General features: G+C 37.5%; 6 protein-coding genes and 2 pseudogenes across 6 annotated transcripts; all 8 read right to left on the reverse strand.

Annotated features, from left to right (window-relative positions):
* Positions 1–1089: 1089 nt before the first annotated feature.
* On the reverse strand, positions 1090–3480 carry LOC123235634 (protocadherin beta-15-like). The gene has a single exon (XM_044661824.1). It carries the CDS (start codon positions 3478–3480, stop codon positions 1090–1092), a length of 2391 nt encoding a protein of 796 aa, XP_044517759.1.
* A 2599-nt stretch (positions 3481–6079) lies between these two features.
* On the reverse strand, positions 6080–8468 carry LOC123235635 (protocadherin beta-4-like). The gene is given in 4 exon segments (XM_044661826.1): positions 6080–7682; positions 7684–7918; positions 7921–8275; positions 8277–8468. Coding segments are annotated over 4 exon segments (2385 nt in total).
* Positions 8469–11560: 3092 nt separating this feature from the next.
* LOC123235636 (protocadherin beta-16-like) lies at positions 11561–13945 on the reverse strand. Its single transcript, XM_044661827.1, has one exon. It carries the CDS (start codon positions 13943–13945, stop codon positions 11561–11563), a length of 2385 nt encoding a protein of 794 aa, XP_044517762.1.
* Positions 13946–17312: 3367 nt separating this feature from the next.
* On the reverse strand, positions 17313–19682 carry LOC123235637 (protocadherin beta-7-like). Its single transcript, XM_044661828.1, has one exon. The coding sequence runs from the start codon at positions 19680–19682 to the stop codon at positions 17313–17315; it is 2370 nt and encodes a 789-aa protein (XP_044517763.1).
* An 8331-nt stretch (positions 19683–28013) lies between these two features.
* LOC123233846 lies at positions 28014–30332 on the reverse strand (annotated as a pseudogene).
* Positions 30333–31357: 1025 nt separating this feature from the next.
* On the reverse strand, positions 31358–35053 carry LOC123233847 (annotated as a pseudogene).
* Positions 35054–35724: 671 nt separating this feature from the next.
* LOC123235638 (protocadherin beta-15-like) lies at positions 35725–38004 on the reverse strand. Its single transcript, XM_044661829.1, has one exon. It carries the CDS (start codon positions 38002–38004, stop codon positions 35725–35727), a length of 2280 nt encoding a protein of 759 aa, XP_044517764.1.
* A 17197-nt stretch (positions 38005–55201) lies between these two features.
* LOC123233848 (protocadherin beta-2-like) lies at positions 55202–57580 on the reverse strand. Its single transcript, XM_044659886.1, has one exon. It carries the CDS (start codon positions 57578–57580, stop codon positions 55202–55204), a length of 2379 nt encoding a protein of 792 aa, XP_044515821.1.
* Between the last annotated feature and the right edge of the window lie 14509 nt (positions 57581–72089).

A 72089-nucleotide genomic window follows, 5' to 3' on the forward strand; every position in this document is an offset into this window, starting at 1 on the left:
GTCTCAATCAAATAATGCAAAAATTGCTCAATCCAGTTAAAAACAGTAAAACCTGTATATTCTTGCGAAATGGATGTTCTCTAGTGCGTGCTTTAGGAGAGGTAAACAAATTCAAATATACATAGTTTCTTTGATAAGTATAAAATAATTTTTAAGAGTAGAGAAGTAATGGGAAAAATAAGGATAAATGTAAAAGAAAATAACCATCCAAAGAATAGTCCAACACTCCTCATTTTATCCTACAAAATAACCACAACTCCATAGATATAATTTTGATTTTTTTTATCTGCTTGTGTTGTCTCAGTGACTTCCAAAGGAATGTGGAATCAAGGACCTAAAACTTCAGAGGGACAGGAAACAGTTTATAAAGTATATGAGACTGTTGAAACTGCTGAGGATACTCTTCTGGGTTTAATAAAGTTACCCTACCAGTATGTCATTCTTCAATGGTAGATTGAGGGGAAAGGAGATATTATGGTTCACATGAATTTTCTCATTTGGTATATAGAGCAAATTCATCAGAGAACCAAATAAAATAATTACATTGAGAAGAGAATGGTTTAAGAAGTTCTAGAAAAAAAGAGGAGGGATCCCCCAACCCCAACCTCCTGAACATCTTTTACCTCAGGGTACATAATACAAGTGAAAATAATTACCTTGTAAAATGACTACAAAACTCATGGGATTAAAAATTTTTAAGCTGTACATAATCGAACTCATTCAAAGGTTAGTAAAAAAGGCCTAAAAAGAAACTGGGTAGTCTCATAACATGATTACTAACTATACAAAATGTACTTTACTGAGGGTAAATTTGGCTATAGATAGGAGAAGTAGATTTTAAGGAATACTACTTACAAAATTCTTTACAAGTAATGCAATGGAAGAACATATTCTGAAGGACATCCTCAATTTTTATTATACAAAATTGGGAAAGAACATTTAAATTTCGGAAAACAAATGGATAAATTAGATACATTAGCATTTAAAATCAAGAACAAATCCTAAAATGTATTTAAAGTCTCATTCAGAAACAGAGAAAAAAGAAGTAGTCTTGATAGAATTAATATCTATTAGGGGAAATTTTCACCTCTAACTGAAATCCAAGCTATTCCTGCAGGTAGGATTTTCCTCTGAATCTTTTGCATCATGGTGAGCATGGAGGCTGGGAATAATTGGCTTTAAAAACTTAAATTCATTGATTCCAGAACTACTGGTCAGACACACCTCATACTGGTAGCTATGGGACAGGGTTCCAGTGCTATTGACATCTACTAAATGACTTGGGAAGGGGGCACTGGCTCTAAAGTGACTCATGTCTGAAGCATCTCTTTTCTTTTTCCATAGGTGTAGTACAGTGAACAGGATGGCAGAGATCAAGAAGAGAAAAGAGACAGAAGCCAAAGAAATTACCAAGTAGAGAGTAAGAGAATCATTCTGGACTGATTCTTTGGTAGATTCTTGGCGTTTTATATATGGCTCAGAGAATCCATCCACCAGAAGCACATTCAGTGTGGCTGCTGTGGACAGAGGTGGTTGCCCATTGTCCTTCACCAATACCAGGAGCCTCTGTTTGATGGCATCTCTGTCACTGATGGGCCTCACTGTATGAACTTCCCCATTATGGGCCCACACAGTGAAGAGTCCTGGGTCTGTGGCCTTGAGCAGCTGGTAGGAAAGCCATGAATTCTGTCCTGAGTCTCCATCCACAGCCACCACTTTGGTGACCAGGTAACCCGCCTCTGCTGTCCTGGGCACCAGGTCATTGCAGGGAGCTGTGCCATTTTGCAAAGGATACAGCACAAAGGGTGAGTTGTCATTCTCATCCAGGACCACAACTTGAACCAGAGTCTGACTGCTCAGGGCTGGAAACCCTCCATCAGTTGCCCTCACAATAAACTGAAAAGTTTGGATGGCTTCATAATCCAAGGATCTCAGAGCATAGAGATGTCCGTTGTCTGAATTGATGGAGATAAAGGAAAGGAGGGACAGATTTTCAGACTTGGAAGGCTGCAACGAATAGGTTACCTTGGCATTGGTCCCAGAGTCCCTGTCATTGGCACTGACATTGCCCAGGTATAAGGCAGGAGTGTTGTTCTCCTTGAGGTAAAACATATATGCTGTCTGAGTAAATACTGGTGGGTTGTCATTGACATCTGAGATAAACACCATGATGCTGTGCACTGTTTGGAGCCTCGGGAACCCCAAATCCGTGACAGTAATCGTGATGTTATATTGGGCCTTACTCTCTCTATCCAGCCGTCCTTCTGTTATCAAGGTATAGAAATTTTCTATGGAAGGTCGCAGGGTAAAGGGAATGTCTTCTTGAATAGAGCAAACCAGTCTTCCATTTTCTCCTGAATCTAAATCTGAAATACTAAAAACAGCCACCACCGTCTCAGGCGCATTCTCTGGAATAGGACTGGTAAGTGATGACATAGCCAGTTCAGGGGCATTGTCGTTCAGATCTGTCACCTGAATAATTACAGTACATTTTCCAGAAAGGCCACCACCATCAGTTCCTTCAACATCTACCTCATACCGTTGAATTGTCTCAAAGTCTAGTTTTTCTTTGAGTAGAATATCTCCTGAGATGGGATTTATTTCGAAAGTTTTGCCAATTTCTTCAGAACTATGAAAAAGGGAATATATTATATCTCCATAATTTCCATCGTCTAAGTCTCTAGCAGAGACAGTGACAACCAGGGAGCCAATAGAATTGTTCTCTGGGATCTGAACCTCATATCGAGGTTGAACAAATACAGGAGCATTGTCATTAATGTCCACGACCACAATGCGGATGCAAGCCGTCCCAGACCTGGGCGGGGACCCACCATCTATGGCCGTGAGGATTAGTGTGAGCTCTGCCTGCTCCTCACGGTCCAGGGCTTTGATTAACACCAGCTCTGGAAATTTCCTGCCTTCACCTCTGCTGTGAGTCTGAAGGTAGAAATGGTAGTTAGGGCTGAGCGTATAGTTCTGTACAGCGTTATGTCCTACATCTAAATCTTCTGCGTTTTTCAGAGGCAAGACAGAACCCGGAATACTATTTTCAGGGATTTTCAGGAGCATCTCCGGTTCTAGGAACACGGGCGAATGGTCATTAATGTCTTCCACTCGCAGTTCAGCCCGAAATATCTTTAAAGGGTTTTCCAGTAAGATCTGGAAAGACAGCAGACAGGGCTCTGTGGAGCCGCATAGCTCCTCCCGGTCCAATTTCTCCTTAAGGATCAGATCTCCGGTTTCTCGACTTAGCTGCAAATGCTTCTTATTCCCTTTGGAAGCGATTCGGGCCCCTCTGGCTGACAGATCTCCTAACTCTAACCCCAGGGCCATTGCTACGTTTGTCACAAAGGAGCCACTCTCAGACTCCTCCGCCACCGTAAACCTTCCCAGGTCGCAACCGGCCTCAGACACCCATAGCAAAAAAACAAGAAAGAAGACTTGCCTTTGCTGTGGAATTGCTTTCCTTTCGGGCTCCATTGTTCCTTGGTTTGCCTCCTTTTCAGCTTCAATCGCCCAGCTCCGCCTCAAATAAGATCCAGATTCTGCAACTCACATTAGCCAGGTTCTAATTCTGCTGGTGAGCAGCAGAGGAACCAGGCTTGTATTCTTTCTCAACTCCAGCTATTGCTATCTCCACCTTTGCCTTTGTTTCGTTCTCCCAGTCTGTTTCACCGTGAATTACGTAGGCAGAGCCATAGAGTCTCCTTCTTAGCCTGCAGCGCCACCAAGTGTCGCTTCTAAAAGTTGAAACGGTGATGGTGTTATTGTTTTATTTTGCAAAGTATGTTAAATATTTGATTGTTGCAACCGTTGTTACCCAATGCTTTTAGAGTATGCTTTGCTATCCAGGATATAAAGCTTCATTCACGTATGGTATACGGGAGTTGGAAAGAGCTCTATAGACTGATGTGGAGAAATGATAAGACCTATCAGTCACCTCGTTGTGGTATATGTCCCTTGGTTGTGGATGTGTTGAAGACAGAGAGAGAGAGACATAGAGAGAGAGAGAGAGAGAGAGACAGAGACAGAGACAGAGAGAGACAGAGAGACAGAGACAGAGAGAGACGGAGAGATAGATAGACACAGAGAGACACAGGCAGACAGAAAGACAGACAGAATCAGAGAATGAGAGTGAGAGAGAAGAAAAAAGGAGAAAAAAATTTAAAGTGTAGCATTAGGGAAAGAACATCATAAAATAATTTTAACCACTTTCAAAACAAGGAAGAGGAATTTGCAAGTGCACGTAGGTTCAAGGGATACAAATGTATTTAAACTCTACAGAAAAATTTCAGAATACATTTGGAGACAGAACTATTTTAGGTTGTATCATGGAGGGGGCACTTAACTTACTACTAAGTTCTGGTTTAAGAAAATTGTCCTGCCACACTGAAATAGTCCTGAGAGAAGGAAAAAACACAGATAATATGAGGACTCAGAAAATTACATTTTTTTAATCAAGCCAATTCCTATTTTTCCAGTCATTTTGTTAATACACTTGAGTATTGGAAATCATCAAAGGCATCTGTTTATTTCTATATATGAAACTTGGATCTAATCTAAACAAATGTCTTATATATGCCAAAATATTCATAGCAAAACCAACTTTGCAGAAGCAAAGAAGGTGTTCATTGACTATGAAATAGTTGAACAAATGTGGTATATTAATGCAATGAATAATATTAAGCTGTAAGAAAAAATAAAAGATGAAAATCAGAAACATGGGAAGACAAGAATGAACTGATGCAAAGGAAAGGGAACAAAGACAATAATATAAACAGGAACTACAAGGGGCAGCTGGGTAGCTCAGTGGATTGAGAGTCAGGCCTAGAGACAGGAGGTCCTAGGTTCAAATCTGACCTCAGACACTTCCTAGCTGTGTGACCCTGGGCAAGTCACTTGACCCCCATTGCCCACCCTTACCACTCTTCCACCTAGGAGCCAATACACAGAAGTTAAGGGTTTTAAAAAAAAGGAACTACAAGAATTTAAATGAAAACAACACTAAAAGACACTTAAATTATTATTAGGATTAAGAACTTAAGTGAAAACAACACTGAGATACATTAGTATAAGTTAAATGCAGCAACCCAGCTTGCCTCTAGAGTATATGATGAAGCACAATTCCCTCTTCTCAGTAGAAAGGGGTTGAATTAAGGTGCGAAACCTTTGCATTCTCAGTCAGATGGAGTCATTGTGATGTTTCCTTTTAATTAATTATTTTTATCTGTAATAAAGGATTGTTCTTTGTGCAGGAGGGGGGAATATTGGCAAATGACCATTATATAAAATGTCAAAAGCACAAATTAAATATTAAAAATATTTAATAAGTGTACCTCTAAAAACTTCTAATGGATATTCCAAGCATTTTTGGATATGAGCTATACACATAAAAACCCTCTTTAAAATATTTGATGAAAAATTTCTAGGTTGCTTAACTACATATCTGTTTCTTTTATTAACAATTATTTCAGTTGGTGTATGATATTAATTTTCAATCAAGCATATGATCATTTTATTTCTAAAATGTCACACAGAAGTGAATATGTAGTTATTTGCCAAGAGAAACTTCCAAACCTTGGTGGGGGGTGGGAATGTTTGTTAAAAAACAACAACTCTGTAAAGCAAAGCACTGCATTTACTTATATTAAAGCACTATGGAAAGAGAATATGAAATTTTGAAGTACAGACAATAAAAAATATTTTCCTAAGTCCTGATAACTCAAGAGCATTTAGCATGTGCATTATACTCATCTTCATTGTTTCTGTAAAGGTTCAGGTTAGAACAATTAGAGTATTCTTAGGGGCTCCGGGTGGGTTAGGGATCAAACATGTACCACTATTTTACAAATCAAAATCAAACAAAATTCTGTCCTCTGACTTCAAAACGATGATAATATAAATGAAGGCAATATATAAGTATCCAAATGACTGCAATGCCCAACCTGCAGAAGTGAAAAAGTTTCAATGATTAGCATATTCAATAACTCTCTAATAATTTTGGGAATAAAGGACTACTGGGGCAATGTCCATAGCAAATAAAAAAAAATCACATGTACATTGTCATCACTACATATCTCTAATTGAAGCCAGAGCTACTCCTAAAGGTTGGGATTTCTTCTAGGTCTCTCCCAGTATTCTGATCTTGGAGGCTGGGAATGATAGGCTTCAGGAACTTGAATTCTTCATTCCTTAAGCCACTGGTTGGATACACCTCATACTGATAACTCTGGAAAAGAGTTCCTGCTCCACTGATATCCACTAAGTTGCCTGGATAGGGACCACTGGTCTCCAAGCAAACTCCACTTCCCAAATTTCTCTTCTTTTTACATAGATGCACAGCTATGAAAAGAAAAATGGAGACCAGGAAGAAGAATGAGACTTAAACTAAAGAAATTACCAAATAGACAGTGAGGGAGTCAGTGTGGATTTGCTCCTTATTTGTGTCTGGGAACTGTACATGTGGCTCAGAGAATCTGTCCACCAGGAGTACATTCAGTGTGGCTGCTATAGACAAAGGTGGCTTTCCATTGTCCTTCACCAGAACCAGAAGCCTCTGCTTGATCGTGTCTCTGTCCCTGATGGGTTTTCCTATACGAACTTCCCCGTTATGAGCCCACACAGTGAAGAGTCCTGGGTCTGTGGCCTTGAGCAGCTGGTAGGAAAGCCAGGAATTTTGTCCTGAGTCTCTATCTATAGCCACCACCTTGGTTACCAGGTAACCAGGCTCTGCTGCCCTGGGAACAAGATCATTACAGGGACCAGTGCCATTCTGCAGAGGATAGAGTACAAAAGGAGAATTATCATTTTCATCCAGGACCACAACCTGAACCAGAGCCTGGCTCCTCAGGGATGGGGTGCCACCATCAGCAGCCCTCACAGTGAACTGAAAGGCTTGGATAGTTTCATAATCCAGGGATCTCAGAACATAGAGATGCCCATTGTCTGAGTTGATGGAGATATAGGAGAAGAGGGGCAAGTCTTCAGACTCTGGAGGCTGCAGAGAATAGGTGACTTTAGCATTGGTTCCTGCATCCCTGTCATCTGCACTGACGTTCCCAAAATGGAGGGCAGGGCTGTTGTTCTCTCTGAGGTAGAATATATAGGCTGTCTGGGTAAATACTGGGGGATTGTCATTGACGTCGGAGATGAATACCGTGAAGTAGTGCTCGGTTTTGAGCATCGGGGATCCTAGATCCCTGACGGTAACAGTAATGTTATATTGAGCTCTACTTTCCCTGTCCAGAGCTCCCTCTGTGACCAGTGTGTAAAAGTTCTTAAAAGTTGGTTTCAGGGAGAAAGGGAGATCTTCCTAGATAGAACACATTATCCTTCCGTTGTCTCCAGAGTCTCGATCTTGGATGCTGAAAATAGCGACTACAGTCTCTGAAGAGTTCTCTGGGATATTGCTGTTAAGTGAAGACACAGTCAGTTCTGGAAAATTGTCATTCAAATCCATTACTTGAACCACAACAGTGCATTTCCCAGAAAGACCTCCGCCATCGATTGCTTCAATATCCACCTCGTATTTCTGAATTGCCTCGAAGTCCAGTTGTTTTTTGAGTCGAATCACTCCTGAGATGGAGTCTACTCCAAAAGTTTGACTAACTGCATCTGAAGCTTGGAATATAGTGTAGGATATGTCTCCGTAGATCCCTGTGTCTAAATCTCGAGCAGACACTAACAATTGGAGAGCCCACCAGGCTGTTCTCTGGTATTTGAACCATATACTGGGCGTGATCGAAGATTAGGACATTGTCATTGATGTCCACAACCAGAATCCGGACTTGAGCAGTCCCGAATCTGGGTGGAACCTCCCGGTCTACTGCTGTGAGAGTTAAAGTGATCTCAGGCTGCTCCTCCCTGTCCAACATTTTATCTAACACCAGCTCCGGATATTTTCTTTCATCACTGCTGTGCGAGTGCGGAGGAGGAAATAGGGGTTGGGGTTGATGGTATAGTTCTGGAGACTGTTTATTCCAACGTCCAAATCATGGGCGATCTTTAGTGGAAACAGAGCCCCTGGCGAAGTGCTTTCTGATATTTTCAGGAGTATCTCAGATTCTGGGAACGTGGGTGAATGGTCATTTATGTCTTCTACTCGCAGTTCAGCCCGGAAAAACTGAAAAGGATTTTCCAGTAAGATCTGGAAAGGTAGCACACAAGGCTCGACAGGGCCACACAGCTCCTCCCGGTCCAGCTTCTTCTTAATCAGAAGAAACCCAGTGTCACGTTTAAGCTGCAAATATTGAATCTTATCCTCAGAGATCAACCGGGGCCCCTCGGGAGGACAACTCCCCAACCTCTAGCCCCATGGTTTTTGCAATATTAGTCACAATGGAACCATTCTCCGTTTCCTCTGCCACGGAGTACCTCCCTGGCTCCGAAACCGCCTCAGACAAGAGTAAAACAACAATAAGAAATACCACTTGCCTGTTCTGCAGAATCTTCCTTGGCGCAGTCTCCATTGCTGCAGTGGGGTACAAACTGCGCAATCCTAATAGTAGAAAATTGCTCGAACAATCAAATCTGGCTTCCTGGTCTAAATTACTGTGAAGGGTTTATATGTACATCCAGATAAGAATGACGAATATTTCTTTAGCCCCAGCTATGGCTTACAATACGTTCCTTTCCGGGGAGTGTCTTGTATTTTATTCTCCTTCTTAGTCTACATCGCCACCATGCGTCCTTATGGACAAATTACCCTTTAAATCCATTTCAGTACGAAAATACCCTTTTTAGGTGAAAACATGATGACAAAAATCGATAACATTTGCATGCAGCTTTTAGAGCTTACAAATTGGTTTTATATATGTGTACTCAGTTAATCTTTATAACCTTGTGAGGTGGATGTTACATTTTAAAGATGAAGACACTGATGAGAGATCAGATGAATTGTCCAGAGTCACACAGCCAGTAAGTGTCTGAGGTTGGATCCCAAATCAAATCTTCCTGATAAGTCCTGTACACTATTTATGCCTTTACCTAGTTGTTTATAATCCACCTTAGTATGGTACTTATGAAAACCAAAAAATTATTTTGTCTTCCCCACATAATTATTAATCAAGGATAGAGAAAACATTGTTCACTCTTGTCAGGGACTATTCATAGATACAATGACTGTTAACCTTAAAAAAAGCCAAAGCTTAAATCTATAGTTAATGATTTCGCTTCAATATCAAAATATTTTCACTCTATTTCATAATTTTTGACATTACAAGAAGCAAACATTTTGTGAAAACTTGTGGTCTACAAGGTTACATCCTCAACCATCCCTATTTTGGGGCTTTCATTAGTTTCCATAAAAAGCCTAAATGGTATTTACCTTATAACTTGCTCTTTTGGAAGACATACCAATTCTTGAATTCAGGCCCAGAATATCTTAATAAAATAAAATTATCATCATAAAATCATAAAATATTAGGGGTGTATGAATCCTCATTGAGATATCATTCTTTATTTTACAAGTGGTAAAATTGAAGCCAAAAGAAGGGACATTACCTACTTCACATATTAGAGTATTAGATGGGTCATGTTGTGTTAAAAAGAAAAGGAACAAATTTGTAATTAAAAGAATAATACATTTCAATCAAACTGAAGTTTTATTTATTGAGTTAATCAATTCAGTTCCTTATTTACTTTCTTGGATTTCATAATATCTTTTCATTTCATAAATCTATTTCATTACATTTCCCATGTAGTTTCTGGTAGCTCATTGTTGAGAACAATTCGTGTAGCCAGAAATCGGAATTATACCATTTATTTACATAGAAAAGGATGAAAATAAAGAGGAGTGGGGTAGCTAGGTGGTTCAATGGATAGAGAACCAGGCCTATAAACAGGAGATCCTAAATTCAAATTTGGCTTCAGACATATCCTAGCTATGTCACCTTGGGTAAGTCACTTAACCCCAAATACCTAGTCCTTACCAATTCTCTACCTTGGAACCTTAGTACTTACTGATTCTAAGAGAAGGTAAGGATCAAAAAAATAAAGTGGAGAGTTGTCCATTTACACAGTGAATTTTCCTAAAATGAATAGCAAATATAGATTAATAAAACACAGATAGAGAGAATCCATATGTGCATGAGATCTGAATGGATGGTAAAGGTGAAAATTTTACTAAGGATGATAATTTTGCTATGTGCAAACAAAATTTGTTATTTTACTTAATTTGACTCAAATTCAATTATTTAATGGAGATTAAGCAAACTTACTTTCATTTTTCCAAGTTAATTCAGATTTCCTCCATATTGGTCTGTCTATATTACTTAGCTCATAATTTAATTTGACAGATTATAAATACAGGGAAAAAATGACTTATTTGGAGAACAAATGGGATTTTGATACATATAGTAGAAAAGAGTTATTTCAATAAAAAGGTACTATCAATACTAGGAAAACAATCCATAAGGATGATTGTTGAAATTATAAAAAACAATTTTGAAAATTAAAGCTTTTTCTAAATTAAGTACATTGGAACTGGAGAGCCACCAAATGATGCTTAGATCATTGCTAGGTTGAGCTGGAAAATCATCATTAAAAATTATGGCTGAAATAGATATGGTACAATGCTCGGATAAGGACACACAATGTGCCAAAAAAGATTCAACAATATCCAGCTTCATAAATATTTATTGAATTTCCATAATGTACACTTAGCAGTATTGTGAACTAAGTAACAACTTTATATCTATATTGTGTCTATATTAAATATACACATTTATTGGCAATTAAAAAAAACAGGAAATGCTAAAAGTATTTCAACTCTAGTGACAAGAATAAGGAAAGGGAATGCTAAGATAGGATAAAAAGTATAGAGATTATTGTGGGACAAATACAAAAGATCACATTTTCATAACAAAGTGAAGGGAAGACAGACTCTTAGCATGTAACTTGACTCTGATGACATGAAATATGTTGATTTATCAATGGCCAATAGTTTATTGACATAAATTTACTGATCATCTGGGTTTGTCACTTCGAATTTCCTATCTGGATATAGCCTTGACTTAGGGTACATTTAAAAAGAGAAATAGAAGGTTTTAAAATGCTGTTATTTCATTAGAAGAATGCTAAAAGAGGGTTTTAGGCAAGTATCCCTTAAACTTATTACACAATACATTTCTTTTTCTTGTAAAGGTAACATTTGGAAATTTCTTTGAATAATAATCATACTTAAATATATGTAGCTTTTCCAAGAAAATTAAATATTTCAAACATTTGAGAGTGAAAATAATTCAATCTCCAATTTTACCCTTTGTGTTTGAATATCATTGATATTAATTACATGCAGAAAAGAATGTAGCACAATATAAATTCAATTTATAAACTAGTTTATATTCTTCCTTAAACTAAGATTGTTGGCAACAAATATTTAAGATGGTTAATTAGCTTTGTAGCCCTGTAATAAGAACGAATGAGGTAGAAACCCATCCCTAATTATGTAAAAAAAATCAAATATATGTGAACATACAGATGCATTAAATTGACTAAGTAAAGAAACACGATAGAAATGGATTTACAAAATGAACACGTAGAATCTCATTTTGGTAAATATTTAACTGAGCCCAAAGTTTTTCTGGGAGGGAGGGCTTTCTTCTGAGTTTCTCCCACTGTCTGAAGTGGGAAGGCTAGGAATAATAGGCTTTAAGAATTTAAACTCACTAGAGCCAGAATCATTGTTCAGACATACTTCATAGTGGTAATTCTGGGAGAGGGTCCCAGTACCCCTAACATCCATGAAATGGCCTGGGAAGGAGCTGTTGGGCCTGAAATGAATGTCATCAGTGGCATCCTTCTTTCTCCACAAGCGCAGAGCAATAAACATTATCACAGAAAACAGAAAAAGGAAAGAGACAGAAACTAGAGAAATGATCAAATAAATGGTGAGAGAGTCATACTGAACTTGCTCCTTAGGTATATCTGGGAGTTGTAAGTAAGGCTCAGAAAATCCATCGACTAGGAGCACATTTAGTGTGGCTGCTGTGGACAAAGATGGCTGTCCATTGTCCTTCACTAGTACCAGGAGCCTCTGCTTAATAGCATCTCGGTCACTAATGGGCCTCACTGTATGCACTTCCCCATTATGGGACCACACAGTGAAGAGTCCTGGGTCTGTGGCTTTGAGCAGCTGGTAGGAAAGCCAGGAATTCTGTCCTGAGTCTCTATCCACAGCTACCACCTTTGTGACCAAGTAACCTGGTTCTGCCATCCTTGGCACTAGGTCATTACAAGGGGCTGTGCCATTCTGCAAAGGGTATAGAACCAAGGGACAGTTATCATTCTCATCCTGGATTATTAGCTGAACCAGTGCCTGACTACTCAGAGCTGGGGAGCCTCCATCAACTGCCCTCACAGTGAATGGTAAAGTTTGAATGATTTCATAATCCAAGGATCTCAAGGCATAGAGATGCCCATTGTCTGAGTTGATGGAGATATAAGAGAAGAGGGGCAGCTCTCCAGTCTCTGGAGGCAGCAGGGAGTAGGTAATTTTGGCATTTGAACCCCAGTCCCTGTCACTGGCACTGACACCACCAATGTGGAAAGCAGGGCTGTTGTTCTCCTGGAGGTATAGTGTGTAGGCTGTCTGAGTAAACACTGGAGGGTTATCATTGATATCAGAGATCACTACTGTGATATTCTGCTCAGTTTTGAGCCTGGGAGATCCCAAATCTGTGACAGTAATGGTAATGTTATACATGTCTCTGATCTCTCTGTCCAGAACTCCATCAGTTACCAAGGTATAGAAGTTCTCCAAAGACGATTTCAGGACAAAGGGAATATTATCTTGGATAGAGCAAACCATCCTTCCCTTGTCTCCAGAGTCCTGGTCTGAAATACTGAAAACAGCAACGATAACATCAGATGAGTCCTCAGGGATGGGACTAGTTAAAGAAGACAAGACTAATTCTGGAGGATTGTCATTTAAGTCCATTACATGGATTAGGACAGTGCATTTTCCAGAAAGGCCTCCCCCGTCAGTGGCCTCAATATCCACTTCATATGACTGAATTATCTCGAAATCCACTTGTCTTTTCAGTCGAATTTCTCCGGAAAGAGGGTTTACTTTGAACGTTTGGGTAATCTCCTCAGAACTCTGAATAAGTACGTATGAGATTTCACCATTGCTTCCTGTGTCCAAGTCTGTGGCAGACACAGTGACAACCAAGGAATCGATGGGGCTATCCTCGGGAATCTGAACCTCATACTGGGGCTGGGCAAACACGGGACTATTATCATTGATGTCTACAACCAAGACTCGAATTTGGGCGGTCCCAGACTTGGGCGGGGATCCACCATCTACTGCGGTCAGGGTTAAGGTGAACTCTGGCTGCTCCTCCCGATCAAGGGCTTGGCTCAAGACCAACTCTGGGTACTTCCTGCCATCACTGCGGGTTCGAGTGTGAACACGGAAATGGGAGTTGGGGTTGACTGTATAGTTCTGAACATTGTTGATACCTACATCCAAATCTAAAGCATTTTTCAGAGAAAATGAAGACTCTGGTGGGCTATTCTCTCGGACTTTCAAGAGCATTTCACTGTCTGGGAAAATGGGCGCGTGATCATTCACATCTAGCACTCTCAGCTCTGCAGGAATTACATGAAAGGGGTTTTCCAATAAAATCTGGAAAGGCAGCACACAGGGCTCGGCAGGGCCACACAGCTCCTCCCGATCCAATTTCTCTTTTAGGACCAAATCTCCGGTCTGAATGTTGAGCTGTAAATGCTGTTTTTTCCCTTTAGAAGTGATCTGAGCACCTCTGGCAGACAGTTCCTCAACCTCCAAGCCCAAAACCTTTGCCACATTGCCCACAAAAGATCTACTCTCCATTTCCTCCGCCACTGAAAAGCTCCCGGGTTCCAGAGACGATACACACACACAGAGCAAAACAAGGAAGAGAACTTGCCTTTGGAATGGAATCGACTCCCCTCTGGGCTTCATTGTTCTTTCGGAATCCTCCTTTCAAGCAATTAGAACCTAGCTCAGCTTTCAGCTGCACCCCAAAGTCACACCACAACAATTCGCCAGACTAAAACCTCCGAAATGTAAAGACGATATGCCTTTCAGCTTCGCTATCCTCTTTCCAGCTCTGGCTAACAGCGTATGTCCTGTCAGTAGTATCTATGGCTGCCTGTATTTCAACCTATTTGAACTGGCAACTGAAATCCATTTTTTTGTCTTCTTCTTCATAGTCTGCAGCGCCACCACGTGTTCTTTCAAAGAATTAAATGGCTCCTTTTCACGGCCACAACAAAATCTCGTCAATGTTTCCCACCAGCTTGATTCAAACATTCTCTCTGAATGGGAATGGTGTTCTTAGAGGAGGTGAAACTAGAAATCTGGCTCTGAGATCTGTAGGTTTCGAAAAGCTCTGAGGGCTGTCATAAACTTAATTTTATGGTTAATGAGAATCTCCTAGGCATAGTCATTTTTTGAGAAAAACTGCACAAGTTGAGAAAGAACATCCACAAACGAAACAAACTATTTAAAGAAGCTTCCAATAATTTGAATTGAATATGAACTCTAACGGAAGGAAGTGGCTATGAGGAGGTTTTTTTTTTTAATCAGGATGTGTTTAGTTTAAGATTTTTAAAATTTTGTTTTTTAAAAACCTGCTTAGCAAATTCCAAGTAAAAGAACTTCCATATACAAAGTTGAAAAGAGGAAGGTGATTGAACAGGAGTCTTTATCACTCACAGCTTGTTTTTCCTTTTAAATATTTAATTTAGGTAAGATAAGGAAACTTTTAATATACTACTACGTTCTGGTTTAGGACATTTTCCAAAGCAAAATCAAAAAGATCTCAATTTTAACACCTTCAAAAACCCTGATAAAAATGCAATTTACATTTACAAAAATCCATGTGAGGGTATTTCTCCTTGATTTGCAGAGTATTTATGACAAAGGATTCCAGGTCTTCAACTAGTGGGGGAAAGAGTTCTCTGGGAAGGGGATTCTGTTCTTTATTTTGAGTTCAATTTTGAATACTAGAGGAAAAGTCTGTCATTTAGAAGACCTTTATATTGAGTTCTAAGTAATAGGACGGACCCTTAGTGGGTTAGTTGAGGTAGAAACTGTCTTTTCACTGCTATCCTTGCATTTTCTAGATTTATCATAACCCCCAAAAAAGAAACTACACCTGATTCAATTCACCATCATCTATCAAAATTCAAGTAATCCTTATACCAACATAGATCATATCCTATGACTGGTAGAGGGCACTAGCTTTGGGAGAAAAAGCCACACTATTGTAGACAACTTGTGAATAAACTTAGCTAGGTTGTTGCTTGGATGATAGACTCACAATCAAGCATAAGTCCATATACTAAATTGTTGTTTTTTTCAATTGTTCAGGACTTGCCAAAGCTTATAATCTGATGAAAATATTTAAGAACCTAGGGCCACCTCTACATAATGAGAAAGACTTAGAGGGAAGGTGCTTTCATAGATTCATCATTACTATTCAAAATACATAGTCAACAGAAACTTCTTCAGAAAGAAATTACATAACATGCTCAAATAGTTCAAAGGAATAGAAAACTCCAGGAAGAATATGCAAATCTTGTAAATCAGATTTATCTATTTCTTTTGTCCAGTGAAATGTCTATTCTATTTCATTCAGGATATTCCTTTGCCTTACTAGTGCAATTCAACAATAAATTCAATTCAAACTGATCTACTGGAACGCAAAAAGAATAAATACATGAATAACAATCTTTATAGCTATGAAGGTTGTTCTTTCTGTTTGCATCTATCTTTATTGGCAGATGAGTATCTCAACACAAGGCAAACTTGGTCCTCACAAAACCACATAAAACAAAAAAATATAGAAAATAAGAATCATTTTGAAAATGTGATGCCCTAAATTTAGAATTAAATTCACTTACATTAAATTGTATATCTAATTTGAGTTCTGAGTATATCAAAGGAAATGTAGATTTAAAGCATATTGTAGTTGCATAGAAAAAGTTGTCAGCATTATCACATTGGTAAAGATTATAAATTCCTCAAAACTCTTCAAAAGCCATTTTATTGTAAAAAAAAATCAGGTAGTAAAAAATCCCACAAATTTTCTTTTTAATGTGCTTTAAATTTTTTCCTCCAAAAGGTAAAATTATTTTCATCTCGTATATTTTCCATTCAGTATGATTATAGCTTGGAATGTTATAATGAAGCACAAGAAAATTCTTGTTCTTTCAATAACATTTATGCTAATATTCCAAGGATCTGTGAATTCTTTGATAGGAAGCATCATAGTAAAGTGAAAAAAGCTAATGGATTTCAAGTTAGAGGACCTAGGTTTAAATCCCACTTTTGTCATTTTTCTAGCTGGACTATTAAACATCTTTCTTTAGATAGTCAATCTTCACATTCGAGGCTATGCTAAGTTTTTTCAGCCATACCATCTTGGAATAAATGATCTTTACCTACTGTAGTTGAAAAAAATGTATCACATTGTAGACAATTTTCTAGTAATATACCTCCAAAAAATTTACTATCAGAAAAGCTTATACATGTGATTACAATACAGCTGGGGGGGGGGCAGGAAACATAGATACATGTTTAATTACAATAAGAACTCCAAAATCAAAAGTTCCCAAAAGTACCAACTATACAAGAGAATCAAGAAGACATATTTTGCTATTAGAATAAGATAATTACTTTCAGTGATAATATTTTTATTGTGACAAAAATTAGAAAACCTAGAAAGCATGCTGTTGCAGAACATATATAGAGTACAGTAGATGGTACAGAGTAGTGTACAGCAGAGGAGCTAAAGAGACTCAGTTATTCATAGCTAAAGGAGACTCTATATTGAAAAGATAGAAGAATTCAGAGATGAAGTTTCAATTGATGAGTACCCTTTTAAGCTCCAGCATAAAGGATAAAATTGAACTACAAAAACAAGGGAGGCTAGATGAGGGAAAGGCATGCATTGTTAGAGAATTGTTAGAATCTCCATTTAATTCATCAATATCCAACTGAATTAGAATATGTAGAAGGGAAACACTATTTAGCTCTTCTATAAGACATGAAGAATATTGAAAAATCAACAAAGATGTTAATTCCTTTTTTTTTTTTAACCCTTACCTTCTGTCTTGGATACACAGTATTGACTCCAAGACAGAAGAGTGGCAAGGGCTAGGCAATGGGGATTAAATAACTTGCCCGGGGTCACACAGCTAGGCAGTGTCTGAGGCCATATTTGAACCCAGGACTTATCATCTCTAGGTCTGACTCTCAATTCACTGAGCTACCTAGCTGCCTCCCAAATATGTTTATTCTTGAAAACATTCTTTTTCAATTTTTAGCTGAATCCAATGTTATTAGGAAAGGGTGGGATTTCCTCAGGATCTTTCTGAGTGATTGGAGCAAAGAGATTGGGAATAATGGGCTTCAAGAATTTGAACTCACCTCCCCCTGAGCCACTGGTCAGACACACATCATACTGATAGCCCTGAGACAAGGTCTCTGTGCCACTGACATTCACTAACTGTCCTTGAAAGGAGACTCCAGGGCCAAAGTTTCCACCCTCTACTGCTTTTTCCCTTCTCCTCCACAGGCATACAGAGATAAAGAGTATGACAGAGACTAAGAAGAGAAAGGAAACTGAAGCTAGAGAAATAACCAAGTAGACTGTGAGGGAATCCATCTTTGGCTCCTCTTTAAATACATCTGGAAGCTTCATATAGGGCTCAAAGAAGCCATCTACCAGGAACACATTCAGTGTGGCTTCTGTGGACAGAGGGGGCTGCCCATTGTCCTTCACCAGTACCAGAAGCCTCTGCTTGATGGGTCTTACTGTTCGCACTTCCCCATTGTGGGCCCACACAGTGAAGAGTCCTGGGTCTGTGGCCTTAAGTAACTGGTAGGAAAGCCAGGAATTCTGTCCTGAGTCTCCATCCACAGCAACTACTTTGGTTACTAGGAAACCTGGATCTGCTGCCCTGGGTACCAGGTCATTGCAGGAAGCTGTGCCATTCTGCAGGGGGTACAGAACAAAGGGAGAGTTGTCATTCTCATCCAGGACCATGATCCGAACCAGAACCTGGCTACTCAAGGGTGGGGAGCCACCATCAGTTGCCTTCACTGTGAACTGGAAAGCTTGGATGGTTTCATGATCCAGAGATCTCAGAGCATAGAGATGCCCATTGTCTGAATTAATGGAGATGTAGGAGAAGAGGGGCAGATTTCCAGTCTCTGGAGAGAGAAGAGAATAGGTTACTTTGGCATTTGTCCCTGAGTCTCTGTCCCTGGCACTGACGCTGCCTATTTGAAGGGCAGGGCTGTTGTTTTCCCTGAGGTAGAGTGTGTATGCTGTTTGAATAAATACTGGGGGATTGTCATTGATGTCAGAAACCATTACGGTGATATTGTATTCGATTTTGAGCCTGGGGGAACCTAAATCTGTGACAGTAATGGTGATGTTGTATTCGGACCTGTTCTCTCTGTCCAGAGCTCCTTCTGTTAAGAGAGTATAGAAGTTCTTCATGGAAGGTTTCAATGCGAAAGGAACATGATCCTGGATGAAACAAAGCATCTTACCATTATCCCCGGAATCTGGATCTCGGATCTTGAAAACAGCTACAACAGTGTCAGGTGAATTCTCCGGAATGGGACTGGTTAAAGACGACATGATCAGTTCCGGGGGATTGTCGTTTAGATCAATCACTTGGATAAATACAATACATTTCTCTGAGAGGCCCCCTCCATCCGTGGCTTGAATTCTCACTGTGTAATCCTGAATAATCTCATAATCCAGATGTGCTCCTAGATGAAGTTCCCCAGTGGTGGAATTGATTTGAAAAGTTCTGCGTATATTTTCTGATGAGTGGAAGAGCGTATACGTTATTTCTCCATTATTTCCTGTGTCTAAATCTCTAGCAGAGACTGTGACAACCAGAAAGCCAATGGGGCTGTTCTCAGGGATCTGAACCTCATATCGAGGCTGAGTAAAGACAGGAGAATTGTCATTGACGTCCATAACTAAGACTCTGATCAGGGCAGTCCCAGACCTGGGTGGAGATCCTCCATCCAACGCAGTGAGGATTAAAATTATCTCTGGCTTTTCCTCACGATCCAATGATTTATCCAGGATAAGCTCTGGATATTTCCTACCCTCTCCACTATCTCGAATTTTAATGTGGAAATGAGGGTTAGGATTAACCGTATAATTCTGAAGTCCGTTTTCCCCAACATCTAAATCCTGTGCACTTTCTAGGAGGAACGACGTCCCGGGTGTTGTACTTTCTAATATTTTCAGGAGCATCTCAGTGTCCAGAAACATGGGTGAATGGTCATTTATATCTTGCACTTGCAGCTCGAACTGGAAAAACTGAAAAGGATTTTCCAGTAAGATATGAAAAGGCAGCACACAGGGCTGGGTGGGACCGCATATCTCTTCTCGGTCCAGTTTCTCTTTTAGGAGGAGATCCCCAGTTTCCCGGTTGAGGTGCAAATACTCTTTCTTGTTGTCCAGGACGATTTGCCCCATCCTGGCTGAAAGCTCCCTCATTTCCAGACCCCAGTCATTTGCCACATTGGCTACAAAGGAACCTCTCTCCATTTCCTCAGCCACCGAATACCGCCGAGAATATGAACCTGCTTCTGACACCCACAAAAAAACAAAGAGAACAACTTGCCTTTGTCGCCGACTTGTTCCAGCTTCAGGCTCCATGTTTTGTTTGGTGAGCTCTTCGGTTTTCAACTTCACTTCCGTAGACTCTGATTTCTTAGGCTGTGGCTATTCGGGTGACCGTCCTGGTGCTCTCTTCCTCCCCAGCTTTAGCTAACAAAGCTTCCAGCTCGGCTAACCTCGCCCTCTGCATCAGTAAATCCGATAGATTTCCTTTTCTTCCTTCTTAGCCTACAGCGCCACCAGGTGTCCCAAAACGGCCTTTTATGTTCTCAAGAATATAAGGAAAATACTGTAATATGATTGTGGGCTAGGATCTGACCCCCAGATAAAAGGCGTTTCCCCAACTTCTTGTATGTAACAAGAAGCAGTCACTGTTTTTCTTTTTTCAATAGCGATTTTGTGAATTTAATAGTTTGTTTTCATTTGTAATGTTATTTTCCACGTATGTGATCATTGTCTTGGTTATTAACACTTCTTCAAAATGTTGAATGTTAATATGGCAAACATACTTTCAAAATTGCAGAGATATTTGTATATACTTTAAGACTTTTATTGATGCCTTTTGCTTTTAACATAACAATAATTTCTGGATATATTACTCTGGTCAGCAGACCTTCATTTATAAAAAAGAAAAAGTTAACCCAAACCAACCAGAATGGCTCTCTTTGACATAGAATAAAATATTTTAATTTTCATTTTTTTCTCAGCCTCACAAGCACTAAGTAAGATGTGCTTTCCTAAACATAAAGCAGAACAAATAAAAGGGATTTCACATTAAGCTGCACTGTATCAACTACATTTCACTTCTCCCTCCAAGCACACAACAAATTCAAAACGTTATTTTCATTTTTGTTTATGAATTTTTCTTTTTTAATTGACAAAATTTGATTTGGTTTCCCTCTGACCTTCACATACCACTAAGAGGAGGAAATAATATCAAAATTATTGTAACAAATATACATAGTAGTCAAGGAAACAAATTCTTGCATTGACCAAGGAATATAAATGTTTGTGTGTATGCATACACACATATGTATACATACATATATACATGTACTTGTATATCTGCACCCTGAATCCTTCAGGGTGGACATATCTCTGTCAGGAGTTAGGTAGCATACTTCATCTTTCATCATAGGTCTTATGGAATCATGGTTGGTAATTGTATTTAGCAGACTTCTTAAACCTTTTGAAGTTCAATATGTTATTTTTAAAGCTGTCTTGATTGCCTACTTCCTACTGACCTACCTTGTGTTCATTTTTAAAGCCTCAGTGACTCTTCTTATTTCTTTGAATAAAATCAATCACTATCACTACCTCTTTTTCTCCCCCATTCTCTCTCCCCAAATAAAACAAAAGTCATTTTTATCAAGATTAGTCAACAAAAACAAATCCTCACAGTGACCATGTCTCAAAATAGATGTTTCATTCTGAAACTTTTGTTAATTAATCCATTATCTCCTAGGAGATTATATTGTTTTATCACCAGTTCTATAGAATCATGATTTGTCATTGCATTTTTCAGAGTTTTAAAATCTTTCAAAGTTGTTTTTCTTTACCAAAGAGTTATTAGATAGTTTTTCCCCTGGGCTCCATTCACTTCAATCTAAATCAATTCAGTTTTTCCAATACCATCCTTTTTTAAAAACCACTTCTTACAGCATAATAATATACTATTATGTAAATATTGCATAAATTGTTCAATTGTTACACAAATGATGAGTATTCCCTTAGATTTCAGTCCTTTGCCATTATAAAAAGGGGGCTATAATTTTGTTTTTAACAGATGGATCATATTTCTCTTTCTTTAGTCTCTTTGGCATATAGGTCTGTGATATCAGTGAGTCAAAGGTCCGAAGTGATATTTCACACTGTGTCCCCAAAGTCTCCAAAGAAAATACAAAAGCACATTTCCTTATATATTTTCTGGGACCAATTAGTTATTGAAAGTATTTGCTTTTGATTTAGTGTTCTTTTTCTTCATTACTGCAGTTATTGTGTATATTCATTAGATCTGTAAAGGGCCTCATAGTCCTTCTGGTCCAATTTCCTCATTTGTCAAGTGAGGAAACCAAATCTGAAGAGGTTAAGTGACTTGTCCAGTTCAACACAGCTAGTATGTGTTGGAAATGAGATTTTAAGACAAGTATCCTGACTTCTGGCTATTTACTTTATCCAATGTGCCATATTTTCTTTCTTGGTTCTGCTTACTTTACTAAGTTTCTGTTCCTACAAGACTTCTCACATTTCTCTAAATCCATCATATTATTTTTATTATATCTTATTATATATGTCAAAGTAATAATATTTCTTTACATTTACATGCCATAATCTGTTTAGATATTACTCAATGATAAGAACTCACTATTTTTCTGATAGCTATGAGGTGAAAGTAGTGCAACCAAAATTAGAAGGGAAACATCAAACTGGGAAAAAATTATGACAAATTTCTCTGATAAAGGTATCATTTCTTAAATATATAAAGAACTAAGTTAATTTTGTAAAAATCCATGTCATTTCCCAACTAATAAATGGTCAAAGTATATGAATAGGCAGTTTTCAGATGAAGAAATCAAAGCTATCAAAAATCATATGAAAAAATGTTCCAAATCACTCTTGATTAGAAAAATTAAAACTCTAAGGTACCACCTCAAACCTATCATACTGGACAATATGACAGTAAAGGAAAGTGACAAAAATTTGCTCTTTTTGTGGTGGCAAAGAATTGGAAAATGAAAAGATGTTCCTCCATTGGGGAATAGCTGAACAAATAGTGGAATATGATGGTGATGAAATACTATTGAACTATAAGGAATGATGAGCAAGATGATATCAAAAGAGCTAGAAATACCAAATGGACCGATGCAGAGCAAGATAAGCAGAACCAGGAAAATACTGTACACAGTAATAGCAATATTGTGGAATGATCAAATGTAAGCAGAACCAGGAAAATACTGTACACAGTAATAGCAATATTGTGGACTTAGTTACTCTCAGAAATACAATGACAAGGACATATCTGAGGGACTTATGACAAAGAATACTATCCACCTCCAGAGAAGGAACTATAGGAGTAGGAATGCAGATGGAATCATATGATTTACCACTTGTTTATTTGGGCATGTGTTTTAGGGTTTTGGTTTTATAAGATTATTCACTTTCAAAAATGAATAATATGAAAAAGTTTTGAGTGATAATACATATATAACCCAGATTGAATTTGCCAGCTTTGGGAGTAGGGAGAGAATAAGAGAGTGAGAACATTTGGATCATATAACTTTGGAAAACTTATGTGTAAATTCATTATTAAAATTTAAAAACAAATTAAAAAACAAATTAACCATAGATGAACAAAATACCTAGGAATATGTCTTCTAGAGACAATATGAACATAACTATAAAATCATTTTTATGAAAATATTCCAATTTAAATAGTTAGAAAAATATTAATTGTTCATGGGCAGGCAGAGCCAGTATAACTAAAATGACAATTCTACTTAATCAACTTATTCAATGTTATATTAATTAAATTATTGTTACTTTATTGAACTAGGAAAAATAATAAGAAAATTCATTTGGAAAAACAAAAGGTCAAGAATATCAAAGGAAAAGTGAAAAAATTGTTAAAGAAATTTAGTAGTACTAGATTTTGAACTGTATTATAAAGCAGTAATTACCAAAACTCTCAGGTACTGAGTTAAGAAATAGAAAAGTAGATCAGTGGAACATAATACGTATACAACAAATAGCTGTAAAATAGTATAGTAATCTTGGGTTTACAAAGGTAAAAATCCAAGTCTTTGGAATAAGAATTCACTATTTGGTAAAAATTATTAGGGAAACTGGAAAACAGTTTGGCAGAAACCAGATACAGACCATTATCTTTCAATATTTACCAAGATAAGATCAAAATGGATATATTACCTAGGTAAAGGGAGATATTATAAGCAAATTAGAAGAACAGGAAATATATTACCTATCAGATTTATAGATAGGAGAAAAAATTAAGACTAACCAAGAGACAGAAAACATTGTGAAATATAAAACTGATCATTTTAAATGCACTAAACTGAAATATTTTTGTCAAAATAAAATGAATATAGCCAAGATTAGAAGTAAAGCAATAAGTTGGGGGAAAGTTTTTATAGAAAGTTTTTCTGCTAGATGTCACATATCTAAAATGTATAGAGGACTGTGTCAAATATATAATAATATGATCCATTTCCCAAATGATAAATGGTCAAAAGATATGAATAAACAATTTTTGGATGAAGGAATTGAGGCCGTATATAACAATATGGGAAAATCCTCTAACTCTATCAATTAGAGAAATACAAATGAAAACAACTTTGAGATATCATCTTACATCTATCAAATTGGCTAAAGCAATAAAAGGTCAAAATGACAACTGTTGGAGGAGATGTGGAAAAATGAGGACATTAATATGTTCGTGGAACTGTGAACTGATCCAACTCTTTTGAAGAGTAATCTGGAATTATACTATAAGAGTTATAAGACTGTGTCTATCTTTCAACCCAGCAATGCCACTATTAGGTTTATTTCATAAGGTGATGAAGGAAAAAGAAAAAGAAACCATTTGTTCTAAAGTATTTTTTAGAAGGTGGAGCCAAGATGGTGGCTTAGTAGCAGTGAAAACTGAAATTGCTCTGACAATGCTTCCAAAATAATCTTTAAAAAGCACCTCAAAATGACAGAAGTAAAAAACCAACAGCAAAACAGAGGGAGGTGGCTCACCCACTGAATATAACTTGAAAATTAAGCAGAGAGAGTTGATTTTCATGGGATAAGAGGGAAGCAGAAGCAAAATTGCACAGGAAGGAGTGCTGACTGATTACACCCCTGCCTTTTGCACCAGCTTTCATGCCTGGGCATAGGTCATCTTCAGGATTCCAGGACCCGGGCTACACCAACAAAAGAATCCCTGAGATCCACCTCCTTGAAGTCCCAGCCCTGGCATCAGCCAATAGTGAAGTGCAGAAGTACTTTCTGGGCCCTTTCAAGCCTTCACTATTGAGGTAAAGATGTAGCCCCAGGGCCAAATAGCTCATGGTGGTGAGCCCTGCAAGCCAGCAGCAGAGGAGATAGAATCATCAGCTTTCATATTTCCCAGACCACAGGCAAAAAAATGGCTAGGAAAATGAGCAAACAGCAAAAGAAACTCCTAACCCTAGAAAATTTCTATGCTGACAAAGAGCAAAGTACAAAATCAAAAGGGGATGGTGAAATCCAAACAACAATATGCAAAACAAAAAGAAAAATGGAAATTGTTCTCAAACTCTGGAAGAACTATAAAAGGAATCCAAAGATCAAATAAGATAGGTCAAAGAAAACTAGGGAAAAGAAATTAAAGTAATGCAAAAAGAAAATAACAGCTTAAAAAGCAAAATTGGTCAACTGCAAAAAGAGGCATAAAAATCCAAAGAAGAAAAGAGTTTTCTAAAAGACAAAATTGGCCTACTGGAAGAAGAGGGGGGGAAATTCAATTTAAAAAGAATGTCATGAAAAGTAAAATGCACCAAATGGAAAAGGAGAATCAAAAGGTCATGGAAGAAAATCAGTCTTTAAAACTTAGAATTGGACAAATAGAAGCTAATGACTTCACAAGACGTCAAGAAACAATAAAACAAAATCAAAAGAATGAAAAAATGGGGGGAAAGTGAAATATCTCATTGAAAAAAACAACTGACATGAAAAATAGATCCAGGAGAAATAATTTAAGAATTATTGGACTACCTGAAAGTTATTACCAAAAAAAAAAAAAAAGAAAGGCTAGATATATTACAAGAAATTATCCAAGAAAACTGCCCTGATAGTCTTGAACAATAGAGTAAAATAGAAATTGAAAGAATCTACAGGTCACTTCCTGCTACAAATCCACAAAAGACAACCCCCAGCAATGTTATATCCAAGTTCAAGAATCCCAGGCCAACGAGGAAAACATTGTAAGCAGCCAGAAAGAAACAATTCAAATATCATGGAGCCCCAGTCAGGATTACACAGGATCTGGCAGCTTCCACACTGAAAGACTAGAAGGCTTGGAATATGATATTCCAGAAGGCAAGGGAATTGGGTTTGCAACCAAGAATCACCTACTCATCAAAACTGACTACATTCTTTCAGGGGAAAGTATGGTCATTTAATAAAATAGAAAATTTCCTAGCATTCCTGAAGGAAAAAACTGACAAAATATTTTAGCAACTTTTTGTGGTGGCTAAGAACTGGAAACTGAAGGGATGGTTAACCAAGTTGTGGTATATGATTTTACTGAAATACTATTGTGCCATAAGAAATGACAAATAAGATGATTACAAAAAACCTGGGAAAACATATGACATATGAAGAAATACAACATGATGTGAGCAAAACCAGAAGAACATTGTATACAATAACAACAATACATGATGAGCAACAGTTAATGACTTAACTATTTTCAAGAAGGCAAAGATCCAGGATAACTCCAAGGGGCTCATGGTGAAAAAAAGATAACCACCATCATAGAAAGAACAGGTGAACTCTGAATGCAGATTGAAACATACCATTCATCACTTTATTTCCTCCATGAATTTTTCTTTAGATTCAGCAGTACACACCTCATTTCACAACATGATGGGCAGGGAAATATGTATTATATGATAGCATACATACAACCTATATCATATTACCTGCCTTATTGGGGATGAGAGAAAGAGAACATGTATTTTAAATGCCAGAAAATGAATATAAAAATTGTAATGTGTAATATGAAAAACATCTTTTAAAATTAAACTCCCCCAAAGATGAATGAGACTAGAAACTGATGGAGAAGCATATATTACACTTTGGAATTGCTTTAAAATGTGCAAACACATCTAAACTGCACTATTACAGTGAAGGTTTTCAAAATATGGCTACATATGTCCAGATGGCTGAGCATAGCTTCAACATAGAGAGGGATTGGACTGCTATTATTATTTTAAGCTTTTGAGACACCTGGAAATCAACTTCTTTATAAAGATGAAATAAGAATTCTATTTATATTAACAATTGTATCAATATTAAACATTGATAGAATACATCTTAAGCAATGAATTAGCCTTGAAAAGTTGTTCTTAATTTAATTTTTAAGGTGATTTAAAAAACTCTTCACATTATGAAAATGGTATTTGTCTGGTATTTTCCCCATTCAATTTGTTCCAGCAGTTTAGGCTGGCATAATGAAATAGTGAGATTATTATTTCTTGATGATATGTAAACCAAAGGAATGTGAAGGAATAAAACAAAGTGATACTGTGGAAAATGAGAATATTTCAAGATAGCAGTAATGTAAGAAGTAGAAAAGTATTAAGTGTAAGTATTTAGATAATCATATCTCTGAAGATAGAGGCAATTTCAGCCAGAAGAGCAGCCCACTCAACCCAAAAACATCAAACAAATCATAATTTTAGGTCCAGTTAACAATGGTGATCAGCTGCTTTTCTTATACTGAAGAAAACTCCAACTCAATTTCTTTTTTGGATACTTGAAGATTTAATTTACACCAGACTTTCTATAACATTAACTATATCATATTTTTCCCCTCATTCCACAGAATGACCAATGACAAAATGAGCTGTCAATTGTGGAAGTGCTTAACTTACATTATAGAAAATATAAGAGATTAAAAAAACTAAAATACCATTGAATTGAAGCATATAGTTCTTGTATATATTTAAAACATAATTTTAAAAGCCCAGTAGAATATTATTCAGCAATCATGGAAAAGATAATGCATTTTTCATAGAAGCCCTTATATTATGCTTGACATAAAAACATGGGGAGAACTAAGAGCCAGAAGGATATGTGAAATATAATATTTTATGTAAAATATGGGGTGCTTCATGATTTTCCATCCTGGAGCAGGAATCATATTAACTCATCATTATACATTCCAATTTTAGTATACATACTTCTGATGAATGCCAAAATGTCATTTGCAATGGAAATGTGTTTCATTATGTTAAAATACCAGTAACATAAACTGTTATAAAAATATTGCATCTTGCTATTAGCAATAAGCAACAGATCTGTTCTTAGAAGATTTAGTTACTTAATTTCACTGGGCCTCAGTTTCCTGATGTGTAAGATAAAGGAGTTGCACTATATAACATCTGAAGTCCCTTCCAAATATAAATAAATGTTAAAAGGGAAATTGTTAAACGCCAAGGAAATACATTTAATAAATCACTTAACTAAACTATTGGTTACTTGTATAGAGCAAAATAAAACATGTAAAAATGGTTATAGTAAGATGTAATTAGAAAAGATGAATAATCCTCATAAATTAATATCATGGAATTCATAGTATAGAGGAGTCATTAATTAATGTCAAAGCTATTTTGAAAGGATGAATTTTTCCATTAAGTCCTTTCCACATCCTTGGACTTGTACATTGGGAATAACTGGCTTTAAGAATGTGAACTCATTGGTCCCCAAGCCACTGGTCAGGCACACCTCATACTGGTAGCTCTGGGATAGAGTCCCAGTTCCATTTACATCCAAGAAGTGACCTGCTGAGGTTCCATGGGATCCAAAGTAGCCACTATTCAAGGTGTCTCTTTTTTTCCTCCAAAGACTTACAGAAATGAACAAGATTATGGAGATCAGGAAGAGAAAAGACACAGAGGCCAGAGAAATCACTAAGTAAATGGTGAGAGACTCAGTCTGGGCCTGCTCCTTAGTTGCATCTGACAGATTAATGTAGGGCTCAGAGAAGTCATCAACCAAGATCACATTCAATGTGGCCACTGTGGACAGAGATGGTTGTCCATTATCCTTCACCAAGATGCTTTATGGCATCTCGATCACTAATAGGTCTTGCTGTATGAACTTCTCCATTATGGGTCCACACAGTGAAAAGCCCAGGGTCTGTAGCTTTAAGCAGTTGATAAGATAGCCAGGAATTTTGTCCTGAATCTCCATCTATGGCTACCACCTTGGTTACTAGGTAACCGGGGTCTGCCACCCTTGGTACCAGATCATTACAGGGACCCGTACCATTCTGCAGTGGGACCAGCACAAAAGGAGAGTTGTCATTCTCATCTTGTACCATAACTTGAACCAGAGTATGGTTGCTCAAAGATGGAGAGCCACCATCAGTTGCCTTCACAGTGAAATGTATTGTTTGGATGGCTTCATAATCCAGGGATCTCAGGGCATAAAGGTATCCATTGTCAGAGTTGATGGAGATGTAGGAGAAGAGGGGCAACTTTTCATCCTTGAGAGGCAGCAATGAATAGGTGACTTTGGCATTGGTGCCTATGTCCTTATCACTGGAACTGACACTGCCAATATGGACAGCAAGGATATTGTTCTCCCTGAGGTAGAATGTATAGGCTATCTGAGTAAATTCTGGTGGGTTGTCATTGACATCAGAGATGAACACTGTGAGGTTATACTCAGTTTTCAGTCTTGGAGAACCAAAATCAGTGATAGTAATGGTGATGTTATACTCTGCCTTATTCTCTCTGTCCAGTGTTTCTTCTGTTACCAAGACATAGATATTTTCAAATTGCTCTTTCAGGACAAAAGGAAGATCTTCCTGGATGGAACAAACCATCCTTCCATTGTCCCCAGAGTCACGATCTTGGATGCTGAAAATAGCGACCACAGTCTCAGAAGAGTTCTCTGGGATATTGCTGGTAAATGATGACACTCTCAGTTCTGGGGGATTGTCGTTCAGATCTGTCACTTGAACCAAGAGACTGCATTTTGCAGAAAGGCCCCCGCCATCTGTGGCTTCGATATATAGATGATATGTTTCAATTTCCTCAAAATCTACTGTTCTTTTCAGTCGAATGTCTCCTGAGATAAGGTCTACTCCAAATGTTTGACCGACTTTTGCAGTTGCTTGGAATAAAGTATAAGTTATATCTCCATTGACACCAGCATCTAAATCTCGAGCAGAAACAGTCACAACTAGGGAACCAACGGGGCTGTTCTCAGGAATCTGCACTTCATATCGAGGCTGAGCAAACACAGGTGTGTTATCATTGATGTCCACAACAGTGATCCGCACTTGGGCGGTCCCAGACCTCACTGGGGACCCACCATCCATGGCCATGAAGGTTAATGCCAGTTCTGGCTGCTCCTCACGATCCAGAACTTTCCAACACCAACAGATGCTATAATACCTCTAAGTCATTGAAGTGTGCTTTTTTAAGAACTGTAACTTTTGTTCATTACTTGAATCAATATCCATTAAAAAAAAAACCATAATAGGGGGCAGTGGGTAGCTCAGTGGAGTGAGAGTCAGACCTAGAGACAGGAGGTCCTAGGTTCAAACCCGGCCTCAGCCACTTCCCAGCTGTGTGACCCTGGGTAAGTCACTTGACCCCCATTGCCCACCCTTACCAATCTTCCACCTATGAGACAATACACCGAAGTACAAGGATGTAAAAAAAAACCATAACATTTAAACCACAAAGACAGTAGCAAAATATTCATATATACCATACCATGAAATTTAGCACTCTACTGATAGAAAACTAAAGTTCAGTTCAATCAAGTTTTATCTGGTTTTATTTGGTTAAGAGCAGGCATTTTGAGTTAGCTTACCATTAGCACATACATATAACCATTATTGTCACAAAATGAAACCTTATCAAAATTATTGGTTGTCTCAATAATTTTGCACACTACTGTAGATGACATAGTCCAAATTGTTCTTTATTAGAAGTGATGAAACTAAGGCCACAAAATGCTGATATATATTTATTAATATAAGCTACCACAAGTTCCTATTTAGATAGATGGCATTATTCTCGACCTTTGTTATGCTATCACCTGTCTTATAGTTTCATAACAGATATTCCTCTTACAAGACCATTTAATTTTAAGTTTTTCTTTCACCATCTAAAGATGAAGTACTAAAATTATAATTTTCCCCAAGTTTAGGAAGGGAGCTCATTTTTTTTGAGAACAGAAAATAATTTTTGAGAGATAGTTGAACAGGTGTCATAACAGTGTGGGTAGAATGCAGAACATGGCTTTAGGAAGGGCTAGGTCTACATCCTGCATTTAACACTGACTACTTTTTCAACTATGAGTAAATCTCTTCATCTTGTTGAGCCTAGGAAACTATCATTTATGGCCTGAGTTCTTGGAATTCTCAAATCAGGTAAATGACAAGCCTTTCATGTTTTGTCACCATTTTCATAAAGAAACACAAAAATAATGGAATGCATTTATTATTTAAAGCAGAGAACTCACTTTTAACATAGTAAAAAAGTAAACATCTCTTTAGCCACTTGCCTCATGAGGGCATACCTATGAAGTGAAAGGTAAACATAAAGGTATGTAAAATAGAATGTGAGTGAAATTCTAAAATTGATCAACAGTAGAAATGAATCTCATTTTTAAAAATTTGAGAGATGATAGTTCAACTTCCCACTTTATTATTTGAAGGTTAAATATAATTAAAATGCAATTAACTACAGGCAGATTATGTAAAATGTAAGGACATTACATCTTCAGTTTGTTAGCTAGCTAAAATCTTTCGTTAATGAAAATCATCACCAAAAAGTTTTCCTGTCTGCCTATAAGCTCTATGATTTGGATCCAGGACTATCATAAATCCAATTGCTGGCCACATGGGAGAAAAAATCACAGATCCAGGAAGTCTCAGTATCTAAATAACAAGTCATAGAAATGTCAAAGAAACAATAAATTTACACAATTTACATACTAACCACAAGTTGAAGAATTTTCCCATTTAACCAAGCATATAGGTATTTTGGAAATTCTGATCTCTTTCCAGAGGCTGGAGGAGGGTCCCTGTGGACAACTGGCTTCAGAAACTTGAATTCAGTGTTCGCTGAGCCAGTGGTCAAATACACCTCAAATTGGTAGCTCTGGGAAAGAGTCCTAGTGCCATTGGCTTCCACCAATTGACCGGAGTATCGGCAGTTGGGTCCTAAGTGATCACCTTGTGACGACCCTTTTCCTCCACAGTCGTATGGCAAAGAACAAGATGAGGGAGAGGAGGTACAGAATGGAGATCAAAACCAAAGAAATGACCAAATAAACTGTAAGGGAGGCATTCTGTACCTCATCTTTGGGCAAATCAGGAAGCTTCACAAAAGGCTCAGAGAATCCATCTACCAAGAGTACATTTAGCATGGCCACTGTGTTCTCTCCCCATTGTCCTTCACATGCACCAAGACTTGCCTCTCTTTGATAGCATCTCTGTCACTGATGGGTCTTGCTGTTCACACTTCTCCTTTATGAGCCCACATGGTGAAGAGTCCTAGGTCTGTGGCTTTGAGCAGCTGATAGGAAAGCCAGGAATTCTGTCCAGAATCCTCATCCATAGCAACAACCTTGGTTACCAGATAACCTGATTCTGCTGTTCGGGGTACCAGGTCATTGCAGGGAGCTGTCCCATTCTGCAGGCAGTACAGAACAAAAGGAGAGTTGTCATTCTCATCTAGCACCACAATATGAACCAGAGCCTGGCTGCTCAGGGCTGGGGTGCCTCCATCAGTCGCCTTGACAGTAAACTGAAAAGCTTGGATGGTTTCATAATACAGGGATCTCAGAGCATAGAGATGCCCCTTGTCTGAATTGATGGAGATGTAAGAGAAGAGGAGCAGGTCTCCAGTCTCTGAAGGCAGAAGGGAATAGGTGATTTTGGCATTAGTCCCTGAATCACTATCTCTGGCACTGACACTGCCAACGTAGAAGGCTGGGCTATTGTTCTCCTGGAGATAGAGGATGTATCTTGTCTGAATAAATACTGGGGGGTTGTCGCTGATGTCAGAAATGAACACTTTGATGTTGTGCTCTGTTTTCAGTCTTGGGGATCCCAAATCCATGACAGAAATGGTGATGTGGTACTCTGCTTTGACCTCTCTGTCTAGAACTCCCTCAGTTATTATTGAGTAGAAATTCTCCAAGTGAGGTTTCAAGGAGAAAAGAAGATCCTCTTGAATGGAGCAAATCATCCTTCATTTTCCCCGGAGTCACAATCTCTGATGCTGAAAACAGTGGCCACACTCTCAGGAATGTTCTCTGGGATAGGGCTAGTTAGTGACAATATAGTCAGTTCCGGGGAATTGTCATTCAGATCCATCACCAAAACAGTGCATTTTCCAGAAAGGGCCCCAATGTCTGTGGCCTCAATATCCACCTCATATTTCTGAATTGCCTCAAAATCCAGGTGTTTTTTAAGTCGAATCTCTCCAGAGAGGGGATCTACTTCAAATGTTTGGCTGACTTCATTGGAAGCTTGGAATAAGGCATAGGCTACATCCCCATTTATTCTAATGTCTAAATCTCCAGCAGAGACAGTCACTACTGGTGAACCAATGAGACTGTTTTCTGGAATCTGCACTTGATACAACGACTGAACAAACATAGGAGCATTGTCATTGACATCCACAACGGTGATCCTTACTTGTGGCAATGCCAGACTCAGGAGAGTCCCACCATCCATGGCTGTGAGGGTTAGTGTGAGCTCTGGCTGCTCCTCAAGATCCAGAGCTTTTTCCAACACCAGTTTTGGGATCTTTCTGCCATCATTGCGAGTGTGAGTGTGAAGAAGGAAATGAGAGTTATGGTTGATGGTGTAATTCTGAAGGTTATTAACACCAACATCCCAGTCCTCAGCGATTTTTAAAGGAAAAACAGTCCCTGGCATGGTGCTTTCTGATATTCTCAAGCGCATATCAGAGTCTAGGAAAGTGGATGAGTAGTGATTTTATCTCTCACCTGCAGTTCCGCCTGGAAAAACTGCAAAGGGTTTTGCAGTAAAATCTGGAAAGGCAGCACACAGGGCTCAGTGGGGCCACACAGCTCTTCTCGATCTAATTTCTCCTTTAGAAACAAATCTCCTGTCTTCTGATCCAATTGCAAAAACTGCTTGTTATGGTTGGAGGCTACCCGGGAATCCCGCACGTACAATTTCCCTACTTCCAGACCCAGAGCTTCCACCACATTGGCCACAAATCAACCACTCTCCATCTCCTCTAGTGATTCTAGTCCAACTGCTTCCTTTTACATATGAATCGACAGAATAAGAAAAAGGCTTTCCAAATATATATTAGATTTATATAAAATAATATTAAGGTAAAGAAATGCTCAAAGTTGAAATACAAATGGAATTAAATTAATTGAACATATGCATGTTTCTATGTATAAAGATCACCACTGATTCCATTCTTCACTGCATTTATGTATTGTTAACCATCCTTCTTTCTATAACAGATGCTCATCTTAAAAAGATGTCACATAAAAATATCTCTCTAATGTTTAGTGAAAAGTATTAAAATTAGGATTCCATTTAGGGAAAAAATAGAAGGCTGAAAACTTGCTTTTGAAAACAGTATGCCAACTCAGTAAGGAAGGCTCCAGTGTACATAAATTTGGGGAAGTAAAGTATTGCATAAGGTAGAGGGAGAATTCCATAAGAGTTTATAGTTATTGATTGTTTAGGCAAAAGGTACAGGCTGGTATAAAGATTATACCAAAATGTATCTTTTATTGAAAATGTTATAAAGGATAACCAATTGTCTTCCTGTAAACACAATCAGATATTTCACTTAATTTAATCCATTTATTAGAAAGAAACTCATCAAGTTGAGTTTCCTTGTTCATAGTTTATCTAGGTCCATTTCAATTTAACAATGTTGGTGTATCCTAAGGCTAGATCTATATGGGTCAAAATAACTGCGAACTATTTGTTGTTCTACTGTAAGTTTAATTACGTATACTGGACAAATGAATAAACCAGGTTAAAAGTTGGCAGTTGTGCTTGAAAACATTTTTGTTAAACATCATAAAAGGTGTTGGTTGAGAATATCATTGAAGTCAATTTTGAGAAAATAAAGTATTTTTTGTCATCTACATTGGATTGAAACTTCCATCAAATGACTGAAATTTCTAGGTATCAAGATTGCTGTTGCAAAATATTTCATAAGGATCATTAAAGTAGATTTGGTGCAATGCAGAGTTTAGAATATACAATGTGACAAACTTGATTAAGTTCTATTAAGAACTGGAAGAAAAAAACACAGAGTAGAACAATGATTTATTGTTAATAAAGGCTTCATAGGGAAAAAATACCAAATTCAAACAAGGCCATTTATTTTTTTAAATCTCATATTAAACTTTCAAATTTTTCCCAATATGGCATACTAATGATGTAAATTAACTACTGTTGATATTTTTTCTAGTTTATGTTTTTTATTTTTAAGAGAATAATTGATTAGCCATATGTTAGTTAATCTGTATTGGCTAATGAAGCCTGTGATAAATCTATCACTTTTTAACCATGGCTAGGGCACTATTCTCCTTCCACTTGTGGCAGTAACCTGAATTGTAGATGGAGAGTCCTGCAAGCAGTAAGGACCCTCAGAGACACTGGCTTCATACATCCAAACTGACAAATTAGAAGTTAAATTCCGGGGGCAGCTGGGTGGTTCAGTGGATTGAGAGCCAGGCCTAGAGACAGGAGGTCCTAGGTTTAAATCTGACCTCAGATACTTCCCAGCTATGTGACCTTGGGCAAGTCACTTGACCCCCATTGCCTATAAAATAAAAATAAAATAAAATAAATAAAAATAAAAAAGAAGTTAAATTCCCAGATAGGTAAAAGGAATAAAATGTTTTATGAGTAAAGCATTCTGAAATGTTAGTCATTCAAGAAAATCAATTTGAGAGGGAAGAAAAGCCAATTTCTATTTTATTATCTAGCATAGTATAGAATTTAAATGATATTAGGAACAAACATACTAAATATAGCATAAGAATTTATTCAACTTACTGGATAGCTAAAATTATCTGAAGCCCAAATAACTCATAGATTTTCAGAACCATCCATAATCTGATAATGGGAGTCAGATTTTGACTATCAAGATCAAAGTTAAGTAATGAAGAAGTTTAGGAAATTCTTTAGGAAATGAGTTTAAAACAAGATTTATTCCCTCCTTAGTCTTAGTTGAAAAGTCCCAGTATTTAATCAAGGTTAGAACTATTTTGGAATACTAGATATTCTACTGATTCCCTACCAGACAGAGGCTTGAGTTGGCATATAATTAGCTCTTCTTCAGAAATTTGAACTCATTGGTCCAGATCCACTAGTCAGACATATTTCATACTGGTAACTCTGGGACAAGGTACCAGAATGACTGACGTCCACTAAATGGTTAGGGTATGGTCCATTTGAACCAAAATAGCCACTATCTCCAGCACTCTTCTTTTTCCTCAACAAATATATTGCAATGAACAGTGTAATGGAGAATAAGAAGAGAAAGGAAATTGAGGCTAGAGAAATGACTAAATAGAATGTAAGAGAGTCAGCCATAATATTGTCATTAGTTACATCAGAGAGCTTCACATAGGGCTCAGAGAAACCATCTACTAGGAGCACATTTAGTGTAGCTTCTGTGGACAGAGATGGCTCCCCATTGTCCTTCACCAGCACCAGAAGCCTCTGCTTGATGGCATCTTTGTCAGTAATAGGCCTTGCAGTGTGCACTTCCCCATTGTGGGCCCACACAGTGAAGAGTCCTGGGTCTGTGGCCTTGAGCAGCTGGTAGGAAAGCCAGGAATTCTGCCCTGAGTCTCCATCCACAGCAACTACCTTGGTCACTAGGTAACCTGGTTCTGCTGCCCTGGGTACCAGATCATTGCAGGGAGCAGTGCCATTCTGCAATGGATATAGCACAAAGGGAGTGTTGTCATTCTCATCCTGGACCACAACCTGAACCAGAGCCTGGCTGCTTAGGCCTGGGGAGCCACCATCAGTTGCTCTTACAGTGAATTGGAAAGTTTGAATGGCTTCATAATCCAGGGATCTCAAGATGTAGAGATGGCCATTGTCTGAATTGATGGAAATGTAGGAGAAGAGGGGTAAGTCACTGATTTCAGAAGTTAGTAGTGAATAGGTGACTTTGGCATTGGTCCCTGAGTCTCTGTCACTGGCACTGACACTGCCAATGTGGAGGGCAGGGCTGTTGTTCTCTTGGAAGTAGAGTGTATAAATTGTCTGAGTAAATACCGGGGAATTGTCATTGACATCAGAGACCAGGATGGTGATGTTGTGTTCAGTTTTCAATCTTGGTGTCCCTAAATCCATGACAGTAATGGTGATGTTGTATTCAGCCCTATTCTCTCTATCCAGTTCTCTCTCGGTTAACAGAGTGTAGAAATTATCTACAGATGGTTTCAGAAGGAAGGGGAGATTATCTTGGATAGAGCAAATCATTTTCCCGTTATCTCCTGAGTCACGATCTCGTGTTTTGAACACAGCGACCAGTGTCTCAGGCAAATTTTCAGATATAGGGTTGCTCAATGAAGATATGGTGAGTTCTGGGGGATTGTCGTTCACATCTGTCACTTGGACCAAAACAGTGCATTTTCCAGAAAGACCTCCACCATCTGTGGCTTCAATTTCCACCTCATATGATTGAATTGTCTCGAAATCCAATTTTTTTCTTATCCTCACTTCTCCCGAGTTCTGATTTACTTCAAACGTTTTGCTAATTTCTTCAGAACGATGAAAAAGTGAATATGATAATTGTCCATTATTTCCTATGTCCAAATCTGTAGCAGAAACCGTGACAATCAGAGAGCCAATGAGGCTGTTTTCAGAGACCTGAACTTCATATCGGGACTGGGTAAATATCGGGATATTGTCATTGGCGTCCATTATTACAACCTTCACTTCCGCTGCCCCAGACCTTGGCGGGGACCCACCATCTAAAGCTGTAAGGGTTAATCTCATCTCAGAATGCTCCTCCCGATCCAGAGCTTTGTCCAATAGTAGTTCTGGATATTTATTGCCTTCACCGAGGGAGCGAGTGTGAATTTGGAAATGGGTACTGGGAAAAATCTTGTAGTTCTGAATGTTATTCTCCCCTACATCCAAATCCGCAGCGTTTTTTAGAGAAAATAGAGTTCCTGGTGGGGTATTCTCAGGGATTATCAGAAGCATTTCAGTTTCTAAGAAAGCGGGTGAATTGTCATTTATATCTTGGATCCGGAGCTCCATAGGAATAATCTGAAAGGGCTTTTCCAGTAAGATCTGGAAAGGTAACAAACAGGGCTCCGTGGAACCGCAAAGCTCCTCCCGGTCCAGTTTCTCCCTTAGGAGCAGATCTCCAGTCCCCAGGTTAAGCTGAAAATATTGTTGATTGTCCTCTGAGAGGACACGAGCCGCCCTGGCAGACAGCTCCCCCACCTCCAGCTTCAGGCTTTTTGCTATATTTACCACAAAGGAACCAATCTCCATTTCCTCCGCTACAGAAAACCTCCTGTTTGCTGAGCGAGCCTCACCAACGCACAATAAGATAACAAGACATATCACTTGCCTTTTAAGCTTCATTATGTCCTAGAGGTGGTCCTTTCAGTGAAAGAAATCTCGCCTTTTCTTTCTAATCCCAAACATCAGATTTGTGTTGAAGTCTCAGGAAGCTCAGGTTTGAGCTCTTAGCTCCTCCTTACAGAGTTTCTACTGGGCTTTTTTTTCCCCCAATTCTGCTTTTATCCTGATGTGAGGCTGAGTTTTGTCTCGCCTTCTTAGCCTGCAGCGCCACCAAGTGTCTGAAAGGATAACTTAATATTTTCCCATAAAATCTAATTTGTAAAAAAAAATGATGTACATGAGTTAAGGAATCTCTCAATCAGTGAAGTTTCGGGAAGAGAGGTTAGAATTGTGATGTATTATCTTCTATGAATGCTGGTAATTGTAGATAAGGAAAACAATTTCATTATCTCTATTGAAAACCTATCAGGTATTACTGCAGTAAATTGAATTTTTCCCACCATATCAGTGTTATGGATCTTATATGTTCATAAAACAAAACAAAGAAATTCCATTCTTTTACTATGCAGTATGAATTTTACCTTTGGGTTTTCATTTCTTATGCACAAGGGTGGTTATATTTCTAGCAAAAATCAGGTATCCCTTTATTATTGTTCTTCAGTTGTATCCAACTCATCATAACCCCATTTGGGATTTTCTTGGGAAAGATACTGGAGTGTTTTGCTATTTCCTTTTCTAGCTCATTTTACAACTGAGGAAACAGGGGTGAACAGAGTTAAGTGACTTGCCCAGGATCACACAGCTAGTAAGTGTCAGAGACTGGGTTTGAACTCAGACCTTCCTGACTCTGGGCCTAGTGCTCTATCCACTGTGCCACCTAACTGATCCAGATATCTCTGACTGCAAGAATTTTCATATGGCTTTAGACCTACCAGTCTCCTAAGATCTTTGTTTTTGAGTCCCTCATACATGAAAATATATTGGGTTCCAGGACTCTACATTGATTCATAATAGGTAATATGGAGTGGTTAACATTTAATATAGTAGACACAGCAGCTACTCAAAGAGGAATTTAACTTCAACAACTAAGAAATAATGTTTATGGAATGAGAAAACAGAACTCTTCATGTCATTTCACTTTCAATTTCTTCTTCATTCCTCTCTCATTCATGGAAGCGCATTACCAGCCTTCCAAATTGTGCAGAGGATAGGTAATGTTTGATCTTTTTCACTGCCTTCTCCACCTTAATTTGTAGAGTATAAGACAGATGGCAACATTGCTTTGGAAGAAAAATGTTGTGTTCTGTTTGGAATGCATGTTCATCATAATCTTGAAAGGTGATTTTAGGAACAATGTTAGAGTATCCAGAGTAAAACAAATTATCTTCTATTTACACTTCCAGAGATCATACCCTGAAAGGTATCTCAGAGGTATCTGAGAATAAACATAATAGGCCAAAGCATATTAGAGTTGAAAAGCACATTAATTAATCAGCAATGTGATCCCCTTTTCTATGATCTCATTGTGCACATCTTCATTTTAACTATTGATTTCACAGTGATATGGAATCCCTGACCCATGACTTGATTACAAAAGGAGTTTTGATATTGCAGTTGTTCTCAAATCTATTTGATTCTTTAATTAGATTTTGACCAGATGTAGGCTTAAGATTACATTACTTAAAACATTCTTTAAATTTTAGCTATTGGGTCTTGATCCGTTGATCAAGACATCCGTTGATCTTACACATGTAAGACCCAGTGGAATTGCTTGTTGGCTATGGGAGGGGGTGGAAGGAGGAGAGGGAAAGAAATGAATCATGTAATCATGAAAAAATATTTGTAATTAATTAATTAAGTAAGTAAACTTAAAAAATAAAACAACAATAAAATTTAGCTATTGAGCTTCTATAATTGTCTCCTTTTAGCTGTGGCTAAAGCAACAATCCTAATCAACAGGTTCTAAAAACTTTCTAGAATACATATTTTATAGGTGGGTTGGAGCTTAGGGATACTGTCCTTAGCTGTCCTTAATAAAATTATTCTAGGTCATCCTGGATAAAGGTAAAGACATTATGTGACAATAAATGTAAATCATTCTTTTTTCTCATTGAATGTATCTAACAATGACTCAACAGGTACACCCTTCTTGTATTCCCTGTATGTATAAAGAATGAGTGGAAAGAAATATGTAGTTCTGAAAACTAATTGTCTTCAAAGCTTTTTGTCTGATATTGGTCAGAGGGAAGCCAGAACTCTGGGAAGTGCTTTCTGAGCTCAAATGACAGTTGCTTTGTGATTTCAGAGGATGTTGAGGAACGGTTATCCATGATCTGCATGGTCCCTTGGACCTAATGGTTTGCAAAGGCTAGTCTAGAATCATCTTATAAAATAAAACCACCCACTTAACTGAAGAGTCCCTATCGTTTTGTTTTTATTTTTTAGGAGAAGCAGATCCTGACTCCAGACATCATCTGCAGGAAGATATTTTATGTGAGCAGTCCCAATCATTGCTATAATTTAATTTGCTGAATCTTTCACTCATTTATGTCAATCCTATGAACTTCAACATGCCTATAACTTCCAGTGCCTGAAGTAAGATTTGAGATTCCAGAGTATAGGGAAGAAAGTTGGGAGTAGATAAGAATGCAGGACCTGGATTCTGAAAGACTCACTGCTGCTCTTTCTGTGGTGGCAAAGAATTGGAAACTAAAGAGATGTTCCTCAGTTGGGGAATGGCTGAACAAATTGTGGTATATGGTGATGATGGAATACTATTGTCTTATGAGGAATGATGAACAGAATGATTTCAGAAAGAACTGGAAAGACCTATGTGTATTGATGAAGAGTGGAAGATGGTGGCATAGATGGAGCGAATCTTAGAACCTCTGCACCCTTACACATCGAGATAGAAAACAATGCACTTTGAGAAGAAAAAGGACCAAATCTAATAATGGGACGGAGCAGGGGGAACCCTACTGCAGCATAACTAAAGAGGTACGCCAAGAAAAAGGCTTCAATTCTTGAACTTTAGGGTCTGAGGGTGTAGAAGGGGAATCCCAGGATCCCAGAATGCCTCCCCCACGTGCTGTGCAGAGTGTCCAGCAGCTCCAGAAATCTCAGGACCAGTGGGCACACTGGTAGGGAGAGAGGGCCTTGCTGGCACTGGACTCAGGGAGTCAAACACAGGCACTGGAGAGGTGACTGGAGGAGAAAAAACAGAGAAACACAGCAAAAAATGTCCAGAAGATGGTGGCTTAGACAGAGCCAAACCCCAGACCACAGACAGCTTGGCTTCCTCTTACCAAGATAGAAAACGCAGGGTTTCAAGAGGAAAGAAAACCAGATCATACACAGAGGACAATCACAGGGGGACCCCACTGCTGGAGAGCTCAGTTCAACGAAAAAGTCCTTCTTGTCCCCTCACAATTTTTTTTCTGTTTGTTTGTTTTTCCCTCCCCTTGAGGTTTTAGCCTCAGGGCAGATAAAGCAGTAAGATTAATCCAATCAATAGAGGATTAATCCAAACAATTGAACAGACAAGAAATCTTCAGAGGCAGAGAAAGTAACTACAAACCTCCATTACCAGCTGGATCTTTCATCAAAGATCATTAAATACATCTGCTCAAACTAGCAGAACAAGGAAGGGAAAAAACATGAGTAAGCAACAGAAAAAGAGAAAAGAAATAACAATTGACAACTTCTTTCAAGGAAGTGAAAGGAGAGCAAATGAAACAGAAATAGAAGAAGAGGAAGTAGTTCCAGCGAACTGGACACAGGCTTTGGAAGATCTCAAAATTCAATTAACTCAAGAATTTAAAACTCAACTCAAGAACTTCAGGAACTCAAAAAGCAATCAAGAGAGGCTGGAGACAATTTGAAAAAGGAAATACATGAACTAAAACAAGAAAATAAAGTATCAAAAGCCAGAATTGGCCAGCTTGAAAATGAAGGAAAGAAGGCAAAAGTTGATCTACAAAGAAAATCAGACCAGAAAGAGAAGGATAATCAAAAAGCCAGGGATGAAATTCAGTCTTTAAAAAACAGAACTCAACAACTAGAAGCAAATGACTTCACAAGACAGCAAGAATACATTAAACAAAATTTTAAAAATGAAAAATTTGAGGAGAATATGAAACACCTCATTGATTCAACCAAAGATCTGGAGAACAGAGCTAGAAGAGACAACTTAAGAATTATTGGTTTACCAGAACATCATGATAAAAGAAAAAGTTTAGATAGCATTTTACAAGAAATTATCAGAGAAAATTGCCCAGAAATTCTTGAACTAGAGGGAAAAGTGGAAATTGACAGGATCTACAGATCACCTCCTACATTTAATCCATAACTGACAACTTCCAGGACTATTATACCCAAATTCAAAAACTACCAGACCAAGAGAAAAAATATTACAAGCTGCTAAAAAGAAGTCATTCCTATATCAGGGAACCACAGTTAGGATAACACAGGATCTGGCTGCATCTACATTGAAGGACCGGAAGGCATGGAACACAATATTCCTGAAAGCAAGAGAATTGGGTCTACAACCAAGAGTCAACTATCCAGCAAGACTAACTATATAATTGCAGGGGAATGTATGGTCATTCAATAAAATTGAGGACTTCCAAACATTCATCAAGAAAAAAATAGACTTAAACAGAGAGTTTGCTGCCCAAACCCAGAACTCAAGAGAATCAACATAAGATAATTAAGAGAATGGGGGGAAGGAGAAAAAAATTCTTTTCTTTAAGGGACACAACAAGTTCAATCAATTTATATCTCAAGAAGAAAAGAAGGTATTGGCAAATATTAAAAATTATTATTACCAACAGGGTAACTAGAAGAAGTTTACATAGAGGGAACAGGGACAAACTGTATAGGATGAAATGTCAAGAGATATATAAATATATATATGTGTGTAGGTATAAATATATACAAAACTGGGGGGAAGAAGATAATAATAAGAAAAATAGGAAAACAAACAAAAAGAAATAAATTTATATTCCATAAAGAAGCTCGTGGGATCAACAGGGAAAAATAACAATACTGATGAGTGAAATAAGCAGAATCAGGAGAGCATTATACATAGTAACTGCAATATTGTAGAATGATCAAATGGGATAAACTTTGCTAATAACAGCAATAAAATGATCCAGGCAAATTCTGAGACTTATGAAAAAGAATGTTATACACCTCCAGAGAAGAACTGAAAACATATGATTTCTCACTTGTGTATTTGGGGATATGTTTTGAGATTTTGGTTTTATAAGATTATTAATTTACAAAAATGAATAATATGGAAATGTATTTTGCATGATAATACATATATATAACCCAGACTGAATTGCTTTGTCAGCTCTGGAAGAAGGGAAGGAAGAAGGGAGGGAGACAATATGAATCATATAACTTCAGAAAATTTATGAGGAAATTTATTAAATTTAAAAAAATAAATTTAAAAAAGACTTTTCTTTATGAGTTCAAATCTGGTCTTAGACACTTCCTAGTTGTTTGCCCCAGGAACTGTAAAGTGAGCTGGAGAAGGAGATAGCAAACTGCTCCATTATCTTTGCCAAAAAATAAAAAAATAGGATCATGAAGAATTGGACATGCCTGAAAAATGACTGAATAAGAACTTCCAGAGTACCAGTCCAATAATCTGTCCACTACACTATGGTCTTCCATCAACAAGTATGTATAAATAAAATGTGGTTTTAAAATATGATAGATTTTCTATTGTTGCTAAAGCACAGAAAACTCAACAAAGACATCCCCACTCTATAAAAGATGAAGCAACTATTCCTCAAACATTTTTTCTTGTTACATTTTGAGACAAAGTCCCATTGCCACTATTATCCATCACTTGTGGCCTGGGGAGGGGACATGAGTTTTAAATGCACTTTTGTGGCATTCATTTGTCTTTTTCTCTCTTTTTTAAAAAATCCTTACCTTCTGTCTTAGAATCAATTCTGTGTATTGATTTTAAGGCAGAAGAGTGGTAAGGGCTAGGCAATGTGGGTTAAGTGACTTGCCCAGGGTCACACAGCTAGGATGTATCTGAGTTCAGATTTGAACCTAGGACCTCCCATCTCTAGGCCTGGATCTCAATCCACTGAGCTACCCAGCTGCTCCATCATTTGTCTTTTTCAAAGACACAATGCAATGAAGAATATTATGGAGATCAGGAAAAGAAAAGAAACCAAGGTCAGAGAAATTATCAAGTAGGCAATAAAAGAGTAAGCTTGAGTCCATTCCTCGGCTTCATCTGAGAGCTACAGGTTAGGTGGAGAGAAATTATTCCATGGACAGAGGTTACTCCCCATTCTCTTTCACCAGTATCAGGAGCCTTTGCTTGATAGCATCTTTGTCACCAATGAACTTTCCTGTGTGCACTTCCCCATTATTTGCCCATAGAATGAAGAATCCCAAACATGTTTATAGGAAAGCTAGGAGTTCTCTAGTAAGTCCCTGTCCATGCCTTCTACCTTGGGGACCAAGTAACCTCCCTGTACAGTTCTGGGTACCAGGTTATTACAGAGATGTGCCATTCTGAAGATAATAGAGCACTAAGGGGAGAGATGTCATTCTCAACAAGGTCTACAACCTGAATTGCCTACACAATAAATTGCCTTTGATGTCAACTGGAAAATTTTATTGGTTTCGTAATCTAAGGATCTCAGGGCAAAGAGATGGCTTCTGTCTGAGTTGATAGAGATATGGGTGAAGAAGGACACAGATCCTATTCCAGAAGGCAGCAGCAAGTAGGTGACATTAACATTGGTTCTTGAGTCCTTGTTACTGGCACTGACTTTGCCAATATAGAGGGCAGGGCATTTTCTGGGAAGTAGAGTGTGTAGGATACTTGAATAAATACTGTAAGGCTATCATTGATATAAAACATCAGCACCATGATGCGGTGCTTAGTTTTGGGTCTTGGGAAGTCCAAATCCATGACAGTAATTGTCATATTGTTCTCAGACCTGCTTTCCCTGTCAAGTATTTCCTTGGCTACATGAGCACAGACATCTTCAAATGACCTTCTTAGGTGAAAGGGAGATTTTCTTGGATGGCACAAATAATTCTTCGATTGCCTTGTGAATTCTGAAATCAGAGACCACACACTCAAGAATATTCTCTGAGATAAGACTAGTTAATGGTTACATTATCAGTTTCAGGGAATTGCCATTCAGATCCATCATTTGGAGAAAAGACTGCATTTTTAAGAAAGGGTCCAGATGTCTGGCTTTAGTATCCAAGATACAGATAACTGATACAAATTTATTAACAAGCCATTTCCTAATAGATAAATGTATATAAATAGGTATCTCTAAAGGAAAAATCCAAGATATTAAAAACCATAGAGTAATGCTCCAAATCACTAATAATAAGAGGAATTAAAACATCTCAAATATTGTACTTCATGCCTAACAGAATAGCAAAGATAACCAAAAAATATTATAATTGTTGCAGTTGAACAGACACACTAATGGTTGATCTTTGAATTGATCTACCCATTTTGGAGAGAAGTTTGAAACAATATCCAAAAAGGTTCTAAGTTATGCGTGCACTTTAACAGAGAGATACAACCACTAGGTATATCCCCAAAGAGATAAAAAAAAGTGGGAAAAGATATATACAAATTATTTACAGCAGAGATTTTTGTTCATATTTTTAAAAAAGAAATATAAAATGTGTTGATGTAATTTAGATGCAAATACCACCGATAAAAATCATTCTAGATAGAAGAAAAGTAAGCCAACAGTTACAGCAGGTCTCTCCATTTTGTATGATGATAAAATAGCAAGACATAAACAATGACATTAAAAAGTAATGATTACAGAGAAGTGGTCATATAACTGCATTGTTTTCTGTTTAACTTTTTTTTAATGCAAGAATTCAAAAAGAATAGGCATAGCCATTTGAAAGCCAATTGTGTCCGAGTCTAGCTTGTTTAAATATACAAATTAATTTTACAATACTTTCAAGCTGTCTGTTAATAAGGATTTGAGGGGAGTAAAATCTGACCAGAAAAATCAATAACTCATGATTGAGGATAGTATTAATGCCTTTCCTGGATTTTGCCATGTTCAAGTCATGGAACAGAAATCCAGGTTCTCTCATAACAGGAGATCCAGAGACATTTTTTAGAATACCCACATAATTAATTGAAAGGACCAAGAATAAAACATTTCCTTTTGATAAATTTATAAGTATTTATTATTGTGCTAAAGGATTAGATAAAAGCTACTGTAAGGAATATTTACATATAATCAACCTGAAAACTAAAATGTCAGAACCAGATTTTATTTGAAGTTCTGTGTGTGTGTCTGAGTGTAGGTGTTTATCCCAATGAGCTTCCGAATGTAGGAGTTTAAGCATAAATTAAACTTGTTTTTTACTTAGACCTGGGAGGAAAAAGTAACAGCAAATTAATCAGATACTACTTTTAACAGCAAAGATTAAAGCAAAAGAGATCTTAACCAGAGGTTCTAATTTCTTTACCCTTTGGTATATTTAAAATTCTTTCCATAATAGTATGCTAATATTGTNCTCCGTGGGACCGCACAGCTCCTCCCGGTCCAGTTTCTCTCTCAGGAGCAGATCCCCAGTCCCCAGGTTAAGCTGGAAATATTGTTGATTGTCCTCGGAGAGGACACGGGTCCCCCGGGAAGATAGCTCCCCCACCTCCAGCCCCAGGCTCTTTACCACATTAGCCACAAAGGAACCAACCTCCATTTCCTCTGCCACAGAAAACCTGGTTGCTGAGCGAGCCTCACAAACGCACAATAAGAAAACAAGACATATCACTTGCCTGTTCGGCTTCATTATGTCCTGGATACGGGGTCCTTTCAGTGAAAGAAATTTCTCTTTTTCTTCCAATTCCAATCGTCTGACGTGTATTTCGGTCTCAGGAAACTCGGGTTTGATCTCTCAGTTCCTCGTTATAAAGCTTCCTCTTCTCTGAGCTTTTTTCTAATTCTGCATTTTCTCAGAAGGGAGGTGAGGTGAGGCCGGGCCTTCTTTAGCCTGCAGCACCACCCAGTGTCTGAATTGATAACTTCACATTCTCCCCATGAAAGCTAAATGTAAAAGGAATTTACACAAATGCACGAAAGAGCCCCAGAAAAATGAACTGGGAAGTGGAGGTGGGGAGGAAGGGTTTCATGATTTATAATGGCAATCAATGAGCACCCTACCTCAGTAAGTTGAATTCCATCTGCCAAATCAGTTATTAGAGTCACACATACACTAAAAATAATTAGACTTCACCATTACTTCGAGGAGTAACTTTTTCATTTCTGGCTTCAATTTCTCAAAGACATTTTCATTTCCAGTTCAATTGCCCGATTGCTTTTCAAAAGGTATAGAATACAGTCTACTAAACAAGTGATTTTCAGTCAGCAAATCAGCAACACAAATTGAAGTCCAGAATTCTGCAGAGTCCATTTCAAGTGTTGTTTGGTGGCTTATGTTGCTCATTTGTAGGATATAGAATTTAGAGACTTAGAAATGGTATCTATGAAGGGACATGATTCTTAGTATTTTTAGACTGTGTTTTTCTCATTCAGCACTTATTTGAAGCAACATGAGCTACTTTCCATGTGGTGTAAGGACAGGTGAAATTAGGTGGACTAGACACTTTGGCCTTCTCATTCATTTCTTTTGCTGAGTTGAAAAAGACACGAGAATATAAGAGTTTCTGAAACAAGAATGTTTCATTTGAATTTTTGCTGACGGCATTACTTAATTAATTAAGCAATTAAATAATATGAAGCTTTTTAAAGGGTTTTGCATAAGTCTTTTCAAAGGACTTTTTTTCATTTGATCCTTACAATTTTGCTAATGAGGAAGCTTAGGCTGAGGAATGTTAGGTGGCTTGCTTACTGTGACACAACTAGTAAGTGCTTAAAACAGAAGTTAAATTCTGATTTCTCTGATTCTAAGTGTAGTATTTTATTTTCTGTACCAACTAGCTGCTACAATGAATGATAATATATCTACAGTAAAGTGAACTGTCTTCCCTTTAAGTCTAGAGAATCATATAATGAAAAATGTCAATAAATGTCTTCAGAATAGTAAGTTATAGATTGGTCAAGTTGGAAAGGATCTAGCTTAGCAGCAATATTGTGGTCATGAACATGGTTTTCAGCCTGCTTTTAATTTCATTGAAGATTTTCAATGAGTTAACAATCTAGTCCATGACCTGGATAAAGAATATAGATTTTATATCACAATCATTCTGTCTGCTTAAAATATATTCTCATTCCTTCAGACAGAGTAGTGTGACTAGATGACTTGAAATTTTCCTTGTATTTTTGTTCTTCAGAATGCTGTACATGTCCTCAATTGTGTTTATTTGTAGGACAAGCAACTGATTCCAGGAACGAATGTCTCAAACCCAAACTTAATATATCAGAGAAGAAGAAAGAGGAGTATCATCCCGAGTATACAATTTTACTAGTTATTCTCAAACAAGATGAAGACACTGTTCAAGTCAGCAAATAGTAAATTCAAAGCTATCATTTTCTTTTTGTCCAGCATTTTATTCAGCAAAGCACACCACTATTGAACTTCATGATACATTTGTATAAACAGTTGATACAGATGAATATGGAGTTTTGAAAGACCTTGACTGCCATAGCTACACTTCAGATACTTGGAAGAGGAAGCCAGTGACTAGGGAATCACTTTCTTGTATCTGAAGTAGAAGTTTGTCTTTTGAAAATATTCAGGACTGGCTAATGATGTCTTTAATCATCACTTGGGCTTCATGTGATTATAAGTAATTATCTCATAGATGAAAGTACATAGGAAAAAACACAGAAATCTGTTGCTATCATTATTCCCTATATATAAATGCCCCTTATTCTGCAAATCTCAACATTGTTTTTTAGAATAATGGTCCCAGTTTTCTCAAGACACCATTTTCTACAAGAGGACATGGATTCTAAGCTCTTCAAATTCTTACTGACTTTTAATAAAGTCTTCTCCCGTGCACATATATACATGAATGAAAATACATATTGATGACAATTCTCTTAGGACTTAAAATCTTATGGAATTTCCTGAAGCTTAGAGAATATAAGTGATTTGTCAATGGTCATACAACTAATATGTCACAGGTGAAATTTGAACCCAGGTCTTCCAGAGTCCTTGACTAGCATTTTCTTTCCTGCTGTGCTTTGCTATTCCCCACATATGACTATGAAAACTTGGTTTGTAGATTCTGTTGCTATTGAAGCCTGGAGAGTAGACCAAAAGTACTAACCTATTTCAGATTTTTTTTTCATTGTTTTTGTTGCAAAGTAAAAATTGTCAACACAAGGTAAAAAATATCAAACAAGAGATAAAATCTTCACTCAAACCTTTTGCTGAACCAAATAAATGAAGAAACAGCAAATAACAAGGGAAAATACTTTTATTCATTTTCCCTTTCCAGAACTGTCTACAGTTGTCCCATCTTTGCCCATGGATACTTTTCTCCATACTCTTTTACAAGCCTCTTACTATTCTATACTCTTAACTCTTTTCTGATTCCTTAGAAGTAGCTTTGTTCAAACACACACACATACAACATGCTCTTATAATGAAAAAATTTCAGATTAATAATAGAGGAATTTATTGCATAATATTCTAAGAATATGAAAAATAACCAATGTTATTGATATTTTTAAAGGGAGAAAACAAATGTTCACCTCAAATTATACCACAGAAAACAGGATTATAATATCATTATAAAACCTGAACTGCTTAAATCAGCCAAAAATCATTTCCGGACTTCAAAAAAACTCATCAACTATAAATGCCAATTACTTAAATAACAATGCACATTTAATTATGAATTTAAGGAACAATACAACCTATTGTTCAAGAATATAAAGCATAATATCTATTATGCATGGTAATCTGTTTGCTTCAATGGAGGTGAAAATCTATTGATTTCAAATTGTGAGAATCAGCTTTGATAGGAAGAATGATAAAAAAAATTTTTATTAGACAAGTAAAAACTTTATCATACTAAATAAGGAAAAATGAGGATAGCTATTGTTGGACCCCTCTCTGCAACATGAATCTCACACTATATCTTAACTCTTCATTAGCTATTTCAAAAACCCTATTTCAAATACATTTTTTTAAATCTAACAAGTAGAGAAGAAAATTGATGTACACTTCATCTCTGTGCGACTCTGCTTGAAACTGGAACTGTGTTCCTGAAGGGCAGGCTTTGTTATGATCACCTTTCACTACCCTAATCAGGGATGCTAGTGATAATCAGTTTGTAGAATTTAAACTTTTTAGTCTTGGAGTCACTGGTCAGACACAATTCATACTGGTAACTCTGGGATATGCTCCAGTGCCACTGACATGAGAAAGTAATGGTTGGTTCTGAAATGGTTCATAAATCCCATGAAGACCAACGTTTTTGGCACCCATATTTCTACTCTAGGTACATGTTGATGAACACAATGAGAAAAAGCAGGAAGAGAAAAAAAGAGAGAGGACAAAGAAATTATCAAGTAGAGAGTAAGGAAGTCAGTCTGGATCTGCTTCCTGGTTGCATCTAGGAGCTGCAGTTAGTATTCAGAGAGGCCAGCCACCAAAACTAAGTTCAATGTGGCTTGTGTGACCAGAGGAGGCTGATCATTGTCCTTCACATGCTCCAAGAGTCTTTGCTTGATGGCATCTCTGTCACTGCTGGGTCTTGCTGTTCAAACTTCCCCATTATCATTCCAAATGGTGAAGAGTCCTGATTCTATGGCCTTGAGTAGTTGGTAGGAAAGTCATGAATTATGCTCCTGTCCCATCCATGGACACTGACATGGTCACCAGTTAACTTAGCTCTGCAGCTTTGGGTATCAGGTCATTTAAGAGTTGTGTCATTCTGTAGAGGATATATTGGATAAAAGAAGAACTACTGTTCATGGTCCAGAGCCAGAAACCCAATCAGAACCTGGCTGTTCATGACTGAAGAACTATCATCAGCTGCCCTTATAGTGAACTGGAAAGTTTTAATTGTTTCATTAACTAAGGATATCAGAGGACAGAGAAGTTCATTGTCTGATTTAATGAAGATGTAAGAGGCAGGTCTCTAGTCTCAGGTGGCAGCTGGGAACAGGCAACTTTGGCATTAGTCTCCAACTTGCTGTCACCAGCTGAAAATGTAGAGGGCAAGACTGTTCTTGTACCAAAAGTATACAGTATAGATTGTCTGTATAATCACAACTGGGTTGTCTTTGACATCAGCAATCATCACTTTAAGGCTGAACTCAGTTTTGAGCCTTGAAAATCTCAAATTAAGGACAAGAATTGTGATACTGTGTTGTCTTTCTCTGTATCATGATCCCTTAGTTACAAAGGAATAAACATTCTCAACAGAAGGTTTCAGGGTAAAAGGGAGGTCTTCCTGAATATAGGGCAAACCACATTTTCATTTTCTCTTTAGTCTTGATCTTGAATCCTTAAAACCACAAAAATGATCTTAAGCAAATTCTCTAGGATGGGCTGGTGAATGATGAAATGGTCAGTTCTTGGACACTATCATTCATATCTGTCAACTGGTTCAAAAAGCATTTTTTTCAGAAAGTTTCCCACCATCTTTTTCATCAATATTTCTTAAGTCTGAATAGTCTCAAAATTCAATTGCTTTATCAACTCAATTTCCTCTTTTTTCCAAATTCAATGGGAACAGTAAAAAATTTCTTCAGAATCACAGAAAATGCACAAGATATTTTCCCATAATTTCTGATATCTGAATCTTTAGCCACCACCAAGAATCCTATTAGACTATTTTCAGGGACTTCATCTTTTTTAAGGTCCTAACAAATACAAGAGCATTGCCATTGAGGTTCATAATCAAAAATTAGATTTCAAGAGTCCCAGACCCACCATTCACAGCCATGAGAATTAATCTAACCATAGACTGTTCCTATCAACACAATACATAGTCTATCATGACCTCCAAATACTTCTGCCATCAGTGTCACAAAGATTGGAACATGAAAATATGAATTGAGGTGATTGTATAATTCTTTTAAAATTTTTTCCATATTCATCATGTTGTAGAAGAAGACACATATTTTTAAAAATGTAAAGAAAATAAAGTAAGAAATATTATACCTCAATCTGCATTCAGAATCTGTCAATTCTTTCTCTGGAAGTGGACAGCATTTTTCATGAGCTCTTTAGAATAGTCTTGGTTCATTGTATTGCTGATAATTGCTAAGTTGTTCATGGTTGATCATCATAAAATATTGCTGTGACTGTGTACAATGCTCTTCCAGTTCTGCTCACTTCACTTTGCATTCATTTCATATAAGAAATTCCATATTTTTCTGAAATCATCCTATTTGTCATTTCTTATAGCACAATAGCATTCCATTACCATCATTCAGTCATTCCCTTGAGTGATGGACATAACCTTAATTTCCAATTATTTGCCACCAAAAAAAATTTACCATAAATATTTTTGTACAAATATATTCCTTTCCCTTTTCAAAATCTATTTGGGGTACAGATCTAGTAGTGGTATTGTTGGATTAAAGAGTATTAACAGTTTTACTGTCCGTTTGGTATAGTTCCAAATTGCTTTACAGAATGCTTGGATAAGTGATGATTGTATAATTCTGAAAACTAGTGCTTCCTACATTGAAATATCTAGACTTTTCCAAACAAATGACCATTTCTTGAGATTTTAGGAAACAGTTAAGTATACATTTGCCATGGAAATAGTCATTTGTGTCTCCCACTCATAGTTCAGCCTGGAAGAATTACACAGCCTTTCTTAGTGAGATCTGGAAAGATAGGTTAGAGGGATCATTCAACCCATCCTAGTCAGTTTTTCTTTTAAAACCAAATATCTGTTCTTATGATTGAACTGGAAATGCTGCCTGTTATCCTCAAAGGAAATCTGCCCTATCTCTCCCACATTATCTACAATGGTTCTCTTTTTCTTCTCTTTCCTTTCCATTGACATCTGTTCAAGCCCCCCCCCCCCCAAAAGAAAGGACAAAACTAAGGAAAACAAAAGTTGCCTTTTTTGATGAATTGTCTCTCCTTCAGACACTGCTGTGTCTTCAAAAAACATGGACTAGCTCTGCTTCACACAATTAACTTAATGTGCAGTTGCACCAAGGGTTCTCCTTACAGTGTTTCAAATGTTCTATTAGAGTATGAAAATGTCTGAAAAACCCAGAGTGACATAATTAGTGTTTTACCAAGACTGTGATGTGTGCCATAGAAATTAAGGGAATCAGATAAGGCATGCAGTGGGACTCACTTCTATACCAGAAGTAAAGCATTTTGTGAAACTTAAAGCATTATTTAAAATTTTAATTTAATTTTAATAACTATAATTCTATGCCAATAACTTCTTGTTCTCATTGTTGTTAATCTACAGCTTGGTGATGAACTCATTCCCTAAACCTTCTATTGTTTTTCCTCTAAGTTCAAGCAATGTTAATAGAGTAATAAAGGAATATATTGATAAATGTTTAACAACCAAATTTTCAGATGAAAAAATGTATGCACACACACTTTTAAGTTTAAGTTCAAACTTAATACTTTATTAAATCTAGACAACCAACAAAACAATTATCCAAGCTCTCATTTGTAGCAATTGCTGATATCTAAGGTAAAAATAAATATATTAAAATTTAAGTCACCTTTAAAAAACCATTAGAGCTGACTCCGGCACATCCCTATGCCAGATACACAAAATTTTCTTACAATCTTTACCCATTCTCAGACGGGAACTCTAGTTGCCTTCAGACACATTTCCCTTGGTTATGTATAGTGAAAGCAGCTAGGTGACACATTGGAAGTACTGTGAGACCTTGAGTCCAGAAGACATCTTACTGAAATGAAATCTGGCCTCAGACTTAGTGGGACTCTGGCAACTCATGTAACCTTGTTTGCTTCAGTTCCTCATGTAAAAAAAAATGATTTGGAGAAGGAAATGACCAACCATTCCAATATCTTTGACAAGAAAACCCCAAATGGGGTCATGAAGAGTCAGATGTGACTGAAACTACTGAATAATATGAACAAAATGTGTAATGATGGCTCATCTCTAATGGGCTCAGCTATACTTGCTATTTGAAAGTTTCAAATGTCATGTGATGGCTCTTTATTTTATATTTTTACTGTAGCCATTATTATACAGAAAATATTGTTGGGTTTTGTTCTAAGTGATTTCATATAAACAAATGTGAAAGTATAATAAAGTAGTAAGTAGCCTTGTTGATCCTGAATAAAACTACTGCAGCACTTTAAGCTCTGAAAAAATGACTAACATGCATATAATAATTTCATTTGATACTACAGTACTTTAAGGTAACTACTCATATTATCTTTATTTTAAAAGTTGGGAACCTGAGACTAATAGAGGATATGAATTGTCTTTTTATATCAAACTGTTAATATCTTATATTATAAAACTATACAGAAAGATATTCCCACTCACATTGATCATTCTGTTTACAACAATGAGCAATATTCGATTGAAAATGTAGGTGTAAATATCTACAAGATATAGTTTCTAATTTACTTAAGATGGAGAAAAGGGCTCTAAATGATATTAGCCCATCTGTTTTTCAAAATAAATGGTAGAAATAGGTCCAAATGTTTATACCATGGGTTATAAAAGGTCAATTAGATAGTATAAGTAAAAGGAAATAAAAAATTGTCCATTTTGGTAGCCTATCAAGACAGAATTAAGGGTGGGGGGGAGGCATTCTCAAACATCTCTCTGTTCCTTAAAATGAAGGTGACTTTTTTATATTCTAGATGTTCAATAAGAATAATGAGACAACAAATTGTTAATATTAGAAGAGATTTTAGGTATGATCTAGTCCAGCTCACATAAAGAAACTGAGTACAGGAAGATGCCACATACCAAATGGCAAACCCCACTTTAGAACATTATCTAAGTTATTCCAGCTCAGTGTTCTTCCAGGTTAAAAATCTAAAGATAAAAAATTAAAGCAAGGAATAAAAAAGTGTAACCAAAGAATAAATGGACATGCATTTAAAATGTGGTTTTTTAATTTTAAAAAAGACAAATTTGCCAGAAACTAGGATTTTATAGCTTAATCTTGTAAGATTGAAAACAGAATTTTCATTATCTAAGAATGCTACTTCATTTTGAATACTAATACGAATTAAAAGAAGCTATATAGTGAACTTCTTAAGAAAATGGAATGAGTAAGTGCAACTGACTGGGGAAAAAAGACACCCAAAGTCTTCTCTTAAAACTGCATTTCTAATTATTGTTCCAAAATGTTTGATTTTCCTCTATGTCACTCCCAGATTTCTGAAGAGGGAAATTGGTAATAATTGGCTTCAAGAACTTGAACTCATTTGTCCCTGAATCACTGGTCAGACACACTTCATACTGGTAACTCTGAGACAAGGTCCCAGTACCACTGACATCCCCCAAATAAGTTGGGAAAGGGACACTAGACGGAAGGTGATCATTTCTTCCACCCGTCTTTCTTTTCCACAGTCTTATGGTGATATAAAGGATAACAGAGACCAGAAATAGAAAAGACACTGAAACCAGAGAAATAATCAAATAAAGAGTGAGGGACTCAGTCTGGATTGGCTCCTTAGGTGCATCTGGGAATTGCATGTAGGGCTCAGAGAAGCCATCCACCAGGAGAACATTCAGTGTGGCTGCTGTGGACAGAGGAGGCTGCCCATTGTCCTTCACCAGAACCAGGAGCCTCTGCTTGATGGCATCTCTGTCACTGATGGCTCTTGCTGTTCTAACTTCCCCATTGTGAGCCCAAACAGTGAAGAGTCCTGGGTCTGTGGCCTTGAGAAGCTGGTAGGAAAGCCAGGAATTCTGTCCCCAGTCTCTATCCACAGCCACAACCTTAGTGACCAGGTAACCTGGCTCTGCAGCCCTGGGCACCAGGTCATTGCAGGGAGCTGTGCCATTCTGCAGGGGGTACAGCACAAAGGGAGAGTTGTCATTCATATCCTGGACCACAACCTCAACCAAAGCCTGGCTGCTCAGAGATGGGGAACCACCATCAGCTGCTATCACAGTGAACTGGAAAGCTTGAATGGTTTCATAATCCAGGGATCTCAGAGCATAGAGATGGCCATTGTCTGAGTTGATGGAGATGTAGGAGAAGAGGGGCAGGTCTCCATTCTCTGGGGGCAGGAGGGAGTAGGTGACTTTGGCATTGATTCCGGAGTCTCTATCCTTGGCACTGACACTGCCAATGTGGAGGGCAGGGCTGTTGTTCTCCTGGAGGTACACTTTGTAGGCTGTCTGAGTAAACACTGGAGGGTTATCATTGATGTCAGAGATCAGTATAGTGATATTGTGTTCGGTTTTGAGCCTTGGGGACCCCAAATCCATAACAGTAATAGTGATATTGTACTCAGCCCTTCTCTCTCTGTCCAGTGCTCCCTGTGTTACCAAAGTATAGTAGTTCTCAACAGAAGGTTTCAGGACAAAAGGAAGGTCGTCTTGGATGGAGCAAACCATCCTTCCATTTTCCCCGGAATCCAAATCTGAAACTCTGAAAACAGCGAGCACAGTCTCAGGTGAATTCTCTGGGATGGGGTTGGTAATAGAGGACATAGTCAATTTAGGCAGATTGTCATTCAGATCTATCACATGGATTAGGACTGTACATTTCCCAGAAAGACCTCCACCATCTGTAGCCTCAATATCAATTTCATAAAACTGAGTTGCTTCAAAATCCACTGTTTTTATTAATGAAATTTCACCTGAAGATCCATCTATCTTAAAAGTTTTGCGAATATCCTCGGAAGCATCAGAAAATGTGTAAAATATTTCTCCGTAATTTCCTGTATCTAAATCTACAGCATGTACCTCTACAACCAGGGAGCCTGGGGGACTATTTTCGGGAATCCTCACCTCATAATTCTGTTGCCCAAACTCAGGCGCATTATCATTTACATCCACTACGAGAGCTCGAATTTGGGCAGTCCCAGACCTGGGCGGGGACCCGCCATCCAAGGCTGTGAGAATTAATCGGATCTCGGGCAGTTCCTCTCGATCAAGAGCTTTGTTCAACACCAGCTCTGGGTACTTCCTGCCCTCACTGCGTGCCCGAATTTGAACTTGGAAATAGGGATTCGGGCTAATGGTGTAGTTTTGGAGATTGTTGATCCCAGCATCTAAATCCTGAGCACCGTCTAAACGGATTATTTTACCCGGAAGACTACTCTCTGGGATTTTCAGGAGCATCTCATCGTCCAGGAACACAGGCGAATGGTCATTTATGTCTTGCACTAGCAGCTCAGCCAGAAAAATTTGCAATGGGTTTTCTAATAAGATCTGGAAAGGCAATACGCAGGAATCGGTAGGCCCACACAATTCCTCCCGGTCCAGTTTCTCTTTTATAAGCAGATCCCAGGTTTTATGATTGAACTGCAAATACTGTCTGTCTCCTTCGAAAACGACCCGGGCGCCCCTATTGGATAGCTCCCCCATTTTTAGTCCCAGGGCCTCAACCACGTTGCCTACAAAAGAGCCGCTCTCCATTTCCTCTGCCACAGAAAACCTCCAGGGTTCCGAACCCGCCTTAGACATGCACAGCAAAACAAAGAAAAAGAGAACTTGCCTTTGTCTCTGAATTGCGTTCTCGCCGGTTTCCATGCTTATTCCTTTTAAAATATGCTTGGTTTCTCTCAATCCACACTCTGGACACTGGTAGTCTGTGGGTAAATAGCTCCTTTCAAGGGCCCTGTCTTCTACCAGCTCTTACTAACAAATCTTGCCTTCTCTGGCCTTTTCGTGCCAGTCTGAGTCACAGAGTAACGGAGAATGTAGTTATAGTACAAATCAGTTATTCGCCTTCTTATCCTGCAGCGCCACCACGCGTCCTGATTGAGAATTTTATTTTCTCAAAATCTGGTTTTCCATGGCACAGGGATTACGTGTTTAGTTTTCCAAGGGAGATGGAAAGGGCGTGTTATTTGATTTTTCTGTGGCACCATACATTGACATCACATATACTTATGAATTATAACATATAGTAATATATTATTAGTATTATATTAGTTCGGGACACCTGTGCTTTTACCAACATAGGAAGCTCAGTGAAAAAAATTTCAAAATTAGAAAAAATCATAATCAAGTAGAAAGTATAATTTAAGACTAATATAAAGAGATACATTTCCTCTGAGTTCTCTCAGAGTAAGGAGAGGCATGTCTTCTTTTCCCAGTTTTGGTCACATTGACATCGTAACTAGGAATGTCAAGAATCTTTTTTTTTAAACCTCATTGCAACAAATCAGAGGACAATGAGTAGGATTCTGAGGTGGTTCTGAATCCACAGACTTTTCAAATAATCACTTTATCTTTACCACACTTCCAAGGAATGTCTTTTGCAGTGTTACATGTAGTTTTAGTTGGCTGTAAGACTTAAGTGTGATCAAGCTACCAAAATTTCTTTTGTATTCCTAGGTTGCATGAGAGAACTAGTGCACTTTCCCTTTCTCTAATTACATATTTTCCAATAAGTTTTAGCTGTTAGAAACTATAACTAGAAAAGAGAAGAAGACTTTTGGTATGAAAATGGAGGGGGGAAATACATATCTTTAGATATCTGAAGGGTTGCCAAATAGAAAAGTGATCATACTTCTGTGTAGATTCCCGATATAGAACTAGTAGGACTATTGGTGGAACATATGAAAAGATTTTATTTTCTTTCAAATTGAAGAATTTTCAAATATTAAAAAAATTTAAAATAAAATAGTTTTCAATGTGAGGTCATGAATTATTCATCATTGGAAATGTTCAAGTAAATATTATATGAACATATTAAAGGGTATAGGAGAGGGAATATCTTCATAATTGGGGACACTGAACTAGATGACATTTCTATTTCCTTGAGGAACTAGAAGCATTCTACATTGCATGCTATCTCTGATGTAATCGGTATCAGTTGATCATGTTGCTTGGAAATTCACTTGAATACTATATCGCAATCTTGAAATCTGTTCCTTAAACAGGAAAGCATGATTATCTCAGCTTCTAAACACATATTAGGTGGAATAAAGAAATGGTAAATAACAAAGATGAGAAGGCAGAATGGCATAAAATGGAAAGACTGATGATTTGGGTATTAGAAGATCAGAGTTCCAATCTGGGCTCTGAGCATTAAGATTTTAAATAATTTATTTAGTCTTCCTTTATCCATTTTCTTATTTGTAACAAGGAGTTGGTTTTCTATCATTCGTTCAAATTCTATTGTTTTATGCCTATTATTTTTAAGGAGAAAGGGAGGAAAAAGAAGTTAAATGTTCATAAACATTTTAATCCATTAGTAACTAGAGTCTAAAGTCATTTATCTAATTTGTAGCAGAAATGGGAGAGGGGCACTAAAATTGGAATGTGAAGAAATTGTCACTTTGAAATTAGAAATCTCTGCACTTCCCCATCTCTGCACTACAGCTTTTCAGTTTCAAATTTTTAACTCACTACTTCCCAACTGGTCAGACACACTTTATACTGATGTACTGGGCAAGCTCCCAATTTGGATGTCATCTAGAGAGCCAGGAAGAGTCTGCTTGGCTGAAGTGACTCCAGTATGCAATGTATTTCTTCTTCCTTCATTGGCAAAGGATGAATATAGTATAACTTGTAGAAAAGCAGAGAAATGACAAGTAGAAGTTGCAAATAAAAGATGAATTTGTCATACTACTCTTAGGATATCTTAACTTGGGACTGTAGGATAGCTTCTGGAAAACAATAATGGCAACATATGATGTGCTTTTGCTCTCTTTGTCCATTATTCCCTGGGTTAACAAATTGTAGTAGTTCTCCATACAAGGTTTCTGGGGCAAAATTCTCTTATCCATGTGGTAAACTTTTCTTCCTCCACTCCATCCCCATCCTCCTTCCATGTAATTCTCTCTAAATTTGTTGTTGCTGTTCATTCATGTTCTATTCTGTGTGATCCCATTTGAAGTTTTCTTGGCAAAGATTTTCCTTCTCCAGCTCATTTTATGGATGAGGAGACTGAGGCCAACAGGGTAAAGTAATTTGCTTTTGGTCACCCAGCTAGTGATGTCCGAGGCCAGATTTGAACTCAGGAAGATGAGTCTTTCTGATTCCAAGTCCAGTGATGATTTACTCCCTCACTTAGTTGTTCAATTATCTCCAATAGGGATAGCCATATGAACCTGATCAGTGATATTATTGATATATGGAAATTCCCAGTGAGGAAAAGTCCTCAGTTAATGCAGTTTACTACCATCTCTGCAACTAATTAAAGCGCTGAGTGGTCATATTCAGCCAACTATGTGCCAGAACTGTACCTTGAACCCAGATCTTCCTAGCTATAAAGCTGGCTCCCTATCCACTACGATTTTTCTTTTCAGTTGTAAACTCTGAAAACAGTTTTTAGAACTAGTCCAGACTAGTTCCGGAGATTCTAAATGATTATATGGTCAGCTGAGAGATAATCCTTCCGATTCATTTTCTGAAGGAAAATATTCTCTATCTTGCTTAAAGATTCCTACTGTTGTTGGCTTTCGCATTTACAATTCAGTGGAATTGCTTCATAAATCAAGTTAACTAGGAAAGAACAAATTGTATTTCTCCGTGATTTTTGTTCATTCTCAGTAAATTGCACTGACTTGAAGACTTGGAAATTCTAGACTTGGGTGCAGAGACACCATCCACCTTCGGACAAGATAGTTTGTTGGTGTTTAACACAAATGCTGTTCCCTGCTCTAGCTCCAATTATACTTGGAAAACAAAAGGCGGGGTCTGATCAGCTATTTTGGGATATGGCTTCTTCTTGGTCTTTGTTCAGTGCAGTTTCGAGCTGTGACGCAGTCCGGGGTGTGGTGCTTTCTCGGATGCTCGGGGGAATCTTTTAAGTCCACGAATACTGGCATTTCTGTCTCTGCCGGGTGAACTGCAGAGTTTTCCAGTAAGATACTGAACGGCAGTACACAGAACTTGAGAGATCACTTAGCTCCTCCCAATTCATTTTCTCCTTTTAAGAGCACATCTCTGGTCTTAGTCTCACAATTAAGCTGCAAATTACTCTTTGTTATGTGTGTTTTGACAAAACCCAGTTCCCCAGGCTGACAGCTATCCCACTTCCAGTACCAGGGCCTTAGCCACATTCGTCACCAAGGAGCTCCAAACCCACATCACCCACGCACAGCAAAATAACCAGAAGCAGTATTTGCCTTACCCGACGAGGTGCGTCTAGCATAAACATTATGCCGTTCTGGATGCGTCCTTCTTCAGTTAAAAAAAATATTCTCGGTTATTGGATGAGGAGGTTTCTATCTAGTCCTAATTCACCGTGTTGTTTTGCTCTCAGGCAGCCCCATTCTTTCCGGAAAGGCAATCGTTTTTTTCCTGTGATGGAGGAAAGGCGGAGCCGTTCTCCTTCTTAGCCTGCAGTGCCACCCGGCGTTGGAACTCTAATATTTTCCCACAAAAGGCACTTTGTTAAAAGGTGCCCAACACATGCAACAAAGACCTTCAGGTGACTTAAATTTTCCATCTTGGGGGAAGGAAGTAGGTTTTGCAACCCATTTAGTTCTTATGAGCCTGACAATACAAATGAATTTTTTTATTTTGGTCAATAATACTTTTTCTCCATTTGTACCCACAGCTTCAACAGCTTTAGGTGGAGACCAAATTTATATCTCTTTAATCAATTATTATACCAAATATCTCGCCAATAACACAAGGCAAAGCAGGATAAATGTCATATATAAATGCTTAACCATAAGTATTGGCAACTTGCAGCTTAAATTTGTTTTAATTTTTTAAACCCTTAACTTCTGTGTATTGGCTCCTAGGTGGAAGAGTGGTAAGGGTGGGCAATGGGGGTCAAGTGACTTGCCCAGGGTCACACAGCTGGGAAGTGTCTGAGGTCGGCTTTGAACCTAGGACCTCCCATCTCTAGGCCTGACTCTCAATCCACTGAGCTACACAGCTGTCCCCTGCAGCTTAATATTTTAAGTGTATCAATGTGAATTGACAACCACCTGGAAGCCATTTGGAAGGAGGCTTCTTAAAAAGCAACTACATTGTCCAAACTCTTTGTCTTTGAGATCTCACAATTAGGCATATATACCAATGAGGTTATAGACATAAAGAAAGATCTAATGTATATCAAAATATTCATAGCAGTCCTTCAGCAGTAGAAAAGAAATGGAAACAAAGTAGATGCACATGGATTGGGGAATGGTTGAGCAAGTCATGGTACATAGATGAATGTTTTAGAGTTAGAAATGATGAATAGGAAAAATTCAGAAAATAGTGGGAAGAGATGTGAAGTGATTCAAAGTGAAGCAAATAAAATCAGGAAAATAATAAACACAATTACAACAATATAAATGAAAAGAACAAAATCAAAACTATGCCATTATAATGACCAAGGTTGGCTCCAGAGAAGAGATTAATCAATCAAATATCATTTGTTAAAGTGCCTACAATGTGCCACACATTGTGATAGCTGCTTGGGTTATAAAGAAAATATTTCATGGTACCTGCTCTTAATAGAATAGTGAGGCAAGATGAACACATACACATACACAAATACATCCATGATTATCCAGCAATATATTTATGAAATAAATACAAAATAATTGGTAATGGCTGTGGGACCACATTAGTATCTGTGAAGAGAAAGAAAAGCTTCATGCCAAAGGTAGCATTTGAGAGATCTCAAAAGAAACCAGAAAATCACCCAAGAGAAGGAAGGAAAGAGGAAGTCTCCAAGACATGGAGGACAGTAGGTATAAAGGAATTGATTTGAGAGCTGGGGAGTTGTGAGTGGAGAACAGTAAAAAGACCAGTTTAGCTGGAATGTAGAATGCACAAAGGAGAATAGCATTGTAATAAGATTGGAAAGGTAAATTGGGGCCAGATAATGAAGAGATGATAAAACATACCTCCCTCCCCACTTTGAACATGTATAGATACTATAGATATGGAATACTGCCTTTATAATATTGGCTATTCCATGAAGCATGAGAAGGGGATAGACTTGTGTCTTGGCCACATGTTATTTGAATAAATACATTTAACGAAGCTCTGAGAACAAGCTCTGACACCTTCAAACAAGATGTTTAAAGCATAGTGGAATAGTGGATAAGGCAATGGATTTGGGGTCAAGAATACCTAAATTTGAATTCCATCTAGCTGTTGGATCCTTGGCAAGTCACTTAACTTTTGTGGGCCTCGGGGTCCTCATTCATAAAATGGTGAGTTGTGTTCAACTCAATGGCCCATTCCAGCTCAAAATATATGATGCTATATGTTTTGGCTACTTGATAAAAGGACAAGTGTAAACAGATGTGTCAAGTGTCAAACTACACCTAGGTGATCCATGGAATGACCATTATTTCACAATCCTATTAGACTGCATTCATTTGTTTGTTAGTTTTACTTAACTATTTTCCTCTTTTTCTTCTTTTCTGTTATAATGAGTGGTTTTACAGCTAGAGGACGGAGAAAGAATTTTTGGAAATTAAGATAATTTAAAAATATATCAATATGAATTTTTTAAAATTGTAAGTGCTTGACTTTATCAACTATCCTGTTTATTTCTGTGTCCTATTGTGAACTTCTTTTCTGTGTATGTGTTTCAATATTCTTGCTATTACATATGGTCAGTGTTATAATTATGAGAGGTCTCTTGTATCTATTTGAGGTGGTAGAAATGATGTACAGAGAGGAATAAGATGACACTTCTCCTTTATAACAGTTGCCCAGGCAGGATCCTTCAGGTCAAAGAGGTTTATCTCTTCAGGACCCACCTGGGTTTAATTGATATATTGATTTGGGCTCTTCAGCTAGGATAATGACAATATTCTGACTGCGTTGTCTCCCTTCCCAAACAAGCTTTGAAACTGATTTAGGAAGGTACTTTAAACTTTATATATTAATAAGAAGGATAAGGGTAAAGGACTGGGGTAATGGGAAAACCTATTAAACTTATTACTATTGAAACTCTCAACTGCTGGCAAATGAAGAATCAATGTTAGCTTCCCTCTAGTTCAGCCTGGCCAGGGCTAAACCAGAGTAGGTAAACTGCTGGGAAATCTTCAATATAACAGTGTGTATTTCTTCTTTTTGTTTTATTCTGCATAAATACATCTGAATATTTCAAAAAATCTTTTCTTTGTGTTATTCACCAACATTTTTATGACACAATAAAATTTTCATTAATTTTCATATACCACATTTTGCCTAGCCATTCCATTTTCTTGGATTTTTGCAATTACGTATATAGTTGCTAGAAATATTTTTGTAAGTCAGGTAGCTTTTTTCTTATGTTGAAAACATACTTAAAGCATAATAATGTGATCTATGGGTTGGAAACTATAAATAATTTTACAATTCTTATTACATAATAATATATTATTCCTGAAAAGACTATACCAATCACAAATCTACAACTAACATATATAAGGTTGAGGGATAGTGTAGAAAATTACCCTAGCCAGTTTAGACTAATAGCTATGATATATTTATCAGATGAGAATTCATCTTGATTGTTCATCAGGCATAAACATAGACTGAACACTTTACTAGGTAAAATAAGAAATATATTTGAATTGGATGAAAGGTTTGTTCAAAACTTCAGGAGTTTGTACAAAAACATGAAGCTAGTTGGAAGCAGAGAGTCAAGTGCCTAACAGTAGGGAGGTGAAAGCATTTGAACTACACTGCCTGAGAAATCCACTTTTCCATCATTGCCCCTAGAGCAGCTGAAGGCAGTAAGACAAGAACAGATTGGATGAGGTGAGGAAAATAATTACAGGACATTACAGGAAGTCCAGCAGAGAAGCTACATCATACCTAAGTGAGAAATTCTTGAGCACTCCATAAAGCAGAGGAAAGGACTATCCAGCAAATAGGAAGTGTGAGTTATCCCTTTGCTATATGTGCCCTATAAGATTAAACATTTTCCCCTGGACTCAATGCATAATTATGTGTGTTTATGTTTAAACCCTTATCTTCTGTCTGAATTATAAGATCAAAATGCAGCAAGGGCTAGGCAATCCGGATTTAGTGACTTACCCAGAGTCCTACAGTCAAGAAGTGTCTGAGGACAAATTTGAATCCAGTTCCTCCTGACTCTAGTTCTGGCAGCCTATCCTTTGTGCTACATAGCTGGCTCTCAATGTGTAATTGGGAAAGATTTTGTCAGAGGCATTGGGGGAAACTTTGTCCCAACTGCTTACTGTGCCATCTCAATAAGTATTCTTTCCTAAAATGAAGGAAGTCTGACTGACTATATTAACTAATAATCATGTGGGGAAACACATAAATGGACTAAAATTATACAAGAGATGTCAGCCTAGAATTGATAAAATGATCTCATGAATGAAATTCAGAAAGTTTCTGGGACTCATTGCTATTCAACCCCATTTCAAGCCATCCAGGGGAAAGGATTATACTTTACAGTGATATATGAGAAATGGGCCCTTGATGCTCTCAAAGAACAATTGAAAAACATATTTTTGGACATGGACAATCCAGGAATTTATTTTGCTTGGAGGAGGGGAATGGAAAGAGCAAACATTTGTTAAGTATCTATTATATGCCAAGTGATGTGTTAAGGGCTTTACAGATATTCTCTTACAACTTTTGATCCTGACAACCCTGGAGATAGATGTTATTATTACCCTCATTTTACAGTTTAGTAAAGCAAAGATTATAGAGATCAAGTGACTTGGCCAAGCTATTAATTGTCTGCATCTAGATTTGAACAGAGGTCTTCCTGACTCCAGACCTAGCACTTTGTCCACTGTACCACCTAGTTGTGCATGTTTGTTACATGGAGATTTGGGGAAGGTTCTTTATTTTTTAATGGGAAAATGTGAAGTGGGAGGGAAAGAAAAGTTTTTTATTCAATGAAAAAATTAATTAAAAAAAAAGAAAGAAATGTGCACTGGGGCCAGAGTAGTGATGAAGCTGAGATTCTCCTTATGGGAACACATTCTGGTCCCTTCCTCCATTGAAAATTATCAAAACATTAACTCATAACAACAGCAAGCTAAGAATGAAAGGGGAAGGTGGATTTTCCACAAGGACCACCTTGAAGAAATAGAACAATAGAAAACAATGAAACAAAATTTTTAAGCAAAAAATTTGGAGGAAAATAAGTAGCTTAGAAGATACAGTCTAGATTAGCCTAAGAAATGAAATTCCTCAAGACTAGAATAAAACAAGCAGAATAAGATAAACAAAAATCAATGATTCCATAAGATAGCATGCATTTTAGAAAAGAATAAAAAGACTGAAAATAGAAGAAACTATATAAAAAAGAAAAAACTATAACAAAAATAGAAAATATGCACAAAACAGAAAAAATGTAAGCTATCTGATATAAGAAGCTAATCAATCTGATTAATGGATAAAAAGAGATATAGCAAGAGTCAATGTGCTCCCTGAATACGATGAAAAATTTTTTTTAATCTTGAATCATATACTTCAAGAAATCATAGGTGAAAATTGCCCAGTTCTATTAGAAGCAGGACAAAGTAAATAATCCATGATTACTTCCTAAAAGGAACCCCCAACATATAAGTTCCAGTGATACAATTAGTCAAAATCCCAAGTCCTCACATCAAAGAAAAACCCACTGAAAGCATCTAAAAAAACCCAGGTTCAGTACCAAGGAATTATAGTTAGTATCACACAAAACCTGGCAGTTTCTACCTGAGATGGGAAAATATCTTTGAATATCATATTCGAAGACAATGAATATAGAATAACTTCTTGCAAAGCTAAGTATGATCCTACAAGAAAAAAATGCCTTTTAATGAAACAGAGGACCTTCAAGCATTTATAATGAAAATACTAAAACTGAGTAGAAACTTGAAATATAAGTCTAAGAGCTAGAGAAATATACATTATTTATTCAATTTTAATGAGCTGTGTGCTAACAATCTAATGAGGGAGAAGAAATAAGTGTCTCTTCAGAATCTTAGTGCCTTTAAAAGATATCAAAGGAATAAAATAAGAAAACAAGACTCCTGGGGATAAACTGAGGGGGATTTTTGGTGTCTGAAGAGGTGAAAGAGAAGGAAGGGGAAAAGAAAGAATACAATAGTGTAATAAGAAAGAAGAAGAGGATAGAACCCGCTATATTTCATGGGAGGGGGTGAGAAAATTATATAAGCATGGATAAAGGACTAGAAAGAATGACCAGCATATGAAGCATACGCATATTTAAGAGACAAAGGGTATTTGAACACATGTAGAAAGAAATCATCTGGTACAGAAATATATCCATTTCAACAAAGAAACAAGAACTATCAATTGCTCAAACACAATCTCACACACTGAGCTCTGTTCTGATAATAACAATGCCAACAGTAACCTTGTTTTTATTCTGGCCACAGAAATCATCACTGAAGAAACTCCTGTGGAGGAGCCCACCATCTCCACTTTCACCACCAATATCAACTGACAATCAATTATCACCAATGTACAGATAAATTCAAAAGGCCTTGGAATAGCATTGTCACTTGGATCAGTGGTCCTGATCCCAGCCTGTCCCATTTTTACTTCAGTTTCCATTTTTCCATGGAGGAAGCAATCTTTGTGGAAAAGGCATCTGATATCCCATTCATCCCCAACCACTGACCAATAGCCACAATAGGCAGAAAACCCAAGAGGTTCAGGAGCAACAGAATAAATTGGCTTCTGCGACCAGTGTCCAGAGAAGCAAACCCTGTGGAAATGTGTTTCGCCAAAATCTTCTTCTTGTAGTATAGCTTCTATCTCCTTAGCAGCCACAGCTACTGATGATTTAGAAAAGAAAGTTCTGGCAGCCAAAGATCTTGTCACTGTGGAATTACTTAATATCAGAAGTGGATATAATTTTTATCAACGAGAATGACATAAAGAGTATTCATTACCATCTGTTTTGCTGCTACATCTAAAGACCATAAGGATTTTCTATCTGACTTGCCATTGAAACCTCTTATGTGTCTTGTTTTCCCTGGATAGAATGTGGGCTCCTTGAGAGCAGAGATAATGCCATCTTTTTTATTTCAATGCCCAATTCTTAGCACAATGCTTTGCACATGATAAGCACTTAATTCTTTTCCATTTCTTTTTCATTCAATAACATAAAATCTGATGTTAGCTTGTTATAATTTATTATTATTGTATTCTCAACATATGTGCTTCACTGACTATATCTAAGTTTGTAGTCATGTACTCATAGATGCTGTGTATCTGCTGAAGAGTACAAACCAGAAATATGGAAAGGGGAATGTTTCATAGGTACTGTTTTATTTGACATTTTAATAAATACCTTTGCTAAGATTATGTCTAGATTGATTATTTATTGGAAGCACAGAACTATATAGGCACCTTAACCCTGCAAGTAACAATTGCCCTCTGGGAACCCAATTCATGAGAGTAAATGCAAGTTGGGGAAGTATTTGGGAAGGCAATGTCTACAAATATTTTATTCTCAGAGGGAGTGCAAACTTCTTCCAAACTGCATAAAGATCGAAATAAATTAATCTTTACAAAAGTAACCCATCAAAATTACATAACCCCTGCTTCTCTATAGTGACATGCAGGACATGCATACCCTTCCCCAGTATATGATTTTAAAAAACCTGGATTTGGAGACAGAGGATTTCTATTCAAATCCTGGTACTATTACCACTTACAATACATAAGGTTGGGCAGCTCACTATGCTCTTCTTGGTCTCACTTTCCTCATCTGTAAAAAAAGGAGGTTGGGCTAGATAATCCCTAAGATCTATTCCAACTCTAAATCCTGTCATCCTAAGAATGTTTGTACATGAATATGTGCTCACATGCAAAATATTTTAGTCAACATAACATTGAATAGCTATAATAAAAATTTCAAAACCAGACATCTGTTTTTCTGTTGATTGCTATAATTTTTGCTCACTTTGTTCTCATATGATGATCACTGTTTGACTATGGCCTTGCTAATTTGACAAATTCTGCATATTTCAGTTGTAAGAAGCTGAATTAATAATTAAACCCCAGATCAAACTGATTCCTCAATTAACTTGATGAAATCACACCTCTTTCTTCAGAAGTAATTGAAGAGTACCTCCCCATGACAAATAAATATATGCACTGGACCCTTCCTGAAAAGACACAAGGAATTTCTGTGACTGACCCTCTGGGACTTGGACTGCCTTCAATATAATTATAGCCTAAGAATCAGAGGAAATGATAATTTCAGAAATAAATGTCTCTTGATTTGGGATATAGACTCTAAACAATCACTCTACTGCAAATATTAATAATATGGAAATAGATCTTGATCAATGATAACCCAGTGGAATTGCTTGTTGGCTATAGGAGGGGGGGAGAGAGGAGGTGAGGGAAAGAACACAAATCCTGTAACCATGGGAAAATATTCTAAATTAATTAATTCAATAAATATTTTTTAAAAAAGAAAGAAATATCCCCAATTTTATTTTATATATAACATTAAGCTGATTTTCTTTCTCACCCTTGTCTCCCTTCCTCCCTTTTCCTCCTCTCCCTCCCTTTCTCCCCTCTCCCTCTAGTCTGTCTTTCTACATCTCTATTTCTATCTCTATGTCTCTCTATCTGTCTTTGTCTCTCACTCTTTCTCATTTTCTCCCTTTTTCATCTTTCCCTTTTTGCAAGATTCCCTTTTGACCTTTTTTCCCCATGTGCCTTCTTTCTGAATGTATTAAGGGAAAGGTAAAAGATTTGTTCTTCTCCTAAAGCAGGAATAGTTTAGCAAAAACATATGACAATCACTATATGCTTGCCAAGGTGACCTGAAAGGGGAGTTCATAGACCTCAGGTTCAGGGATGACTTCTTCCTTACTGCTGCCTAGTCAAACAACAGGTCAGAGATTAGAGTTCTTCAGAATAGGTTTTCCCAAGATATATTCTCGATCAAATGCCTGGTAGAATTTCTACAGAAGTACATGGCAGAATTAGATATATGTTGACATTTGGACTGAGAGGGGAGAACATGAAAAATGGGTTCTTTAGCCTTACAGGTTATATTGTGGTCAATACAAAGTTCAAGATTTCCAAATGAGATTGTAGATGGCTGTTTCCTCAGGGGTGCTTTCCTCAACAGTGTGTTTCTTGAAGTAGGAAGAAGATTCTTCCACTTTCCTGGTATAGGATCTCATCACCTAATTCCTGGAATACTGAAATAGCCTTCTCATTGGTCTCTGTATCTCATCATTTCCCATCCAAGTTGACCTTCAATCAGCTGTCATATTATCTTCCTAAAGTACATATATGAACATATCATATGTTCCCCACCTAATTCAATGAACTTCAATGGCTTCTTGTCACCTCCATAATCAACTATAAAATTCTCTGCTTGGTACTCAAAACTTTTCATAAATTGCCTCCATCAACATTTTCAGACTTCTTACAATGTACTTCCCATCACATACTCTGTTCGGTGACATTGGCCAAATTTCCTCTTACAAGACCTTCTATCTCCTGACTCTGGCTGGACATTTGCACTGATTGTTTCTCATGCCTAGAAATCTCTTCCTTCTCATCTTCATCTTCTGGCTTTCCTATCTTTCTCCTTTCCCAGCCAAAATTCTGCCTTCTGTAAAAAGTCCTTCTTCTCCCCCTTTAATGTTAGTGCCTTTGCTCTGTTGATTATTTTCAATTTATCCAGTATATATTTTATATACATACATTTTGCATGTTGTTTATCCTTCCCACACCCATTAAATTGTAAGCTCCTTGAGAGCATGGACTATTTTAGCATTTCTTTGCATCCCCAATGTTCTTGGCACATGAGAGGTGGATATCTAATTAATTCTTTTTTTCTTAAAACCCTTACCTTCTGTCTTAGAATCAATATTGTGTATTTGTTCCAAGGCAGAAGAGTGGTAAAGGTTAGGCAGTGGGGTTTAATTTACTTGCCCAGGGTCATACAGCTGGAAAGTGTCTAAGGCTAGATTTGAACCCAGGACATTCCATCTCTAGTTCTGGCTCCTAATCCACTGAGCCACCTAGATGCCCCTGATTTAATGAATTTTTATTGACTGACTGAATAACATATCATCTGCAACTGAAGGACTAGAGCCATAACATGAAAGCTGGGAGATCTGGACTTTACAACCCCTCCCTTGCTCCCAACTAATTGCCATTTTATGTTTAGAGATTGGAGCTCTAATCGAAAATGTTTACTTGCTTAGAACTTGTTTAGAACTTTCAAAGCATATTTTCTTTTGCATTTTGAGGTTTTTTTTCTTCCCTCATCCAAACTGGTGTGATCATAGAAATTCCTTGTTGCTATTGTTTGTCTTCCATTTTCAAAGAGAACTAATGACATCATGGGGTGATGTGTTGACTTGGGCATGAATTATATTTCAATGAGGTTCTCTTGCACATAGCCATCAGCTTCACTCTCTATTCCAGAGTCATTGAAGTTCAATAGCAAGACAAAAGAAAGGACCAGGATACAGCAGATGATCTTGATGTCTTTGATGTCTGACCAAGTTCTAAGTACTCAACAGTGTTTTCATTCATCCATTCCACCAGGAAAAGTCTTCACATAGTTGAAGTAGACACCCCTAACTCACTGAAGCGTATGTGACTTACTGATTACCCTCAACCTGGTTTAGTCCACCTGCCCAGATGCCTTAACAAAGTCATGGCTGTTGTGCATTCTACAGCTTCTTGGAGCCATAGGTCAGAGTTGAGTACCAGGTGGACAACAAATGTGGATAAGTCCTGAAAAGCCTTGGCAAGTATTCATCCCAAAGATGCTAATCCTCTTTGAATACCAATATGCCTTAATAAAGTAAGAAGGAAGTAACAGAGGAGGTGAAGTATTAATATGTAGAAGTGCAAAGACATGTTTATACTCTGTTATCTTTTTTTTAAAAACCCTTGTACTTCGGTGTATTGTCTCATAGGTGGAAGAGTGGTAAGGGTGGGCAATGGGGATCAAGTGACTTGCCCAGGGTCACACAGCTGGGAAGTGGCTGAGGCCGGGTTTGAACCTAGGACCTCCTGTCTCTAGGGCTGACTCTCAGTCCACTGAGCTACCCAGCTGCCCCCTATACTCTGTTATCTTTTTAGAAAACATAAAAATTTACATGATAGAATTGCCATTAGTTGACAAAAGATAAGCCATACTTAAGATTGGCTTTAC

This window comes from Gracilinanus agilis, chromosome 2 (assembly GCF_016433145.1).
Source record: "Gracilinanus agilis isolate LMUSP501 chromosome 2, AgileGrace, whole genome shotgun sequence".
Classification (NCBI taxonomy): Eukaryota; Metazoa; Chordata; class Mammalia; order Didelphimorphia; family Didelphidae; genus Gracilinanus; species Gracilinanus agilis.

What these genes read in the sequence shown, in the direction of transcription:
- LOC123235637 (XM_044661828.1), bottom strand. Translation starts at nt 19,682, where the DNA reads ATGGAGCCTGAAGCTGGAACAAGTCGGCGACAAAGGCAAGTTGTTCTC.
- LOC123235638 (XM_044661829.1), bottom strand. Translation starts at nt 38,004, where the DNA reads ATGAAGCTTAAAAGGCAAGTGATATGTCTTGTTATCTTATTGTGCGTT.
- LOC123235634 (XM_044661824.1), bottom strand. Translation starts at nt 3,480, where the DNA reads ATGGAGCCCGAAAGGAAAGCAATTCCACAGCAAAGGCAAGTCTTCTTT.
- LOC123235636 (XM_044661827.1), bottom strand. Translation starts at nt 13,945, where the DNA reads ATGAAGCCCAGAGGGGAGTCGATTCCATTCCAAAGGCAAGTTCTCTTC.
- LOC123233848 (XM_044659886.1), bottom strand. Translation starts at nt 57,580, where the DNA reads ATGGAAACCGGCGAGAACGCAATTCAGAGACAAAGGCAAGTTCTCTTT.